This window comes from Leucopleurus acutus (assembly GCF_964270905.1).
Source record: "Leucopleurus acutus genome assembly, chromosome: 3".
NCBI classification, from domain to species: domain Eukaryota; kingdom Metazoa; phylum Chordata; class Mammalia; order Artiodactyla; family Delphinidae; genus Leucopleurus; species Leucopleurus acutus.
The window spans coordinates 105,105,076-105,177,164 of record NC_139145.1 but is presented as its reverse complement, the minus strand read 5'-3'; positions in this window follow the sequence as shown (position 1 = coordinate 105,177,164).

The following is a 72,089-nucleotide window of genomic DNA, read 5'->3' as shown; positions in this document are numbered from 1 at the left end:
GAACTTCTCTCTGGATGAGCCTTGAAAATAGCTTACCATCAGGATCTACTATTGGTGAGATATATTTTTATTGTTCATTTTTAAAAATAAGAGAAGAAAACGACATTTATTTGTAGAACACTATTCAAAAAACATTTCTTCTAAGGAGATGTGTGAAATAAGGGGTTGTAGAACAACAGTGTGAATGGGAGGTATAGGGCAAGTGAAGCCATTTGAATAGGTTGCCATAAAAAGAAAGGTCACAGTGATTCAGCCGTCTAAGTAGGCCCTAACTAAGAATACCACAGAACTGCTTGTCTGGCTGAGAGGGCTTTGATGGAAAATGACAAATGAGATTGACAGGGGCATCTGAACCCTTGCAGCTGTTTCATTTCAGGCATTCTTCTCCAGGATGGCTACCGTGTGGATTTAAGAAGCTGTAGACAGCAGTCATTTAAGGAAATGGACACCAAGGCGAAATCATCTTAGAATGCAGTCTAGAGTAGAGGGTTAGTTTGGCCAGAATATGCAGATCCCAGCCATTCACCAGCTGAGTCCCTATCCCCTCCACTGGTTTGCCTTAACACACTTTACTGCTCTGGTTCACACCTTACCTGCACAGAAAGGTAGTTTCCTAAGTACAGGTTGTTTAACTGTCTTACCTGCTAAAAAATCCCACACTGATGTAAAGCAGTATAATATAATACAAAAAACATAGGTATTGGAATCAAAATGGTTTTAATCATGGCTCTGATGTTTTCTGACTTTGTGGCTGTAGGCAAGTTCTATGAGGCTCACATTCCTCATCTGCAAAATGGGAATAAAAATAATAATGTAAAATTTACAGAATTATTATAAAACATACTTGATAATGCATATAAATGACTAGGTACACTTTGAATTCTTAATTTGACTAACATGGCAACTAATATTATGTTGGCTTTCAACCTTATTTAGCAGTTAGACCTTTTTATTCAAATACAATGTTATATTATACACACACATATATACATATATACACACATACATGTACACACGCATACATGTACATGTATATAACAGTTAAAAGCAGTATATTACTATAATAAGTATATTTTGTAATTTTAAATCAAATTATTTTTAAAATAAGCAAGGAGAAAAGTAAGCTATGATGAAAATAAAAATTGGATAAAAATAGCAATAATAACAAACAGTTATTGAGGATGTGTGATGCATCAGGGGTGAATTATCTCATTAGATCTCCACACAATCTTAAAAGACAGTTACTGTTACCACCATCATTCCCATTTTACAGAAAAGGCAATGGGGCCAGGACAAGCAAATTCATTTCTCTCGATCCCATAGTGAAGTGGGGAGTCAGGATTCCAAACAAAGTAGTATGCCACTAGAGCCTACGTCTTCAGAATCTCATTGCCTCTGCAGCCAAACTATTTTATATTTTGTTTTATATTCAGAGTATTGATAATCTTGACACAGAGATAAGTAGTGGCAAATTGTCAAAAAAATTTAAATAGTTTCCATGAAATCTCTGAAGACTAACTATATTAATGTATGCAGTTTAAAGGAGATTATTAGGTTATTTCCTTTTCAAAGTTAAATCACTACTTTCTAATAACTTTTCACCTCTCTTGAATGGTGAAGGTTAAATTTGCCTGAATTGGTGTATGGGTTTCCTAGCCAGTCATTAACTCATTAGTTCATCCAAAAATGTTTTTTGAAGATATGTTAGGTGGCACGTCAATTTAAATCTTTATTGCTTGATGAAAACTTATTTTCAAATATAGCTTGAACTATAATGGTATTTTGAATGAAATTATTAAATTATTTGCTAAATATGTCTAAAGGTAAAGGTATAATTTTATTACTAATGTTCTATATGAATCTTAAGCATAGTAATATGGTGACTCTTCATTACTTAGTTAAGCTCATTATAATTTGAGAGATGTTTAGCTATTGGGTTTTTAGATCAGGGATATTTCGGGAGTGATATTTTTTATTTCATGTAGTATTTTTAAACCATTACCTGATCATGGGGCAGCTGGTAAACCTCTATATTAAAAACTAAAGTTTAGAATTCAGTACTCAAATCATTACATATAACACAAAAGTTTGCCTTAATAAAATTAACAGTTTTTATAACAAGATCCCACGATGTCTGCAAAATACTGGCAATTGTATAATGAAAATTAAAATAATGTGCATGCTATATAAGCAAGTCATTGGAAGAGGGAATGCATCCCAGTTTATGAAAATGTTTTTTCCTTAGGTACTTGTTGGCACTGATGTATCAGGAGAATCTATCTTTCTATTTATGTATGTATGTGTCTGTTTATCTGTTTATCTATCTATCTATCTCTTATCTGAAGTTGAGTTTTGCCTCTGTTAGCCCTGATTTATGCTCTCTCCACTACTTTGAATTACTTTTATGTACTCTTTTTCTTGTTTTGTTATACATATTCATAAAATTAGCTTTTGTTTCCCTCCATTTTCTCATTTCTAGTGACCCTTGAATACCTGTTATAAGTGATGCTCAAAATGGAATACCTATACGAATCATCTGGGGAACTTGTAAAACATGTTGACTTCCAGATCCCACCTGCTGAGGTTCTGACTCTGCAGGGTTGGGCTTGAACCCCAGAATCTGCATTTTCCAAATGTGCCCCATTAATTCTGATGCAGGTGGTCTTCAGAGCACACTTTTGGGAAATTCCTGCTGGAGTGAATGTGTAGAAATGGCATGAAAATGTAGGTTGACATATTGCAGACATGGATATGGTGAATTTCCAACACTAGAAAATATTGAAAGACTGCGATTTCAAACTCTTACAAAGATAAAATGAATGGTTTCTTATATGGGACAAATTGCTTCTAATTTACGTACCTTGTAAAATGGAGGAGAAGGCAGAAGAAAAGTTGAATGTGATTGTGCAGGATGGTTGCTGTAAATTAGTTATAAATGTAAATGTTGTATCTTTTTATCCAAAGAGACTTAAAATGATTGGACGGTGGCCTAGTAATTTTTCTCTCCTGTTTATACCCATCCTTCTCTGCATGCGCCACCCCACGCCCCATGCCCAAATATTATAAATAGTTAATAGAGGCTATGACCCCAATAAAGGAAAAATATATATAGGTGAGGAACACTTAATTATAATTCAGTGGAGATTTCTAGATTCTACTTTATGTAAAGTATGGTTCTATTAGGTTTTCAAAATTGGTATAAATTTAGAATATAATTTTCTTGGGATCAGTTAAATATTATTTTTTTCCCCTAGGATTTGAAATCCCCTTTTGTTTCTTTCCACGGATTTTTTTTTGTAGTTTTAAACATTTCCAATCTGATTTAAAATGTCAGAGTGCTTAGGTGATATCAAACTAAGATCACTGAAAATTTTTCTGAAATATCTATATTTCCAAGGGCCATTGGCATAAAGATTCATTTAGAATTAAAATAAAGACAAAGGATCTGTAACTATAAAAATCAAAATGTTTTTCTAAATAGAAAAAAAAATCATATATTATGCCTATTTCTTAGGCAATTTTATTACATGTTGCATTGATATATGGCAGAGAAACTATGAGGAAGATTTTGGAATTTATGAATTAGATAAGATTCTAATGACCAAATAATTCTGCCTTCTCAAATAATAGAGAAAGTGTTAAATAATATTTAAATCAAACTGACTAGGTTGAGTTCATCTGCCCAGTGAGGAACAATTCTCTTGCCATAATTTAGCTTGAATTATTTTTATAGAGACTGGATTTTCTTCACAACCACAATGCCTTTTTTTTATATTGGCTTTTGGCTTTTATTCTGAGGCAGACCCTTTTAAATTTAAACATGATCTGTTGTATTTACTTTGAATGCCAATATACTGTGTATTACCCACCAAGTGACTCTTTCTTTCTGCTATTCAGAATTAAATAAACCAAGACGCAACACATGTCTTAAAACCACAATAGTTTATTTATAAGAAGAAAGACAGCCCATCAAACTTTCCACAGGAATTTAAAAAATCCATCAGGGACTCAAAGCCTTTACTTTCTTTCCATTCATATAATTTTGGTTTTGGCTTAACACTTAGCACAATATTCACTTCAAAAGAATATCCCTTGCATTTAAAGTAAACAATCATTGTTCTACACAGACTTTTAATTTTTCCCTTCTGCCCTTTGCCATTTTTCTTCTCTCGGTCCAGTTCTTTGCTAGCATTATGTTAGAGTATGCCAGATATAAAATCCCTTTTTAGTTTATATTTTGATATGAAGACTAAATCGTGAAAGATCAAATTGTTATATTTTGTTTCATTTCCAATTACTCTTGACATCTATAGTTTCTTAACATTTTAAAATGATACTTTGATTATAGGGGATGAGATAGGACAAAATAACTGCAATTAGAATGAAATAGATTCTGGCTTTAGAAAGGAAAATTCAGTTTGAACATGATGCAAGGCAATGAGGTTTCATTTTGGGTTCAAATTCTTTGGGACTGGATAAGCCAAAACATATGATTTGGGTGGCCTTAGTCTCATCCAAAGTAGATCTCATAAAATAACTTCAAACTTCACTGCAAGAGACATGGTTACTAATGACCAAATGAGGGTCAACAGCAAATATCCATAAATCGCAAAGTCCTATTTCTTGATTTTCTGTCTCAAGAAGTTTACAAATTGTGAATCTATGTATGCTTTGATCGCTGAGGCTGTCTGGAATACATACAGGTTCTTTCTTTTTCTGGCCCATTGGAGTCATGAGCAATTGAAAATGTACTTCAATTTCACAGCTACACTGGAAGTCCTGAAATCCTACATTTCATATCAAGAAGTCATACTCAGCCACACAATGTATGTGATATAGATAACATCTTTTACGAAAACAAAAGGACTTGCCAAATGGACAAAGAGTTTGCTTTTATGATGAAACTGTTAGAAGTCATGCATTTGGTTCAAGAAAAGAAAAAAAATACAAACACCTTATTGACTTGTGGAAGTTGCTGTGCTAAGTGCTAGATAACATACAGTCTTGGCCCTTAGGCAGTTTACAGCTTTGCAGTTTATTCTTCCTTGCAGGTAATAACCTAAATCAGATACTCCCTATATTAATATTCTTTTCCCAAAGACCTTTTGCAAAGAGAATCTTATATGCATTAAAATATGTAATTTATAAATATATACCTTATTACAGAATATAAATATATAAGTACATGCCTTGCCACTTAAAATGTTATAAATTCTAGTGTTGCATTTATCCATGCATGCTGTGTGGAAGTCTTGTATGTATGGTACTTATTACTATTTCCCCAATGTGTTCTAAATTAACACACACTTATGGACTGGCCTTGCTCTCTTGCTCTCGTTGATCTCTCTCAAGTCATGATTATAATGCAATAAAAGGGAGGTATGAATAACCTGAATACCACTGAAATAAAAGGAGCTTATACAGAAAGAATCACAGAACACAGGAAGAAAAAGACCCCTTTGAGGCAGCTACTATATTTCCGGTGACTTTGCTTCCTGCTGTTTGTGCCTGCAGCCAACACTTTTGTGTTTCTTAGTAAATCCAGTATGTTACTCCCAATTTTCTATTATATGCAGTGAAGCTCAGTGTTTAGGGTTGTGGACTCTAAAGTCAGACTATTTTGCCACTTTTTATCTAAGTGACCTTAGGGAAAAAAATTTACCTATTTGCCCTCTGATTTTCTCACTTGAAAAATGACGTTAATACCCATCATTAATTGAATCTAAGCAGTACGAATTTTTACAGTTAACTACTCTGAAGTCAGGTTGACTCTTACAACTGATGGAATGTCATGATTTAATTGGTGACACTTTTTTTTTCCCCTTTCTTGGTGGTACATAACATGATGGCACGTCTAACCATGGATATAGTGATGAAGTATGATAATCGGAACTTCCTTATAGGGTTCTGTGTAGGATTAAATGAGTTAATGCAAATACAGCACTAGCACAGTGCCTTGCAATAATTGTCATTTATCATATAATGTGCCTGATGGAACGTGTTGCTTAAGGTTGAGTCTCTGAGAGGGCGATGTGTGTGTGTTCTTAGGAAAAACAGACTGTGGTCTTTATTATTATAAAACTCAGTTTGGGTGGGGGCAGTTATTCTCTCTAACTTCTTCAGTAGATTCTAAGCTTCCTAAAAGTAGAAATTGAGTCTTTTACTTTTAGCAACTATTAGACTCTCATGAATGTGGTTTATATTCAGTAAATGTTTGTGAAGCATAGAACTCCTTCCTTGTTTACTTACTTTCTTTTATATTGGCAAAATAAGTATTAAAGGGTCTTATAATTAGTAGTTGAAAAATAATTACTGGCTTAAATGTGTGGCCCCTAATAAATAAAATTATTTCTACTCAGTCATGCTTTCCTCAGAATTTTACAAAAGATCTCCCTTTAGCAAACACAGTTAAAATTTCCTTCCATTTGTTTGCTATCTGTAAAACTGTAACTTAAAGGGGGAATTGATTAGCAAATAGATTTACTTATACATTTACTGAAGGATTTTCAATAGATCTCAAGCATAGAATCAGATCCATCTTAATGATTCATGGATTTCTTACATTTGTTATAAATCTTCAGCATATATGTATACTCATGTTCCTTTTTCTCTCAGCTTCACCAAAGACCTTGGAATGCTGGGTAATCTCATATTCTTATTTTACCATGCATGTTTTACCATTGTATCTATTGTTTCCCCATGATTCTTCAAAGAAATTGCTCCATTTAAAAATTGTCCTTTAGAAGACAGCAGTTCCATCAATTTGTGCAAGAGAACATAAAAAATGGGCTTTCTGCAGACTCTCACTGGACCTGAGGGATGATAAATTTCAGCAAGCCAGGGCCTGCAAAAAGAAAGCAGAGAGTATTTGAAGACAACCCCAACCTTTGAATAATGAAGAAAAATATATTGGAATGAACATTCTGGTAGGTTTGGCAATAAGAATAGGAGAGTTTGTAATTCTTATATCTAGGGTTAATAAACTTTTTTCAGTAGAAGGCCAGATAGCAACTATTTTAGGTTTTGTTGGTCATTTGGTCTCCATAGTGACAACTCAACTCTACCACTTTAGCTCAAATGTAGCCACAGACTATGTAAAAAAACTGAGCATGGCTGTGTTCCAATAAAACTTTATTTATAAAACTTGTGAGAGGCAGGGGCCTAGATTTGGCCTTTGGGTCATAGTTTGCTGACTCCTATTTTACAGGAAGACATTATCTCCATATTTTAATGTAATTATTAAAATATATTGAGCACCTATTATTTGCTTGGTATTGTGATATTTAAAAAATTCTAAACTACCTTTGTTTTCCATATGGCAGGCTCCAGCTTTTGCTCGTCTTTCCACTTGGCTCACATTTGTATGTCTTGTTTTGTTCTCAGGTTGTCTCTTTTTCCCCATGACAAGCATTTTTAGACAAGAGCTAGTCCCCATTGTCTCATACATACATTTGAGCATTAGGTAGGTCTTGAGATAGTAAACTTCATATCTGATGAGCTCTTTGGAAAAGTTGGACTTAACAAAGTGAGGAGAGTGAAAACAGATGGTGTCTTTGTGATAAAGCACACTTTTCATATGTAAGTTGAATTTCCTTCCTCTCCACCTACACAATTGCTGCCAGAAGAGGAGTTGTGTCCTGCAAGATATTTGGAGACTAAAAGTAGGTTTTAAATTGGGATCCATGGGACCCTGTATCACTCATTATTATTAGTTTTCTTTTCTTTGGCAGAGGTCGTTATGTCTATAATGAAATAAATACCTTTTATTTGATATACCTTTGATACCTTTCTGAGATCCTTTAATTTGCTTTATAATTCATAGCATTCCACATGTGGCCCAGAATAAGTAGTCAACAATGTTTGTTAAAATAACACTGGTGTATTATGCAAGGCCTCTGAGGTTTGCCCTTGCCACTTACATGGAACTAATATAATACCACGACATTAGATATGAATTCCACTTTTTAAAAAAAGGAATTTTCAACATGTTCACTGCACTGATTTGTCCTTCCAGGTGGGCTGGAGAGGTAGAGACAAATTTCATGGGGTATGTTCTATTACATTCCTAGAGAATATATAAGTGCGTATGACTTCAAGTTTTCCACAGAATTGTAAATCATTATTTCTGTCTTTGAACTAGCTATTGGCATTCCTGCAAACTTCTTAGACAATACAATAATTCTTTAATTAAAAGTCAAAAAAATTTTTATTCATGTAATACACAGCTAAGCATTATGTATATTTTGTTCTTTTTCTGCCTACCACTGTTTGTGTATTAGATACTAGTATTGTTTCTACGATTAGATGCTGCTCAGGCATTTGTCTTAAATTAAATTTCCATATGTTTAAGGCAGTGACTTACTAACGCATAATTTTGGCATTTGTATGTATTTTATTCCATTGCAAAATTCTATAGCATCTGTAATTATTTAATGATCAAAACAGTTACTTGATCTTGTCAATATTGCTAATTCTAACTAACATATGAAAATGGAGATGTCCTTTTTTTCTCTTTCACATATTAATTATCACACTAAATTGAAAAACAAAATAAAAAAGTTTTCATTCTCAAATAATTATTGCTTGTCATCCCAACCTGAGAAGCATTGAGCTAAGTGGAGAAGTGTTCCTTTTCCAAAGACAGAAACTCAGTTTACACTTAGCATTTGGAATTCTTCTGATAAGAAACTCACCTGGAAGTTAATAATAGTTATAATTTCTATGTCTCTAACAAGGGAGGAGAACAGTTGCAAGACCTCTGGGTCTACCTGGCTTGATGACCCTTGGATTTTAGTTGAAACAAACTATGAAAAATGCCTGTTAAGGACTCTAGAATACTTTCCAGAGGCTCAGTAATAACAGTATCACCATATTTCATCAATCCTGAGACATCTTTCCACATTTTATTTAACACTGCTGTAATGAGGATGTCTTTTATAGTCAATAGCACTTAATATTAGATGAAGTAGGATATTTAAAAGATAACAATTACTGTTCATTGAACATCTACTGCATCTAAGCCACTGTTTTAGACATTTTACACAGGGTATCTTTAATAACTTATGAGATCTTAAAAATGAGAAAGCAGATGTCCAGAGAGGTAAATAGCTTGTCTAAGTCACAAGGTTAGTAAGTGTCAGAGCTAAGATTCAAATCTGGATCTGTCTGACTCTAAGGTCCATGCCCTTGACCACTGTGCTACATTACTAACATGACAAAAGGGAAAAAAGGAAAATGGCTATGTGGACATAGGGGTGCTTCTCAGAACCAATGAAAAGAAATGCAATTAAGTTTCAGGAAAAGATGGACCAGGAATTAGAACTATGTCAGGCTTTTCTTAGCTTTCTCTTTGTTGTGTCACTTCTTCCTGAACAGATGCTTTCTTCTTTCTTTTTGCAGGCTGGCTTTCTCTACTTTGCCACATGGCAGAAATTTGCCTTTTACATCATCCAACCTATTTAAAATAGCTTAGTATCCAATAGTTATGGAAAAGGAAGGAGGGAGTCACCCTGTACTAATGTGAGAGTCGGGATACACTGCTGTCAATTGGAAGGGGGTTCCGGAGAATGAGGAACTGTTAAGCCATGGAATGGGCAGATTCCATATCTTGTCTGTTCAAAAGTCATGGAGTACACATTCAGTGTGGCGTGGACTCTCACAAAATGCACAGGAATGTGTGTAGTTGGTTCTTACTTTGGAACAAGCCAGTCTTCATTTGATGCAACTAACTCTTGGTACAGGTAGCCCTGTAGTTCATTCCATGACTTGGATATGCACACAATCTCTTCATGATGCCTACTAATATTTGAAGCAGCATCTGCCAATAAATAACATGGAAAATAGTGCTCTCTATTTTAAGGAAGCAGTGTGAAACTTAAACCTTGTTCTGAAAGGTATATAGAGTTTAGATGTGCAGAGAAGGGGGAGACCATTTAAGGTGGGTGAAGGGTAGCCTTATTTGCTGAAAAACATTATAAACAGGCTGGGCATATCCAGGAGTAAATAAATAGGTTAGGTAGGCTGTATTTTATGAAGATTTGAAAGTTGTTTGGAAGTTAGTTTGTAACAGATTGTGTAGAAATGTGACAGAGACTGTATAGCTATTCAATAAACCCATTTCTTTTTGATACTGGGCACATTTTCCAAACTCCTTTGCAGATATCTTGACCATGTGACTGATTCTGGCCAACAGAATGTGGATGGGAGGCCTGACTCACAAAAACCTCCAGTATAATCCTCCACTTTCTCTCTTTCTCATTTGCTGATTTGATTTTGTATCTACGTTGACAATCACAGAACCTCTTTATGTCTTGTTCCTGAATGATTGCATGGAGCAGAGGCCCTTCCCTAGTTTCAACTGGAATTTACATGAGTCAGAAATAAATTCCTATTGGGATTAGCCATTGGAAAGTGTCTTACAGGAGTTAGCCAATACAAGAACCCAGTGGTCCAGGCTAAGGTGTTTGACTTTTATCTCATAAACGTAACAAGGCTTTTGAGGAGAAAGCCAGTAGGATGAAATAAATGTTTTAATAAGATCAATGTGACAGAAGGGAGCAGGACAGCTAAAAGCAAGGATAGACTGTAGCCTGAGTTACTAGATGAAGGCAGTTATTCCAAAATGAGATGAAAGAGAATCAAGGGGATTAAGCCACACAAGGACAAAGTTCTATGCAGTGAATTTCAAAATTACCAAAAATCTCAGCAATGCCAAGAGGCCAAATCTTAAGCAAAGGCCAATTAATTTGATGTATAGAGATTAGTAGTGATCTTTAAAATGCTAGCATCAATGAAATAATAAAGGCAGGAAATAGATTATGGTGGGTTAAGGAAGAAATGCACAGTATTAGAAAAAAATTTTTAATTTTGAAATAAGCTGTTAATTTTGACATAAAAATTATGTTTTGTAAAATTTCAGATTGATTAATACCCAGACAGCCATTCGTTGCTTTCAACAAGTCTCTAGGACAGTGCTGGCCACTATAAAGCATTCTCCTATTGTCTCATTCTGCCTTACTCCTGACTCCATGATAACAAACACTCATGGGTCCTGGTCCTCCCGTTCTGACTGAGGTGACCTTAGAGTTCTTCTCAACACCAGGCTCCAGGTAGCAATTCTCAATTCATTAGAGGTGGCAGTTGAACTCATACTTCTTGGCTGTGTGTTTTACGTAATCTTAAAATTTTTTACCTTTTTGAGGGTTGTAGGAGGGAGGCTGAGGAGGAGTAATACAAATACTACTTAGTTATACATGACTGGGTTGTGTTAGAAGTTTCTCAGACCCACGGCAGTGAAAATTTAGTATAATTTTGCCTTTGTTTCTTGTCTGATTATCAGGCCATTTTCTTATATCAATTTTCTCCTCAATTGGTGTCATTATTATTCCATTGTCTTTCAATATTATGCTTTAGGGTCACTCAGTTCTTTATGGCTGTAATCACTGTTATTTAACGATAACATTTACATAGAATTTTTTCCTCGAAGAATCCTTTAGTATACCTTATTTCATGTAGTTCAGTAGATTAAAGGAAAACTATCTGAACTCCTCTGTCAGACTTTTTTTTTTTCCTCTTAGGGGTTTCTGTATGTGGGACTTCGTTTGAGCTTGGGCTCTGTGCCAGCTGGAAGCTAGACTGATTTCTGTAAGTGGAGCCACAGCCCTTATAAGTTAGTGTAGCATTACAGTGGTTTTCTGTTTCCCATTAGGCATTTAAGAAGAAGCACTCAGATGTGATCTGCATTTTGTAATATACATTCTGTAGAACATTGGTAGTCCCAGGACCAGTTATAGCAAGATGGGAAGCACAATTAAATGGTATTTTTTCTGGGGCATAGACCTATGTGAAAGTTTGACAAGTTGAATACCTTGATCTTTGTTTAAAAGCTTCTATGCCATGTGAGAAGACCTAGGCTGCCACTTTTATCATCCATTAAAACTATAGTAAAAATTATTTTTTGCAAATTAACAATTGGTCACTTGGTGGGAAAAAGGTGAGAGGATAAGATAGAAAACCTGAAAGTTTACCCAACAAGTAGTGCTGTGACAAGAACATTATTAGGGCTCAATATATATGTATACTTACTGCCTGAATTTTGATTGGGCCAAGAAATCAGAAAATTCTTGAATTGGGTGGGATGACATGAAGATATTTAAAGACTGGATAGAAGACAGAATTTTGTTTATAGCTGGCCATTCTTAGTTAAATTATGTTGACAAAGTGAGATAATACTAATAATAAACATTTAATGGGTATTTATTATATCAGGCACTCTTTGTTGTAAGTGCATTTGATGTATTATAGGCTCTTTCAAGCAAGAATCAATTTAAATTAGAGAAATTATTAAACTTTCTTCAAAAGAAAATATTTTTAAAAGAATATATATGCTTAATAATACGCACAGAACTTTAAGACTATTGGTTCTTACTTAAACATAACCCTAGGGCTTCCCTGGTGGCGCAGTGGTTGAGAGTCCGCCTGCCAATGCAGGGGACGCGGGTTAGTGCCCCGGTCTGGGAAGATCCCACATGCCGCGGAGCGGCTGGGCCCGTGAGCCATTGGCCGCTGAGCCTGCGCGTCCGGAGCCTGTGCTCCGCAACGGGAGAGGCCACAACAGTGAGAGGCCCGCATACCGCAAAAAACCAAAACCAAAACCAAAACCAACCCATAACCCTAAATTATCCCAAACTCCTTGCTCTAGCTCATTGAAATCACTGGACTCTTTTGACTCTTCATTCTTTCATTACTATGTCAGCTAGGCTTATTTTCTCTGTGTGTTTCTGTATGCATGTGTGTTTTACACACTAAATGTGAGAGTTAGGAAACACAATTGTTTAAAGAAAATTATCTTAAAGAAATATGTAACTAATTTCATCGTGAAGACAAATCTTACATGAGTTGAGATATTTCTTAATTCTTGATTCCATACAAATTTTTTTTTTAACTGAAGTATAGTTGACTTACAATATTATACTAGTTTCAGGTGTACAGCATAGTAATTGGATATGACTGTGATATCAATATTATCATTAATATTGACTATATTCCCTGTGCTGTACATTACATCCTTGTAACTTATTTTATACTTAGTAGTTTGTATCTCTTAATCCCCTTCACCTCTTTTGCCCCTCCCCCCACCCTTCCAGCCACTGGTAACCACTAGTTTATTCTCTGTGAGTCTGTTTCTGTTTTGTTATAATTGTTCATTTATTTTATTTTTTAGATTCCACATAAAATTAAAAACATATAGTATTTGTCTTTCTCTTTCTGACTTATTTCACTAAGCATTCTATCCTCCAGGTCCATCCATGTTGTCACAAAAGGCAACATTTCATTCGTTTTTTATGGATGAGTAATATTCCATTGAAAATATAATATATACCACATCTTCTTTATCCATTCATCTGTTGATGGAAACTTAGGTTGTTTCCATATCTTGGCTATAGTAAATAATGCTTCTGTGAACACTGGGATGCATGTATCTTTTCAAATTAGTGGTTTTGTTTTCTTGGGATAAATATCCAGGAGTGGAATTGCTAGATCATATGGCAGATTAATTTTTAGAGGAGGCTCCATACTGTTTTCCATAGTGGTTGTGCCAATTTATATTCGCATTAACAGTGCACGAGAGTTCCCTTTTCTCCATATCCTCCCCAACATTTGTTATTTATCTTTTTGATAATAGCCACTCTGACAGATGGGAGGTGATATTTCATTGTGGTTTTGATTTGCATTTCCCTGATGTTGAGCATCTTTTCATGTGCTTGTTGGCCATCTGCATACAGATTTTTATTATTTGAAAAAAAAACATTAAAAATACATGGATTTTGATGCTTCTTAGGTATTTTTGGTAGAAAAATAGGTATTCAGATTTTGTTGAATTACTGTTTGGGGCTGGCATTTTTGTCTCATATGAGGAAAAGCAAAAAGTCTGGATTTTCAATATACCACCTATTATTTGTCTTTTTTAATAATTTCACTTTAAGAATTGCAACTCCTCCTGTTTTCTGGTGCTGCATTTTATATAGGTTTTTCTCCTGGAATTAGTAGAAATTATACTTTTGTGGCATTGTTATGTACACAGATACTTTTTTTTTTCTGTTTTACAAAGCACAGTTATATAAATTTGCTTAGTTAACTAAGACATTTTAGAAAATATATTGGTTCCTGAAGGAGTTGGCCTTTAAAATAATGTTGAAATGACATATTAACCTTAAGAGAGTAACACTTTGTTTTAGATACATGTATAATTCTGAGTAAGAGGTACATATGAGTGCAGTGCAGAATTTCAAGTTTCTAGGCACCGTTTGAGAGGGAGGAAGGTCAATTCCTGTCTCCAAAACCCATTACCCCAGTCCAGGCTAATGAAGAGCTTTTCTTTCTGGAAAATTATAACTTCATTCTAACCTCGTATATATAAATGTGGATTCACATATTGCTCTTGGGAATCACATCTTCCAAACAGATTTTACATTACTATACTAAAACTGTGGTGAGCTCCCTCCTTATGTGGGCCAAGTGTAGCAATGATGGTTTATGTAGTAACTTCCTAAATGTGTTTCAGTGCCTTAGGAAATTGAATATCATAGACCCGTGCTTCTTAAACTTTAGTATTTATATGGATCACTGAGGGAACTTATTAAAATGCATATTCTGATTCAGTAAGTCTGGGGTGGGACCTGAGATTCTGCATTTCAACCAGCTCAGCGATGCTAATGCCACGGCTCCATTTTTCACACTTGGAGTAATGAGGCCATAGAAAATGATTAGCAAGCAGGAAGAATTGCCTTATTTTGAGCCTTGCTCAATAGTGGTCATCTTCCCGTACTCTGTTCTTTCCACTGGTTCTGGACTTCCAGTTCCTGGTAAACATCCTGGTGTGCCTACTCTGGGCCCTCACGCATAGTCTCTGAAAAAATTCACTTGTCACCTAGCCCATGCCCACCCTTGCATCTCATCTAAGCATCTTTTCCTCAGGGAAAACATTCATTCCCTTCAAGCCTGGGCTAAGGACTACCGTGGCACATCAACATCACCTTTAAAAATAACAATTTTGGGAGGCAGAGTCAAGATAGCCACGTGGGAAGATGCGGCGTTAGTGTCTCCCCACAACTAGGGCGCCTGGCAGCTGCTGGTGGAGAGCTCTGATGCCTAAGGAGACAGGAGGGACCCCAAAGTGAACCAGTAGGACGTAGGGGGACTAAGGGGGGGAGGAGAAGTGGAGGCCAGACAGAATCAGCGCCCCTGAGGCTGGGGAGATCAGGAGAGGCGGGCAGAAGGGGCCCTCTGGAAGGAGCGGGAGAGGAGCGGAGGGCGACTGCCCCACCCACTTGGGCCGGGGAGCCTGCTGAGTTACCAGGCTGATCCCCTGCCCTCCAAACCCCACTCCAGGCCATGTGGGTACTTGAGGGCATAGGAGGGAGGCTGGGTGATCAGAAGAGGCAGGCGGGAGGGGCCCTTCTAGACCAGAAGAGCAGGAGAGGAGAGGAGGGCATTTGCCCTGCCACTCGAGCCCAGGAAGCCTGCTGGGCTCCCAGGTGAGGTACCCTGACCTCTGAGACCAGGGGTAGGGGACATGCCTGGGCCCCTTCTGTTCCTTGAGCCTTAGCCCCATCCTCCTTTCCCAGCCTTGTGGATCCTGAGCATTGGCCCCGCCCACCACCCAAACCTCACCCTTGTTTAAGCCCCGCCCTCCACAGCCAAGGCCACCTTTGCCCTGCCACTTTTTTTTTCTTTTCCCTCCTCCTCTTTTATACTATTGTGGTACTGATGTACCTTCTGGTTGTTGATTCATTAATATTTTTATTTTTTTATTCTTCCAAACATATCTGTTAGTTTCCTAGTCTAATTTTATTTTTTACTTGGTTATTGTTTTGGGTTTTGTTTTTTTTTTTTGCCACCCAGATGGCATGCAGAATCTTGGTTCACAAGCCCAGGGTCAGCCAAAGCTCCTGCAGTGGAAGCTCTGAGTCCAAACCATCAGACTAAAAGAGAACCTCAGACCCCAGGGAGTATTAATTGCAGTGAGGTCTCATGGAGCTCCTCGTCTCAGCACCAAGACCCATCTCTACCCAATAGCCTACAAACCCCAGTGTTAGAATCCTCAGGCCAAACAACCAGTAAGACAGGAAAACAATCCCACTCATTTAAAAAAAAAAAAATGAGGTGGCAAAAAATATGTCACAGATGAAGGAGCAAGGTAACAACCTACAAGACCAAATAAATGAAGAGGAAATAGGCAATCTACCTGAAAAAGAATTCAGAGTAATGATAGTAAAGATGATTCAGGATCTCGGAAGTAGAATGGAGGCATGGATTGAGAAAATACAAGAAATGTTTAACAAAGATCTAGAAGAACTAAAGAACAAACAAACAGAGATGAACAACACAATAACTGAAATGAAAACTACACTAGGAGGAATCAATAACAGAATAACTGAGGCAGAAGAACAAATAAGTGAGCAGGAAGATAGAATGATGGAAATAATTGCCAAGGAGCAGAACAGAGAAAAAAGAATGAAAAGAATTGAAGACAGTGTCAGAGACCTCTGCAACAACACTAAACGCAAAAACGTTTGAATTATAGGGGTTCAAGAAGAAGAAGAGAAAAAGGAAGGGTCTGAGAAAATATTCGAAGAGAATATAGTTGAAAACTTCCCTAACATGGGAAAGGAAATAGTCACCCAAGTCCAGGAAGCACAGAGAGTCCCATACAGGATAAACCCTAGGAAAAACACACCAAGACACATATTAATCAAACTAACAAAAATTAAATTCAAAGAAAAAATATTAAAAGCAGCAAGGGAAAAACAAAAAATAACATACAGAGGAATCCCCATAAGGTTATCAGCTAATTTTTCAGCTGAAACTCTGCAGGCCAGAAGCGGGTGGCAGGATATACTTAAAGTGATGAAAGAGAAAAACCTACAACCAAGATTACCCAGCAAGGATCTCATTCAGATTCGATGGAGAAGTCAAAAGCTTTTCAGACAAGCAAAAGCTAAGAGAATTCAGCACCACCAAACCAGCTTTACAACAAATGCTAAAGAAACTTCTCTAGGTGGGAAACATAAGAGAAGAAAAAGACCCACAAAAACAAACCCAAAACAATTAAGAAAATGGTAATAGGAACATACATATCAATAATAACCTTCAGTGTAAATGGAATAAATGCCCCAACCAAAAGACACAGACTGGCTGAGTGGATACAAAAACAAGACCCATATATATGCTGTCTACAAGAGACCCACTTCAGACCTAGGGAAACATACAGACTGAAAGTGAAGGGATGGAAAAAGATATTCCATGCAAATAGAAATCAAAAGAAAGCTGGAGTAACAATACTCGTGTCAGATAAAATAGACTTTAAAATAAAGACTGTTATAAGAGATAAGGAGGGGCACTACATACTGATCAAAGGATCAATCCAAGAAGAAGATATAACAATTATAAATGTTTATGCACCCAACATAGGAGCACCTCAGTACATAAGGCAAATGCTAACACCCATGAAAGGAGAAATTGACAGTAACAAAATAATAGTAGGGGACTTTAACACCCCACTTACACCAATGGACAGATCATTCAAACAGATGATAAATAAGGAAACACAAGCTTTAAATGACACAATATAGAAGATAGATCTAATTGATATTTTTAGAACATTCCACCCAAAAGTGGCAGAATACACTTTCTTCTCAAGTACACATGGAACATTCTCCAGGATCACATCTTGGGTCACAAATCAAGCCTCGAAAAATTTAAGAAAATTGAAATCATATCAAGCATCTTTTCTGACCACAACACTATGAGATGGGAAATCAATTTCAGAAAAATACTGTAAAAAACACAAATACATGGAGGCTAAAGAGTGTGCTACTAATAACAAAGAGATCACTGAAGAATTCAAAGAAGAAATAAAAGAATACATAGAAACAAATGACAGTGAAAACACAATGACCCAAAACCTATGGGACGCAGCAAAAGAGTTCTAAGAGGGAAGTTTATAGCCATACAATCTCACCACAAGAATCAAGAAAAATCTCAAATAAACAATCTAACCCTACATTTAAAACAACTAGAGAAAGAGGAACAAAGAAAACCCAAAGTCAGTAGAAGGAAAGAAATCATAAAGATCAGAGCAGAAATAAATGAAATAGAAATGAAAAAAACAATAGCAAAGATCAATAAAACTTAAAGCTGGTTCTTTGAGAAGGTAAACAAAATTGAAAAACTCTTAGCCAGATTCATCAAGAAAATAAGGGAGAATACACAAATCAATAAAATTCAAAATGAAAAAGGAGAAATCACAACTGACACTGCAGAAATACAAAGGATTATAAGAGACTACTGCAAACAACTATATGCCAATACAATGGACAACCATGAAGAAATGGACAAATTCTTGGAAAGGTACAATTCTCCAAGACTGAACCAGGAAGCATTAGAAAATATAAACCGATGTATCACAAGTAATGAAATTGAAACCGTAATTAAAACTCTTCCAAAAAACAAAGTCCAGGACCAGATGGCTTCACAGGCGAATTCTATCAAACATTTAGAGAACTAACACCAGTTCCTCTCAAACTCTTCCAAAAAATTGCAGAGGGAGAAACACTCCCAAATTCATTCTACAAAGCCACCATCACCCTGATAACGAAAACCAGAAAAAGATATCACAAAAAAAGAAAGTTATAGACCAGTATCACTGATGAATGTAGATGCAAAAATCCTGAACAAAATACTAGCAAACAGAATTCAACAGCACATTAAAAGGGTTATACACCATGACAAGTGGGATTTATCCCAGGGATGCAAGGATTCTTCAGTATACGCAAATCAATGTGATACACCACATTAACAAATTAAGGAATAAAACCCGTATGATCATCTCAATAGATGCAGAAAAAGCGTTTGACAAAATTCAACACCCATTTATGATGAAAACTCTCCAGAAAATGGGCATAGAGGGAAACTACCTCAACATAATAAAGCCCATATATGACAAACCCACAGTGAACATTATCCTCAGTGGTGAAAAACTGAAAACATTTCTTCTAAGATCAGGAGCAAAACAAGGGTGTCCACTCTTGCAGCTCTTATTCAACATAGTTTTGGAAGTCCTAACCATGGCAATCAGAGAAGAAAAGGAAATAAAAGGAATCCAAACTGGAAAAGAAGAAGTAAAACTGTCACTGTTTGCTGATGACATGATACTGTACATAGAAAATCCTAAAGATGCCACCAGAAAACTACTAGAACTAATCAATGAATTCGGTAAGGTTGCAGGATACAAAATTAATGCACAGAAATCTCTGGCATTCCTATACACTAAAAATGAAAAATCAGGAAGAGAAATTAAGGAAAAACTCCCATTTACCATTGCAACAAAAAGAATAAAATACCTAGGAATAAACCTGCCTAAGGAGGCAAAAGACTTGTACTCAGAAAACTATAAAACACTGATGAAAGAAATCAAAGATGACATAAACAGATGGAGAAATATACCATATTCTTGGATTGGAAGAATAAATATTGTGAAAATGACTGTACTCCCCAAAGCCATCTACAGATTCAGTGCAATCCCTATCGAACTACCAATGGCGTTCTTCGCAGAATTAGAGCAAAAATTTTACAGTTCGTATGGAAACACAAAAGACGCTGAATAACCAATGCAATCTTGAGAAAGAAAAATGGAGTTGGAGGAATCAGGCTCCCCAACTTCAAACTATACCATAATGCTACAGTAGTCAAGACAGTATGGTACCGGCACAAAACCAGAAATATAGATCAATGGTACAAGATAGAATGCCCAGAGATAAACCCATGCACATATGGGCACCTAATTTATGACAAAGGAGGCAAGAACATACAATGGAGAAAAGACAGCCTTTTCAAGAAGTGGTGCTGGGAAAACTGGACAGCTACATGTAGAAGAATGAAATTAGAACACTGTGTAACACCATACACAAAAATAAACTCCAAATGGATTAAAGACTTAAATGTAAGACCAGACACTATAAAACTCTTAGAGGAAAACATAGGAAAAACACTCTTTGACATAAACCACAGCAAGACCTTTTTTTGACCCACCTCCTAGAGTAATGGAAATAAAACCAAAAATAAACAAATGGGATTTAATTAAACTTAAAAGCTTTTGCACAGCAAAGGAAACCATAAACAAGACAAAAAGACAACCCTCAGAATGGGAGAAAATATTTGCAAATGAAACAACAGACAAAGGATTAATCTCCAAAATATACAAACAGCTCATGGAGCTCAATATCAAAAAAACAAACAATCCAGTTAAAAAATGGGTGGAAGACTTAAATAGACACTTCACCAAGGGAGACATACAGATGGCCAAGAGGCACATGAAAAGATGCTCAACATCACTAATTATTAGAGAAATGCAAATCAAAACTACAATGAGGTATCACCTCATGCCAATTCGAATGGCCATTATCAAAAAATCTAAAATGGTTCTGAAGAACCTAGGGGCAGGACAGGAATAAAGACGCACATGTAGAAAATGGACTTGAGGACATGGGGAGGGAAAGGGTAAGCTGGGACAAAGTGAGAGAGTGGCATGGACATATATACACTACCAAATGTAAAATAGATAGCTAGTGGGAAGCAGCTGCATAGCACAGGGAGATCAGATCGGTGCTTTGTGACCGCCTGGAGGGGTGGGATAGGGAGGGTGGGGGGGAGGTGCAAGAGAGAGGGGATATGGGGGTATATGTATACGTATAGCTGATTCACTTTGTTATAAAGCAGAAACTAACACACCATTCATTGTAAAGCAATTATACACCAAGAAAGATGTTAAAAAAAATAATCTAGAAACAATAAATGCTGGAAAGGGTGTGGCGAAAAGGGAACCCTCCTACACTGTTGGTGGGAATGTAAATTGATACAACCACTATGGAGAACAGTATGGAGGTTCCTTAAAAAAACGAAAAATAGAATTACCATATGATCCAAAAATCCCACTACTGGGCATATACCCTGAGAAAACCATAATTCAAAAATGTCATGTACCACAATGTTCATTGCAGCACTATTTACAATAGCCAGGACGTGGAACCAACCTAAATGTCCATCGACAGATGAATGGATAAAGAAGATGTGGCACATATATACAATGGAATATTACTCAGCCATAAAAAGAAATGAAATTGAGTTATTTGTAGTGAGGTGAATGGACCTAGAGTCTGTCATACGCAAATCAGAAAGAGAAAAATACTGTATGCTAACACATATATATGGAATCTAAAAAAAACCAAAATACAGTACTGATGAACCTAGTTGTAGGGCAGAAATAAAGAGGTAGACATAGAAAATGGACTGGAGGACATGGGTTGGGAAGGCGAAGCTGGGGCGAAGTGAGAGTAGCATGACATAGCACAGGGAGATCAGCTCAGTGCTTTGTGATGACCTAGAGATGTGGGATAGGGAGGATGGGAGGGAGGCTCAAGAGGGAGGGGATATGGGGATATGTGTATGCATATGGCTGATTTGCTTTGTTGTGCAACAGAAACTAACAGTATTGTGAAGCAGTTATACTCCAATAAAGATCTATTAAAAAAAATAATTTCACTTGTATAGACTTGGGGAATGTCTGCTTTTCCCATTAGATGGAAGGGTCCATGGACATGATAAGGTCTTTGACACAGGAACTTATATCTATCCTCAGACTCTGGCAAGCAAAGGCCTAGCCTGACTGTAACCTTAGAAGAATCTGCCTTTGGAGTGTCTTCCTTGGAATTTACTATGTCTCCTTAGATATCCAGCAGTAGCACAGACTCAAGCCCGGGCTGGAAAGTGCATGGGCCCTGTTCCTGTTTCCCCCTTTGCACACTCTCCATACCTGTACAAGCCCCTTCATACCTCAGTCAACAAGATGCTGGAGCAGCTGTGGGTCTTACACCTGTGGGATCATCCTGGGACCCCCACGCAAGCTGGTTCTAAGAGAGAGGGCTGGCAAAGACCTCCCACTGGCCAAAGTAGAATTTCTTTCTCAATATCTGGTAATTTGGGATTGTAGAATAGTCCCAAATATGACCCAGCTAATTCAAAGTGGTTCAAATTGTTTATAGAGACAGGGGCCTGCAAAAAATTTTTATTACAATCCTGAGCACCCTAAAAGTGGCCCTATTTTGAACACTGATGTATATTCTTAGGTACTTCAAAATGAAGTGAATAACCCATAAATTTTACAATTAAATTGGGTCTAAATGCTACAAAAATGGAATGGCGATAAGAGGTAACTCTCCTCTTGATCTTGGGCTTTCAAGGTTTTCCTGGCCACCAAGTGAGGTAAGCAAAATCACAATACAATCCACAAAGACAGCAGTCTCTTAAGATGCATTTTTCAGGTGGCACTTTCAATTTTGACCACAAAAGAACCCGGCCTCACATTTCTCTGGAGGTTTCAGCATTTTCTTAACTCTTTTTCTGTTGCACTGACACCTCAATGTGTGCTCCATGTGTGAAAGCAGAGTCGAATCAAAAGCTGCAGGATTCCCTGGCGGCGCAGTGGTTGAGAGTCCGCCTGCCGATGCAGGGGACACGGGTTCGTGCCCTGGTCTGGGAAGATCCCACATGCGGCGGAGCGGCTGGGCCCGTGAGCCATGGCCGCTGAGCCTGCGCGTTCGGAGCCTGTGCTCCACAAGCTGCCTTTTCCCTCCAGAAGTCTCTACTTACTCTTTTGAGCTATAATTGTGATATCTGAAGGTAAAACTACATGAGTAATACAGTCTGACATGCTGAATCATAATCGGGTGCAAAACAAATATATTGCTCCTGAAAATGACACCTAAAAACATTGTTCTTAACCACTAAGTTATGCTACTATTATTATTTTGGAAATCCTTTCACTGTTAATCTAACTTTAAACGGTGTGCTCTCTTTTCCTCTTCCAACATAGCAGGATTAAAGACCAAAAGAAGACGGTCATGGTTGGGATTGCCTTTATAATTAGAAGATTGCTGAAAGATAAGGCATTTTAGATGGAAACCTCGCAATTAAGGAAATATGACTGAAAGCACTTCAGCCTAGCTGTAGGCCCGCCTAGATTCTGGTGCCATTTGCTCACTGAGCAGCTTTGATGGGTTAGACAAGTTCATTCACTGGGCCTCAGCTTTCTCCTTTATAAATTGAGAATAGACTAAATTATTGGACGGCTCCTTTCTCTTCCAAAATCTATGAGATAAAACGTCCTCAGATAGTCACTTGCTCTTCTAGGCTCAGCCTCAAGACTGTAGTCCTAGTGAAAAAGGGAGCCAGGGTTGGGGAGCTGATTAATATAGCAGTTCTGTGGGGCCTCATCTTCCCACAAGATATTTTTGCTTTGGCTTCCAGTCAACTTGGTGGGACTTAGATACTGGTCTAAACATTGGAAAATTAGGTTGTTTGAATCTCTGGTCTGTGATTTACCACACGTTTTGTCCCTTGGTACTGCTTTAAAGGTCAAGGTGGACATCTGAGGCTTTTCTTTATCTTTCATGTCCGTTACTATCATGGCAGTGCAAGTCATCCCCCTCATTATCCCGGAATTCTGGCATACCTTTCTGCTCTCTCTGTCCTACTCTAGCTCCCCTCTCTCCTGCTGTCTCATTCTCCAGACGGTAGTCAGAGTGATCCTGCTCTGTCTTCTCTTCGCCCCTCTGGGTGTACTGAAATTGCTCTCCCTCCAGCTCTGTGCTCCAGAGCACTGACTTCTATTGAGTTGGATGTGCTTCCTTACCTTCTGGCTTCTACTGAGTTTGGTCAGTTGGAGAGGCACTGTAGCAGATCAGTGGAAGGGAGGAGAAAGTAGATGGGATATTTATTACCGAGGCTCCTTACCTTCCAGGACTGTTTGGCAAGGGTAATGAATCTCTACTGAAGGCCCAGGATCTACTGTGTGGCCCTCTGCTTTAGCTATAACTCTTTCCAAGTTTTGGAAAATTTTCTCTTTGTTACCCCTTTAAGTCCTAGGAGTGATAATGCTGCTCCACTGTTGCTAACTCCAGTACCCTTCAGACTCCTTTACTTTTCCCCCTTAACCCTATTGCTGTATTTATAAATAGTCCTTTTATGAAATCCTCTTTCATTAAACCATCTGAATATGTCACCTACTTTCTTCCATGTCCTTGACTGGTACAGGAGAGAGAGAGATAATTCACACAACCATAAAATTTACCATTTTAAAGTGCACAAATTAGTGATTTTTAGGATATTCACAGGGTTGTGCAACTGTCATCATCTAATTTCAGAATATTCTCATCACGTTAAAAAAAAATCTTGTATCTCTTCATCTCTCCCTACCCCCATTCCTGGCAACCACTCAGCTACTTTCTATCTCAATTCTGGATATAAATGGAGTCATACGATATATGGCTTTTTTGTCTGATTTTTTTTTCCATTGTGCACAGTGTTTCAAGTTTCATCGATATTGTAGCATGTATCAGTACTTCCTTCCTTTTTGTGGCCTAATGATATTCCATTGAATGGATAAATCACATTTTGTTTATCTGTTTATTGGCTGATGGGTATTTAGGTTGTTTCCACTTTTGGCTATTATGAATAATGCTGCTGTAAACATTCATGTATAAGTTTTTGTATGAACATATGTTTTTAATTCTCTTTGGCATATACCTAGGAGTGGAATTGCTAGATCATACAATAGCTCTATACTTAACTTTCTGAGAAATTGCAAACTATTTCCTATAGTGGCTGAACCATTTAACATTCCACTAGCAATGCAGGAGGATTACAGTTTCTCCACATCCTTGCCACCATTTGTTATTTTTCAGTTTTTTAATTATAGCCATCTTAGTGAGTGTGAAGTGGTATCTCCGTGTAGTTTTGATTTGTGTTTGCCTAGTAACTAATATCATATTTTCATGTACTTAGCCATTTGTATAACTTCTTGGGAGAAATGTCTGTTCAAATTCTTTGACTATTCTTTAAGTTATTTGTCTTGTTATTATTTAACTGTAAGAATTGTCTTCTTATTATTGATTGCAAATATTTTATCCCATTCTGTGGGTTTTTTAATTCCTTGGTAGTGTCCTTAGACACACTAAAGTTTTCATTTTGATGAAGTCTCATTTATCTATTTTTTCCTTTGGTGTCATATTTAAGAAATTATTGCCTAATGTAAGGTCATGAAGACTAACAGCTAGATTTTCTTCTAAGAGTTTTATTGTTTTAGCTCTTACATTTAGATCTTTGATTCATTTTGAGTTAATTTTTGTATGTGTTGTGAAGTAATGGCGAGAATTCATTATTTTGCATGTAAATATCCAAATGTCCCAGCAGGACTTTTTGAAAAGACTATTGTTTCTCCATCGAATGGTTTTGCAACCTTTGCCAAAAATCAAATGACCATAGATGTATGGGTTTATTTTTGGACTCTCAATTCTATTCTATTGATCCATATGTCTATCCTTATATGAATACCACATTGGCATGATTTCTGTAGCTTTATGATAGGTTTTGAAATAAAAAACTATGACTCCTCCAACTTTTTTTTAATTGTTTGAGTTACTTGGGGTCCTTGCAGTTCTATATGAATTTTAGGGTCAGCTTGTCTATTTCTGTAAAAATGGTTGTTGGTATTTTGATAGGGTTTTTCTTTTTATTATTATTTTTTGGAGGGGGGAGTACACGGGCCTATCACTGTTGTGGCCTCTCCCGTTGCAGAGCACAGGCTCCGGACGCACAGGCTCAGCAGCCATGGCTCACGGGCCCAGCCGCTCCACGGCATGTGGGATCTTCCCAGACCGGGGCACGAACCCACGTCCCCTGCATCGGCAGGCAGATTCTCAACCACTGCGCCACCAGGGAAGCCCTTGATAGGGTTTTTGTTGAAACTGTAGATCAATTTGGGTAGTATTGCCCCAAATATTTGATAATATTAAATCTTCCAATCTATGAACACATGATGTTTTTCCATTTAATTAGACCTTTCATTTCTTTGAACAATGTTTTGTAGTTTTCAGTGTACAAGCCTAGCACTTCTTTGATTAAATTTATTCTTAAGTATCTTGCTCTTTTTATGCTATCATAAATGGAATTATTTTCTCCATTTTAAATTGTTCATTACTATTGTACAGTTGACTTTGTATATTGATCTTATATCCTGCAACCTTGCTGAACTTATGTCCAGTGCCATTTTTAAATGCAAATATACTGAAGCTTTAATGTAAAATGTGGAATTATTCAGAGTAATGAGCTAGATTTAGATATGATACTTTTTCCAAAGTATACAGGCATACCTCAGAGATATTAAGGGTTTGGCTTCAGACCACAGCAATAAAGTGAATATCACAATATAGCGAGTCACACAAATTTTTTGGTTTCTCAATGCATATGAAAGTTATGTTTACACTATACTGTAGTCTATTAAGTGTTCAATAGTATTATGTCTAAAAAAGCAATGTATATACCTTAATTAGAAATACTTTATTGCTAAAAAATGGTAACCATCATCTGAGCCTTCAGCAAGTGGTAATCTTTTTGCTGGTGGAGGGTCTTGCCTCAGTGTTGATGGCTGCTGACTGATCAGGGTGATGGTTGCTGAAGGTTGGGGTGGCTGTGGCCATTTTTTTTCTTTTTAATAATAAAATCTGTTTATTAGATCTGAAATCTATATACTTAGACAAGAGGTTCTCAACTTTGGCGGACATTAGCATCATCAAGGGAACTTGTTAGCAGATACCATGCTCTGAGCCCCACTCCAGAGGAATTAATCCAAATTTCTGGAGGAGGGGCTAGGCATATGTAGTTCTGTTTTACTTTCACTTGTGCAGTGACTCTAATGTGCAGCCAGGCTTTAGAACCACTGATTTAGACTAAAAGGTGTGACATGGCAGTCATTAGGCTTAAGCAAGCCTGTTAACCTGTCTTGCTGAGCTAGCTCTGTGGGGTTTTCTTAAATTAATTTTTATTGGGGTATAGTTAATTTACAATGTTGTGTTAGTTTCTGCTGTATAGCAAAGTGAATCAGTTATGCATATACATATATCCACTCTTTTTTAACTTCTGTTCCCATATAGGTCATTACAGAGTACTGAGTAGAGTTCCCTGTGCTATACAATAGGTTCTTATTAGTTATCTATTTTATGTATAGTAGTGTGTGTACATTAATCCCAATCTCCTAATTTATCCCTCTCCCCCTTCTCCCCTTGATAACTGTAAGTTTGTTTTCTACATCTGTAACTCTATTTCTGTTTTGTAAATAGGCTCATTTGTACCATTTTTTTAGATTCCACATATAAGTGATATCGTATGATATTTGTCTTTCTCTGTCTGACTTAACTTCACACGGTATGACAATCTCTAGGTCCATCCATGTTACTGCAAATGGCATTATTTCATTCCTGTTTTATGGCTGAGTAATATTCCATTGTATATATGTACATCTTCTTTATCCATTCCTTCGTTAGTGGACATTTAGGTTGCTTCCACGTCCTGGCTGTTGTAAATAATGATGTAATGAACATTGGGGTGCATGTATCTTTTCGAACTATGGTTTTCTGCAGATATATGCCCAGGAGTGGGATTGCTGGGTCATATGGTAATTCTATTTTTAGTTTTTTAAGGAACCTCCATACTGTTCTCCATACTGGCCGTATTAATTTACATTCCCACCAACAGTGCAGGAGGGTTCCCTTTTCTCCACACCTTCTCCAGCACTTATTGTTTGTAGATTTTTTAATGATGGCCATTCTGACCTGTATGAGGTGATACCTCAGTGTAGTTTTGATTTGCATTTCACTGATAATTAATGATGTTGAGCATCTTTTCATGTGTGGCTGTGGCAGTTTCTTAAAATAAGACAACAGTGAAGTTTGCCACATCGATTGACTCTTCCTTTCACAAAAGATTTCTCTGTAGAATGCAGTGCTATTTGGTAGCATTTTACCCACAGTAGAACTTCTTTCAAATTTGGAATCAACCCTCTCAAATCATGACACTGCTTTATCAACTAGGTTTATGTAATATTCTAAATCCTTTTTGTCATTTCAGCAACCTTCACAACATTTTCACAAGAGTAGATTGCATCTCAAGAAATCACTGTTTGTTTATCCATAGAAGCAACTTCTCATCTGTTAGTTTGATCATGAGATTGCTGCAGTTCAGTCACATCTTTAGACTCCACTTCTAATTCTAATTCTCTTGCTATTTCTGTCACATCTGTAATAATTTCCTCCACTAAAGTCTTGAACCCCTCAAAGTCATCCATGGGGGTGCTTCCAAATTCCTGATAATATTGATATTTTGACCTCTTCCCATGAATCATGAATATTCTTAATGGCATCTAGAATGGTGAATCCTTTCTAGAAGGTTTTCAATTCACTTTGCTCAGCTCTATCAGAGGAATCACTCTCTATGGCAGTTAATAGCCTTATTAAATGTATTTATTAAATAATAAGACTTAAAATTTGAAATTACTCCTTAAGCCAAGGGCTACAGAATAAATGTGTTAGCAGGCCTGTAAACAACATTAATCTTGCTGTATAGCTCCTTCAGAGCTCTTGGGTAACCAGGTGCATTCTCAGTGAGCAGTAATATTTTGAAAGAAATCTTTTTTCTGAGGAGTAGGTCTCTATGGTAGTCTTAAAATACTCAGTGAACCATGTTCTCAACAGATGTGCTGTCATTCAGGCTCTGTTTCTCCATTTATAGAGCATAGGCAGGGTAGATGTTGCATAATTCTAAAGGGTCCTAGTGCTTTTGGAATGGTAAATGGGCACTGGCTTCAATTTGAAGTCATCAGCTGCATTAACCCCTAATGAGAGTCAGCCTGTCCTTTGAAGTTTTGAAGCCAGGCATTGACTTCTCTTCTCTAGCTATGAAAGTCCTAGATGGCATCTTCTTCCAATAGAAGGCTGTTTTGTCTACACTGAAAATCTGTAGTTTAATGCTTTTTAGCTAGATCTTCTGGATAACTTGCTGCAACTTCTACATTAACACTTGCTGCTTCATCTTACACTTCTATGTTATGGAGATGACTTCTTTCCTTCACCTCATGAACCAACCTCTCCTAGCTTCAAACCTTTCTTCTGCAGCTTTCTCACCTCTCTTAGCCTTCATAGAATTGAAGAAAGTTAGAGCCTTGCTCTGGATTGGGCTTTGGCTTAAGGGCATGTTGATTTATTCTCCTACGCAGACCACTAAAACTATCTCTATGTCAGCAATAAGGCTGTTTCAGTTTCTTATCATGTGTATATTCTCTGGAGTAGCCCTTTCAATTTCCTTCAAGAACTCTTCCTTTGCATTCACAACTTGGCTTACTGTTTGGTGCAAGAGGGCTGGCTCTCGTACTACCTCAGCTTTTGACATGCCTTCCTCACTAAGCTTAATCATTTTTAACTCTTGATTTAAAGTGAGAGATGTGCAAATCTTTCTTTCAGTTGAACATTTAGAGGCCGTTGTGGGTTAGTAATTGGCCTTATTTTAATAATGTTGTGTCTCAGAGAATAGGGAGGCCTGAGGAGAGGGAGAGAGACAGGTAATGGCTGGCTGGTGGAGCAGTCAGAACTCACAGAACATTTATTAAGTTCACCTTCTTATGTGGGAGTGACTCGTAGCACCCCAACACAATTATAATATTAACATCAATGATCACACCATAACAAATATAATAATAATGGAAAAGTTTGAAATACTGTGAGAATTACCAAAATGTGACAGAGACAGGGAGTGAGCAAATGCTGTTGGGAAAATGGTGCCTATAGACTTGCTCAATGCAGGGTTGTCACAAAACTTCAATTTGTAATAAATGCAGTAGCTGTGAAGCACAATAAGGCATAGTGAAGTAAAACTATATATGCCTGTATACACTTAATACATCCAATATATTAGACTAGGAATGTTAAAGAAATAAAGCCTTCAGTCCTCAATTTAAATAAATAAAGCACTGATTGAGTACCATCCTCTGCATTTTATGTATATAAACATTTTATCCTTATCATAGCTCTATAAGGTAGTTACTACAATTATCCCCCTTTTACAGATGAGGAACCTGGGGCACAGAGAAGTTAAATAACTTGGGCAAGTTGACATGGCTGAAAAGTGGTGGAGCTAGTATTTGAAGCCTGACAATCTGATTCCAGTTTCCATATTTTTAACCTCTATGTCATATCGCCTCTTGAAATAGTGTGGAAATAGATATGCAAAGTAGCTCCTTTCAGTGGATGGAGTGTAGTTAGGATTTTTCAGTACTTTCATTGTCCTTCCCTGATTACAAAGAACACCAAAATGTTTGACCACCCTGAGGATTATCAAACCCATCCTGAGAAGAGGGAAATATCCTCGGAGCAAAGTCAGTGTCAGAAGCCTAGTTCTTTACATTAAAAAAAAAAAAGAACAACTTTGTTTTAGGACAATTTTAGATTAACAGAAAAAATACAAAGATAGTATAGGGTTCCTATATACTCTTTCCTCGCTTTCATGGTTTCTGTGAGAAGTCCAGCATAGTTCTAATCCTTTTCCCTCTTGGTTAGGTATATATTTTCCTCTTTTAAGACTTTTCTCTTTGTGTTTGGTTTCTGTAGTCTGAATATAACATGGCCAGATGTAGATTTCTTGGTACTTATCCTGATTTGTGTTCACTGGAGATTCCTAGGTCTGTGTTTTGGTGCCTGTCATTAATTTTGGAAAATTCTTGGCCATTACTACTTCAGATATTTATTTTGCTTCATTCTGTCTTATCCTTTTGGTATTCAAATTACATATATATTATGCTTTTTGAAAATGTCCCACAATTCCTGGATAGTTTGTATTTTTTTTTGCTGATTTTACTTTTTCATTTCAACTTGGGAAGTTCCTACTGACCTATCTTCAAGCTTATTGATTCTTTCCTCTGCCATGCACAACCTGTGGTTGAGCTTACCAAAGGCATTCTTCATTTCTGTTGCAGTTTTTTATTTCTGGTATTTCTTTCTGATTTTTATTTTTCTGTTTATAGTGCCCATCTATTCTTGTATGTTGTCTACCTTTTTTTTTTTTAAAGTCAAAGCCCTAACATATTTATCATGCTTATTTTAAATTCCCTGTCTAATAATTCTAATGTGTGTCATATCTGTCTGGTACTGATGCTTACTTTGTCTCTTTGGACTCTGTGTTATCTTGTCTTTTAGCATAACTGGTATCCTTTTGTTGAAAATCAGACATGATATACTGGTAATAGGAACTGAGGTAAATAGGCCTCATCATCATATGATGATTTATGCTAATCTGGCTAAGAGTTGGTCTGTTTTTATATTTGCTGTAGCTGTAGGTATAAGCAGCTTCATATTCCTCTTGTGTTCTTGTTTTATCTCCCCTGTTGACTTTTGGGCTTCTCTAAGCACTCCTCAGAGAGAGTCAGCATTTTGTAGCTCTTTCAGCTATAACCCTCTGTTGTTATACTGCAGCCCTGTTGCCACTGTGAACTAAAATATTGCCGTCCATATCGGTAAACAAAGGATGTTGTAGCCATCGAGCCACCACATTACACATTACTACATTCTATCCTGAGTTCCCTTAGGGCCCTGATGGTGAGCCCTGAGGGAACTCAGGACAGAAACAGGATACCGACCATCTAGCAGTCAACTGCTGCAGCCACTCCTGAAGGTGCACCCTGAGGAGAGTCAGGATGAGAAAGCACAGGATGGTGGCCCCAGGTAGCCGAGGTGCATATCAAAGGAATGATTTCAGTGAGCCTAGACTCTTGCATCTTCCCGTACATAGAAAAGTGCTAAATTCTTTAACATGAAATATCTGGATTTCTTTTATTAACAGTAATCTTTTGATGTTCCGACTGCCTGGTCTTTTGTTGCAAAAACTCCTATATATCCCGGTTTCCTCTGTTGCCTCTTCAGAACACTTTCTCAGTGTTATCTGAAACGCTGTGTCCTGGGCTTGAAGTCCTCAGAATGTCCACCAAATAAAAAGTAACTCTCAACTTTTAGGTTGTGTATTTTTTTTTTCAGTCAACAATGTGGTAAGGCATGGAGGAGGGGAAGAATTCTATTCTTTTATAAGTCAATCTGAGTCTTTTAGTTGATCTGTGTTTTAGGGCTATGACCTTTACAAGTGTTTCTCCAGGGGTATAGATTTCTCCCCCTTGTCTCTAATCCCCTTCTCTGGCTGCAGGATTCCTATTCTATTTCTTTGAATCTCTGACTCCTGTTTCTTATTGTTTTTTTTTCCCCTTCCCTAGGTAGAGTAGGAAGGCTGGAGAGTGCTGGAGATGGAGGAATCTCCTTCTCTCAGCTAAGATGAGCCTCAGGTAAAGTCTTTACCCCTAAATTTTAGGTCTTTCTTATGGAGAAGAATCTGGTTGTGTTTCACAAAGATTATTCTTCCCTGCTCTTGCCAGAGCCCTGAGGGATCCTTCTTAGATCTTCACTGTGAGAATCTGGTGGAGTTCCTTGAGGTAAAATGTGTGGGGTCCCCCCAAGACATTTTCACACTAGTCTACTCAACCTCCAGCAATTTTGTCAAAATCACCCTATAAGTGTTCCTACCAGTTTATGGCTTCGGTGGCTTCTGCTCCAGGCAAGCAGATCTTGACTGTGACTGTGGATTTGCCTTTCCAGATTTCTGGGTGGCACTTTGCCCTGTTACCTCAGTTCTCTGTGGTCCATGAAATCACTGCTTTTCAGTTAATTCAGGTTTTTTTATTGTAAGGACATGAGTAATGACTCCCAAGCTCTTTACATGTCTGAATTGAAAGTAGAAGTCAGGCATGTATTTTTAAATTCTGAAATATACAATACTGGTGAACTTTGGAAAAAGTAACTGAAGAATAGAAAATTAAAATAAATGAGAAAATAATTTCTAGCTCAAACATGAAAGCACATGTAATAATTTGATCCGTGTCTGTAAGTGTAAATGGAAGTAGCAAACTACATGAAAACTTACTCTTTCTCCAAAAATTCAGGTGAGCCATACTTCCAATGTGGGTAATCAATGGATTTCTCTATTTTGCTTCACATTCATGTAAGATACTACTTTGATGTCTATTTGACAAGAGAAAGAGATTTTTCATAGGAAGTAGCATATAACTCAGTGATTCAGAAAGTATGCCATGGGATTTGTTTTGTAAAGATATTATTATTTTGTATGTAAAGCAGTCTTCAAAATGCCACACTGATCCCAGTTTCACTGAAAAGTCTTATGTTGATGCAAACCTTATGTTTGCACAGTGGCTGCCTTTTAGTACGTCAAACCCTAGTGAACATCATTAGATCAAATGACTGTAAAAGGTCTTAAGTGGAATGATTTTGATCTGCTCTACACATTTCCCACTGGATTTTTGTCCACATTACATAATCACTGTACATTTGGCACAGTATGTTGCCTTTGAAAGAGCTTCAAGATTAAGGAAGCATGAAGACAGAATTGCCCATAAAATCAGAAAGGAGTACTAGAAATATATATGCTGCAAAAACTAAAACCTTCCTTCCTCCTCATTGTAAACTAAAAGCTCATGCTGAGCTAAAGCTTTATGATTAAGGACTCAACTTAGATAAGCATTAAAGGCTGTTTCATATTATTTGTCTTCTGATTTGACTGGGCATTAGTGTTAAAGAAATCTATTAGGAAAGAATTCTAAAATTTTTACCCATGTACAGAAAATGGTTCTATTTACTCTAGGGTGGTCAATAAGCATAAATATGAAAAATCATTTGTCAATATGTATATAAGAGATTAATAGGAGAGTATTTTCGTTTAAGGGAGTGTAACAGTAAAGGAAGACCTCATGGATATGGATTGTCTTAGAGGAGATATAGACAACTGAACAAATATTAAGTGTACTTCTCCAAATTGAGAAGATGACTTGCCTATATCGTCTGACCTACAGCTTCCCCTTTTCCTATCCCATATCCATTCCTCCAGTGTAAATTAGATTTAATAAAGGAGCAGTGACAACAACTTCAAAAGCTTTGGGACAGGCTCGGAAGTCACCTTTGGAATCACCGCAAACTTCTGCCTTCACTTTTATTCTTTTACAAATAAATGGACTTCAAGTTTAAATGTTTTGTTTACCAAAATGCCATCATAGTTGTTATCATTGTTGTTTAGAATTATTATTACAAATGCAGAGTTTTATTTAGGGCCTATTTCCATCATTATCAATAATATTATATGAAGGTAAAAGAGGTTAGGGGGTCCAAGGAAGCAAATCAGGACAAACATTTTAGAAAATAAACCTTTGTTTGTTGGAAATAGCCTATAGGAACATCCAAAGATGGGCTAGAGTCGGCTTTTACTAGCTTGTGAGAACCAATTGTTAAATTTTCAGTAGTTTTGCAAGCTGGTTGTTCAATAGGCCAATATTAGAAATGAAAATATGCGGGCTTACATTAACTAAATATTAAAATAAAAGTTAATAAATATATAAAACATCATTTCCTAATTAATTTACTGCATTTTACTATTATCTATGCTCTTGAGATTATTTATATCTACTGTGTCATACAGTGGAATTACTATGCAGTGGTGTGTTACTGGGCATTTCTTCCCAACTCCCTGTTCATTGACGTCACATTGGTACCATTAAATTAGCCATAGTGGGTGTGTTTACACCACGGAAATCACCAAATGCTAATAATAGGAGACTGAATTATTGTTTTGTTGTTTGTACAAGCTCATGAAAGTGATGGACAAAATGTTAACAATGCAAATTAAATTTAAATGCCTTGTATGTGTTCATTACATTTTGAGTAGCACCAAAATAGAAGAAATATTCTTGTAGTACAGAAAACTGTTATCCAGTTTGGCAAAAAAGTTGCTCATACATGTCACTGATAAGTGAGTGACATTCTGATATATGAATTCATTATATCATTTTCATTTTATTATTATTGGTAATTTGTGTGCTACACAGTCTTTATATTGGTAAAATTTATTTTTAAAACCTGTGTATGTAGGTATACACACATTTTTTCCACCAGAGATGCAGTTGTTAAAAACACTTACCTGCAGGCTTCCCTGGTGGTGCCGTGGTTGAGAGTCCGCCTGCTGATGCAGGGTACATGGGTTCGTGCCCCAGTCCGGGAAGATCCCACATGCCGCGGAGCGGCTAGGCCTGTGAGCCATGGCCGCTGGGCCTGTGTGTCTGGAGCGTGTGCTCCGCAATGGGAGAGGCCACAACAGTGAGAGGCCCGTACAGCAAAAAAGCAAACAAACAAACAACAAAACACTTACCTGAATACCACTAAGGGTGTATGAGAAAACATGAGGGTGGGGCTACATTTGACCAATTCTGTTGCAGCACTGGTGCTAATTACCTTGATATACAGCAGGGAAAAGAACATTTCATGACACAGAACTGCTCAGCTTCTTGAAATCGACTTTATTGAACTGCCAAATTGCTGTCTACTTTTCCTAAAGTAGCATGAATCCCTTTTTTTCAGTGTAGAGTCTCCATGTTTCTAAAAGTTGTGTAGCAGCAGGACATTGGCTTCGCCTTTTAAGGCTCCTCCTGTGAGTGCTCTTTTGGTGAGAAAGTGCTTTGGAATAACATACTGAAATCTTTCCTCCTCAGAATCCTGGGAGCCTTTCTAAGCCATCATTCAGGGACCCTTGGCTTTGATAGCAGTTACTTATCTGTTTAAATATACATGTACTGAATTTGGGCAAATTTACTTTTCAATTCTAATAGCAAGGTTTTTTTTACATATTTTATATCACTGTAATAAGTTGTTCTGTAACCCCCTCCCCCCCCCAGATACTTTTCTTAAGTCAGTGTGCAGCTTTCTTCTACCCCTGATGGGTCTAATATGTGGCCAAACGGTTCAAACTAGGAAAAACAAGGGAAAAAAAAAGAAGCAGATTTAGAAGTCATTAGATTGTGATACTGCAGAGTTAAATGATGGTTTTCTCAGGTGTTTCCTCTAATTCTTTCTGTGTCTGAGCTGGGCAAAAGGGTAATAGGGAGATGGAGAGAAAAGCTTCATCCTAGGGCATGCAAAATTATCTCCACACTCCCTCATGTTTTTAATTTAGGCCAAAAAACCCTAATATTAATAGAGAGGAATCACTGTGTAGGGGACGTTCTTCCTAGAAAGATCACTGACTTCACTGTGGGAAATACTTGATGCTCTGCCTGGAGTGTCCAAAACTGTAAAATGAGCTGTTTTAAACTGGTTATATCCTGTACTTGGGACCAAGTTCTCAGATTGTAGAGCACTCTCACCATGATAGGTACTATAGAAAAATGCTCTCAATGGTGATTTCTTTTTAGAATTATGTTGTAACAAGAGGGGACTTGTGAATATCTAGTTGGCTGTTTGTGGGCTAAGGTTTGGAATTCGTGTTCCAGACCCTTCTCTAGTTCAGTCTAGCCATTTCCACATCCTGTCTGAATTGGTGATGCCTTTTTACACGTCTGCATGTTACAAAACCCAGTGAATTAGTGCACAGTGTACCAGTTTGGGTGTTGTAACAGTCCTTAAATCTCTATCCTGCTAGAATAAAGAGTTGAGGCTATTGGGTGATATTGGCAGGCAAGCATTTAAAATTTGCTTTTTGAATAGTTGACAAACAAGGAGCACAATAAAAATATAAATTATAAAATATGAAATATACAAAATTTTAATCCCATGCTTTTTCCCATTACTTAGACCCATGCCCTCTCTCCAGATGAGTTAATCATCACTTGCATTAATATCTTTTTGTGTATATTCCCAGGTGTGTGTGTGTGTGTTTTAACACAAATACAAGAAGATATGAATACAAGTTGCAAATGTAGTTATACTTTTACTGAGCAATCATATTTATGGAAATCTTTCCTATAGAGATATTTCTGCACATTAATATGAAGTTTTATTAGGCTCCTTATTGCAGGATACAATGCAGTAATCTGCATTTGTGAAGAAAAAGGGAGAAGGGACTTTCTATGTACTGATATGCTGCAATGGAAATATTCCAACAGGTGTATGTTGTTAAGTGGAAAAAAAATTGCAAAACAGTGTGCCTATATGTTAACTTCTGTGTTAAAAAGAAGAAATTATAAAGACTTTTGAAATGAAAATCAGCTTTTAAAAAGTAGATTGTTTAAGCACAAAGCTCAAGGCAGAAACAACTCAATTTATTTTCAGGGGTAGTAGAAAGGATAACACAAACTATTAAATTTATGGATGCCAAGTGGATAATTTTACTGAACTCCAGTTCCAAATAATGCAATAGTGAAAAATTGGGAACAATACTAGAAAATTGGTAAATAAATTATGGTGTGTCTACATAATACAATATAATTCATTAAAATGAGATTTACAGTATTGGAAAATGTTTTTTTAAATGTAAAATTCATGTAAAGCAGAAAAGAAGTAGGCCAATCATTGTCTAATGAGTTAGTGTGATTAATATATTCATTAAAGAGTAGTATATTCATTAAAGAGTAGTAGAAAGTACACAAAGGCTAACAGCAATTTCTTTGGATATGGAATTATTGGTGATTTTGTTTTCTTAAGCTATTCTTTATCTCCTGAGATTTCAGTGCAGATTTCCTATTGCTGGAAGAGATGGGAAAAAGTTTATTTTAAAAGGTGATAGAAATATCTGGGAGATGGTAATTGAAAAAATAACTCAAACTTGGTGCCTTTGTTAGGGGGAGAGCAGTATAATTCATTCTTGGCATGAAAGGTGACTCATTCACCCCTCCTTTTCCTCCTTTTCTCTCCTAGGTCAAAGAATTTGAGTCTATATAACTCAGTAGCTTGGTAGATAAGTAGTTGGCTTGTCATTAATGTGGTAGATAAAATATTTATAGTTATTATCCAACAAAATTATGTTGTTTTAGTAATATTTTATTATGTACTTTACAAATTATAGTAAAAATATTGGTTTTGATTCTATTAATATTCATCATTCAAGGATGTGTTAAAACTTTCAGGGTATAAAGCATATTTCTACAAGGTTGAAAGTGGTTGATTTAGACAAGAGGATTTGAGTCAGTTGCCAAAATTTTTAAGAAAAATGTCTGCTATGAAATATAATATTTTAGTGGTAGAAGGAAGAAAGAAATGGTTGTGTAGCCCTATCATGAATGTTTATTTAACCATTGTTTAACTGTCCATTTACATTTATCTGAACAGATTGTTTTCACATACATCTTAGTGCTTCTCATATCTGTCCCTTTCTCTGTATTTGTATAACTCATTCCAGAACTGCTATAACAGTCTTCAGTTCCTCATTTCAGATTGAAGTTATCTGTTTCCTCATTCTTCTTCACTTCATACAGTAAATCAGTAACTGAATATGGGAGTATTTAATGTTTGTCTGTCTTACTTGTTAGCCTGCAAGCTCTTTGAGGATAGACACTACCCATTCAGTGACATATCCTTGGTGCTTGGCTCAGAGTAAGCTCTTAACATGTAATTTTTAAATGACTCAATCAGCAAGGCTTGCAGAGAACTCTTTTTCCTAGTAATCCCTGTTTGAGGTTCATCAAGCTTCCTAAATCAGTCTTTAATCAGTTTGGGGAAATTCCTGGCCATTATCTCTTCAAATAGTTCTTGTGCTTTATTTTCTGTCTGTTTACTCTTGTGACTCTGATTATATACATGATAGAATATTTTATCATGTCCCATATGCCCCATTGTTCTGTTATTTTTGTTCTTTTTTTTTTTAATCTGTGTGTTTCAGTTTGGATTTTCTATTGACCTGGTTTTCAGTTCTTAGTTTCTGTCTACTGCTGTGTCCAACCTACTGTTATATTCATTAAAATGAGTTATTCATTTAAGTATATTTTTCATTTCTAGAATGTCCATTGAATTTTAAAAAATAGATCTCAATTCTCTATTGAAAATTTCCATATTTTCTTCCATTATAGCTATTTCCCTATATTTCCTTTAACAAATTAATGAGAGTTATGTTAAAGTCTTTTTCACTGATTTAAGTTTGTGAACCATCTGTAGGTCTAATTTCCTCTTTGTTGTTTCAGTGATTTTCAATCAATCATATTATTAACATGTCTCACAAATTTTGATTGCATTCTAGACATTGTGAATGACAAATTTTAGAAGCTTTAGAAGTTATTTTCCTATAAAGAAATATGATTTTGGGGGGATGGGTAGAGGGGAGCACCTAGAGTAGCAATGGATTACAGTGACCTGTAGAGGTTGATTTCAGACTTTGCAAGGACAGATCTAATTTAGTATGGTCTCTAGTATTAGGGGGTGGCTCTTGTGATATTTTAGTGAAAACCTCAATTGTTTACCAAGCCGCTTTAAATTGGTGAGATTTGTATTCCAAAATTTATCTCACAAGCATTAGGCACCTATTGAAATCTTTGCTCAATTCTTTAGCTTCCAGGTGTTGCTTAATTCTGGAGCGTATGTGCTGTCTTGGAGTCAGCTAGTGCTTGATGGCTGTTTGTGTGCACTTGGGGGTGGGGGCTCCCTCCTGTTCAGTTCCCTCTTCTCTGGATTTTCCCTCAATTTATAGTCATTCTTTCACTCCTAAATTCCAGCTCTTGTGTGTTTCATTAATTTGCTAAGAATCCTGTTTCCTGCTTGAGCTCTATTACCTATACTGTGGCATCAAACTGAAAATTGCTTTCAGGCAAAGAGTCAGATAATTGTGGAACTTACCTGATGTGCCTCTCTTCTTTTATGGATAGGAACCCCTAAATTTTTCCCTGCTTTGGATGCTTTCCAATGCCTTCAAGTCTTTGTTATATATTATATTAGTTTCCTAGGGCTGCTGAAACAAAGTAAAAGAAATTGGATGAAGACACTACTGAGATTAGATTAGGCGCCACCCTAATGACCTCATTTTGACATGATTACCTCTGTAAAGATTTCATTTGAGGTATACATGTGGAATCTAGAAAAATGGTACAGGTGAACCGGTTTGCAAGGCAGAAATAGAGACCCAGATGTAGAGAACAAATGTATGGACACCAAGCGGGGGAAGCGGCGGGGGTGGTGGTGATGGTGGTGGTGGTGGGATGAATTGGGAGGTTGGGATTGACATATGTACACTAATATGTATAAAATAGATAACTAATAAGAACCTGCTGTATAAAAAAATAAATAAAATTGAAGAAAAAGATTTCATTTGTATGAAGTTCAAGAACAAGCAAAACGAAGTGATTGTGATAGAAGACGCAGTAGCGGTTACACGAGGAAGAAGAGGTATGAGAGAGTTTATGGGGTGAGGAAATACTGTGTCTTAATCTGAGTGGTTGTTACATAAGTGTATATATTTGTACAAATCATTAAGTTTAGGATTAGTGCACTTTACACATCTTAGTGTATGTGAGAGAGGAAAAGTGGCCCTCCGTCTCTCAGTGGCCCTCTCCAGGAGCAGCAGCTATCTTTGGGGATGAACCAACTCTTAATGCTGAGCTCATCTCCACGCCTCTGCCCTCTCTGGGATCCTGGCCCTGGAATTTTCCACTACTGAGTTAGATTTCTATTCCTTCAAGCATATTTTTCTTTTCAAATTAAAAAATTTTTTTTTAATCCAGCTATTCTAGTTGCCATCAATGGGAGGGTCTAAGTTATTTAGTTTACCGTTATGGAAACTAGATCTCTACCCACTGGGAATCCTTATAACCATAGAGAATCTCTGTAGATACTCAGACTTGATTTACTACATCAGACTTTGGGATCTTCTTGCTGATCTTGAAAATTGAGTAAAAATTGGCTTAAATCTGAACTCTTTTTCCTGTATCAAGGCCTTGCCAAGATTCCTATTCCCCATCTAACCAGCACAATTTCTGAATTCTTCTTAAGTTACATGATCAGATTATTCATTTCCACACGACTTTACCATTCTGTCTTCTAGAAAAATCAAACTACTCATGCTTCATTCACTTCTCTGCTGTGTTCATTTGACACCTTGAAAAATTATCCATCTCTATGATTAAATTGGCCCCCTTTAAAAATAATTTGCTGGTTTTATCCCTTTCCTATCCTAACATACATTGCTAGTTCAAGTGTGTTCTCATTTGTATGTGGCTTGGACATGTTTCTAAAGATTGTTCGTGTACATGTGTTTTGTAGCAGCAACTAAATTATAAACTTTTCTTGTAAGGAACTTTATTTCAACTGTTTCTATATTCCACACAAAATACAAATGCCCAGCACAAATTCTTAACATATAATAATAGATATTCTTGAAAGTCTGTTGACTGGTGACATCAGATGATTCTAGTTTGTTCTCTCTTGCTGAATTCATGTAAATTATATTTAACCCTTAGCAATGATTCTAAATGGTATTCTGTAACAATCAATAGCCAAGCTAATTTTGTGCTTTGCAAGGACTGTGTTAAAACGAAAACATTTACTTAGATGCTTCAACTTACATACTAGCTACTTTTGATCTATTGTTTGTTTATGACCTTTAAGTTTTTAAATCAGAAATCATTGGAGTTATATACAAAATACTTTAAAACTATGTCCACATCTGCCATATAAAATGAAAAATAGATGAAGATATAGCTTAACTCTAATGGGGGAATAAAACCGTGAATCTGAAATGTCCGGATAAAAAAACATTAAAACAAAAAATTGAGGGCTTCCCTGGTAGAGCAGTGGTTGAGAGTCTGCCTGCCAATGCAGTGGACACGGGTTCGTGCCCCGGTCCGGGAAGATCCCACATGCCGCGGAGCGGCTAGGCCCGTGAGCTATGGCCACTGAGCCTGCGTGTCCAGAGCATGTGCTCCGCAACGGGAGAGGCCACAACAGTGAGAGGCCCACCAAAAAAAAAAAAAAAATTGAAGTCATTCATCTACTCACTGATTTAACGTAATCATTATTGAATGCCTATAAACGCTAGAAGTTGTTTTAGGCACTGAATTCTTGCCTTGGTGGGTCTAATATACTAGTGATAGAGACAGGGAAAAAACCCCACATTAACAAATTATTTAATGTGGTTTCTAGTAGTTGTAAACTAAGAAAAATAGAGTAGTGTAAAGGAATTATAAATGAAAGGGGAGATATCAAAGATAGGTTGGTCAGGGAAAGTTCATTATCTTTGAATACAGGCATGAATAAAATGATGGAACAAGTTATTAGAAGAGCAAAGCTTTGTTCCAGACAAAGAGAACAGCAAGCGTTAATGTGCTGAGGTAGGAATAAGCCTTGATGTATTCAAGGAAGTGTAAGAAGGACACTGTAGATAAATTGTGTGCAGTAAGGAACATAACAGGAAAGGAGACTGGAAAAATAGCAAGAACTGGATGATGAAGGCAAGAATTGGGAGTTCTAATTTGGTTTTGAGTATATTGGATAACTGAGTGAAGAGTTTAGATGGTTAGTAATAAAATGTAATATGATGGAGGTTTTATAAGTTCCCTCTGGCTACTGTGTAGGGGAAAGAGTGGAAGCTATGAGGTAAGTTATGAGGCTATTGCAGTAGTTTAAAAGGGAGATGAAGGTGACTTGGAATCCAGTGGTAGCCGTGAGGTGGCAAGATATGATTAGGTTCAGACTATACTTTGAGGAAGAACTGGACAAGAAAAATTAGAAAAGCAAATTTTCAAGGATGACATATAGGTTTTTGTTTCATGCAACTGGACTAATGATGCTGTCATTTACTGAACTGAGAAACGATAGTACGAACAAATCAGGGAGATGAAATAGGAGTTCTACTTTAGTCATGTTACACTTAAGAAACTAAGAGATTTCCAATGGCAATATTGAGTAGGCAGTTGATGAAAAAATATGGATTTCAAAAAAGAGGTTGAGACTGAAGATATAAATTTGAGAGTCATGAGATTAGATGAGAAAATTAAGGAGGTATTATAAATAGAGTGAAAGAGATGGTTAAAGTCTTGGGATATGCTAACATTTAGAGTACAAACCAGAAAGAGAATAGACTGTCAGTGGTTTAGTAATATCAAGAAAATCAACTGAAAAAAGTGTTCCAAGAAGTGAGATGTGATCACCTGTGTTGAGTTCTATAAAGTTCTATAAAGAAGTGATGAAAGATAAAGATCATTTATCGATTATTGGCTTGGCAACACAGAGCTTGTTGGTGACCTTAATAAAAGAGGTATCAATTGGCCTTCAATAAATACTTTATTTAATAAGTATTTAATATATAATATATATATAATATACATATATTTATATATAAATAATATATATATTTGTATTATATACAACTATATGTAAAATATATAGTATATATACAAATACATAATATATAAATTATAATATGTTTTATGTATATATATATATATATATATATATATAGAGAGAGAGAGAGAGAGAGAGAGAGATTACAACATGATTGTATGCAAATGGAAATGGTCCAGTAGAGAGGGATAGATAGTGTAGGAGGGAAGGAGGTAAATGGGAATGAGACCTAGGCACAGTATGGAGAAGTTAGACTTAGCCAGAAGCAGGGACATTTCATTCATTTTATCAGGAGATAGGTCAAATGTATATTGAAATATTTGCAGGAAAGTTGGTAGTTTCTTAAAATTAAAGTTCATTAATATTAAAGCTCATTAATGTTAGAGATAGAATCATCAGCTAAGAGTGAGTAGATGGAAGAGGAATTGAAAGTTAAGGAAAAGGCATGAAATACTCTGAGAGAATGGGAAAATGAATTAACTAGGGAAATATGTAATCAGAATGCCCAGCTTGCTGAGGGTCTACTTCATATTTGTGGTCATTTATTTATGTGAAGCCATTCACTGTGACTTTATGTTTGTAATTTTTTAAAACAAAATCCATTTGTGTAATGGATTTAACCAGGTCTGGAGTTTTGCTAAGAGAGTACGATAGAGGGAGGAGGAGCTTTGTAGGCAAAGAAGTAATTATAATGTAGAATTTGTAGGATAGAACTATGAGGAATGGTGGTTGAGGTAGAGAGAAGAAAAGATAAACAAGATAATTACCTAAAGGACAGGAGGGCCAGGATTTCAAATGGATCATCTATATGGATGTTTAAAATAACTAAGATTGATGCTAAGAGTAGAGGAAGACAGTGAGCCAGCTTCTAATGCCAGTTCTATCACTTACGTCTAGCACATCAGTATATTCCTCCTCTTTCATCTACTTAAGGATATGGCTCTAGAAAGTTTCCCCTCCATCTTCCGCCTCCCTTTTCTACAGAAAAATTCTTACCGGGATATAAACATGCTATTATTTTTCCCATCATGAAAATCAAAATAAAACAAAGTAACAACAAAGGAAATCTCTTAACTTCTTAACCCTTTCTAGGTACCTCCTCATTTCTCTACTCTCTCTTAGAACAAAATTCCTTATAACAGTTGTTTATATCTACTGTTTTCAATTAATCTCTTCCATTTTTCTCTCAAATCTATTCCAGTCACACTTTTATATAAATGAATCAATGAAATAGGAAGAATAAACAGAAGTTTGGTAGACAACTTCAAGATGATGTTACATGTTTGATGGCCTGAGCTGAAAAGAGTTGGAGTTTTTGAGGGAAAGAGAGTGGAAATTTTCTGTAAGTAGAAAGAGCAAAGGGAATATCTTCTTCACTTTCAGGCTCTGTGTTTTGTGGCATGTGGGAAGCAGACATCTACCACTTGAGAGGGAAACAGGGGAGGTAGAGCCCTCATGGGAAAGCCAGCTTTTGGTTAAAGAGAGATGATAAATGGAATGCTTAGAAATTTGCATTCAGAATGTAGGAGGTTTTGTTGATGGCAGGACACGACTTTTGGAGGGCACATTAAAAGAGTATGGAGGGGCTTCCCTGGTGGCGCAGTGGTTGAGAATCCACCTGCCGATGCAGGGGACATGGGTTCGTGCCCCAGTCCGGGAAGATTCCACATGCCGCATAGCGGCTGGGCCCGTGAGCCATGGCCGCTGAGCCTGCGCGTCCAGAGCCTGTGCTCTGCAACGGGAGAGGCCACAACAGTGAGAGGCCCGCATACCGCAAAAAAAAAAAAAAAAAAAAAAAAAAACGAGTAGGGAGTTGGGTGGGATGAGGATTGGGTTAGGTTCAAAGATACATGGAAAAGAGAGGCCGTTGATGAATGATTCTGGGGAATTGAGTTTTTGTTGATGACTGAGGTAGATAGGGATGTAAGCCATGGTAAAATTGGTCCAGATGGTCTTTTAGGGAAGGTGGGTATCACTTATAACTATAGCTTCCTTTTGGGGGTTTGTCTTTTAGAGTGATTATACTGGTGAGGCTGTATATATGCAGTGGTAGCTGTGGGGTGGGGATGGGAGCTAATAGTTCTGGTGTATGTCAAGAACATGAACTTAATAAAACAAGAGTCTTTGGGCCTCTCATAAATTCAGTGGAGGATCATGTAAGGGCCAAGGGAATGATTTATCTAACCAAGCGTCATAGGGAGTGGGGAATATCATGGATGAGCAAGCACATGGAGCTTTGTGGCCATTCTTTAAATCCTGCTGTGGGTGTTCAAGTTGTATGGTAGTTGGGAGCACCTCCTGTTCATCATCAAGCTCTGCCGCTTATTCCCAAGATGACATTTGCCTCTGTTTCCTCATGTATAAAATGGGGGTCAAAATAGAAATTAGCTTGTAGACTTATTATGAGAATTAGACAAATATATGTAAAACAGTTAACAGAGTGCCATGTAGCAAAGAAATACTAAAAAAATCTTAGTTCGTAATCACTGAGCAGGCACATCACTGCTCTCTGTTAGTGGGCTTAGTGGGATCATTGCATCTTAGCATCAGAAAGAGCTTAAAGGTAATTTAGCTTAAGGAAATGTAGTCAGTTCCAAAACTATGGGAATTTTTATTGTATTTATTTTATATCTGAGTCATGTGTTTATTAGGAGCACAGTCTGAAATGTTTTCGTCAAAATTTAGCATATAATTTGTTGATTTAACAGTGTATGAGAAGTGGAAGCTCCATGAGAACAAAGACATTGCTGCTTTTGTTCATTGCTGTGTCCCAAAAGTCTGACACATATAGTAAGTACTTAATAGTTTAATTCATTGTTGAATGAACTAGAGACTATAAATATTCTTTGGTTTGATCACTGCGCTAATGTGGACAAGCTTTGGAGTACTCCGTTATCTGGGCAAGTGTAATTAATTTGAGCTATTGCATAATCAGAGTCTATCCTTAACTATCATAAGGGCAGTCAAGTGGCAAATTTGTGGCATTTCATGAGAAGGACTGGGCCCACCAAGGGAGGAAAAACTCTACAATTAAAAAAAAAACCCTGGTACTAATAACAATAGCTAACATACAGTCTAAAATACATATAAATTCATTAGTATGCACCAACACTGTTAAAAGTAGTTTATGTTTATTAACTAAATGTTCACAATAACCATGAGGGAGATTCTATTAACATAATCATATTCACCACCATCATCATCAACATTATCATATCATAATTATCTTCAACATCAGCTTCATCATCTCCATTTTATAGACGATTAAATGGAGGTACAGCAGAGTTAAGTAAGTTGCCCAAAGTCACCCCCTAGTTTGTTGATTTATGGCATAGCTATGATTTGAATCCGGAAAGTCTGGCTCCCTTCTCCTTGCAATTAACCTCAATACTGCAGGGAAATACCTCTCTGGTTCATGGTCTAGCATACAGGAAAGATAATATCACTAACATTTTCTTCTTCATCTTTAATGGGGAAAGTGAAAATAGTAACTACTGTTTTATTGGGTGCTTGCTATGTGCCAGGCACCATATTAAGTAAGTAACTTAAGTTATTTCTGGTCCTTACAAAAACTCTTCAAGGTAGGAATTATTATCTTCTCTTCTTCATTTAAGAAACTGAAGCTAAGGAGGTCATAATTTCCTTAAGGTCATAGAATAATTTTTTTCTTTGGAATTTGACATAAGCTAAATACATGCCTTCTATATTAGTTACTTCATTCACTCTGTAAATTTATATTCAGCACTTACAGTATGTTAGGAAACCCCAAAATGAAAAAGACCCAATCAAATATGAGGCTTTAGTGCCTAAATTCTAAACAGCCAATTAATTAATCAATTAATGGTTTATTTTGGGAAAAAAATCCCCCACTATATGAATCCTGGTGGGAATTTGCATTTTGCCTTCAATTAGTAGAGATGAAGAAGTCCTCTTCCCTCCCACTCCTAGGCTGCTGGAGATCAAGGATGTGGTCAGTGCTCTGGTCCTGAGACTAGAATACTGAGGAAGTGATGTAAAAATCAAAGAGCTGAAAAACTACTCAAAAAGATACAGTGGAGTTGAGAATCAAGGGGCTGTGGTGCCACTTGCAGACTTGTACCCAAATTGCTTTCATCTTTCAACCTTGGACATGATTGCATTTGGCTAGCTTCCCTAGGTCCATGGCCCCTTTTTGAGATGGGCTCTCAAATTTCCTGTTGATCCTATGAGCCATCTGATATTCTTCAATAAATTCATTTTCCACCCAAGTTAGGTAAAGTGCTTCTTGTTGCTTGTACATAAGAACTCTGACAAATTCATGGAGGTAAGACATGTACAGAGTTAGAAAAAATAAACAATAATCAACTATGGCACGAGCCAGAAGAAATATGTAAAGCGTTATAAAAGTGCGGAATATGACAAGATAATTAGGATTAATGGAATAGTTGACCTAGTTGACCTTGGAGTAGAATATCAAAAGATGGGCATGAGAAGGCAAAGAGGTGAGAAAAGTAGGCTTAGAGATGCAGTGAGGAGCCCATATTGGCTGGAGTATAAAATATTTAGAAGAAAGTAAGGGCAAATGAGGTCATACTAGAAAGCATTGCTCTCCTCTCTAAGCCTAACCCTTACACATAACATCTTTCATTCATTCCTTTCCTCGATTCTGATATCTTGCTTTCTTCTTCATATTGTTTCAATGTCTGTCTTTACTGACAAAAATATGTTATTCCATCATACAAATATTCTCTAGTCTCCTGGCATCTTGAAGAGACAAATATATACATTTCCATATGTTTTCTCTCAAGCTACTATCTACTTTCTGCTTTTCTTTCACCATTTAACATATTTAAAGAACAGGTTACATTTTCTTTCTTCATCTCTTTTTTATTTTGCTTCTGATTTTTTTTAAGAAACAATACACAGATACTGCTAAATCTTCCCCATCCTTTCTCCCTTCTTTCCCAGATATAAGTATCAATACTATCCATAATTTCATGTGTTTATATTTATTTGTATAAATAACACACATGTACTCATAAACATTAAATGACATTATTATTGGTACGTTTAATAAGTGTAATCATACAGTATGTGTAATTTTGCAATTTGCATTTTTACTCAATATTTTTTGAGATATATCACGTTTCCTTATGTAATCATTTAGTTCATTCATTTTAACTGCTAAATATTTTTCTGCTGTTTGAAGAAATCTCAATTTGTTTTCCACTGTTTACTTCACAGTCTTTTGAATATTGGCTACTTCCTCTGGTTATCACCTGCTAACTGTAGTTATCACCTGAAACTTCTCTCTTAAAAGTCACCAAATCTAATAGAGTAAAAAAAATCTTCATTTTAAATCTGCCCTGACTTTTGGTGCTGTTAATTGCCTGCCCCATTTTCCTTAAAATTCCCTCATCTCTTGACTTTGTGAAAATATACCTTTCTTGCTATCTCTGTTTTTTCCCCTTTTTCGTTGTCTAAATGTAGTGTTCCACAAAGTTCTGTCCTTAGTTTTCCTTTTTCTCTCTCCCTTAACAATCTCATTTGTATTGTGGCTTCACTTCCCAAATGATTCTCAAATCTATATTCAGTTTGTTTCCAGTTTTCTGCTGGACTTTGCCAGCTGGGTGTCATGCTTGACCTAAATTTGCACTTTTTTCTCTCAAATTTGTTCCCCTTTCTCTGCTTCCTATTTAAGTAGCAGTGGCATCATCTTAACAATCATCCAGGCTCCAAATCCTGGAATGACTTATAAGTCCCTTGGGCTTCATCAGTTGCCAGGACCTGCAAATTACTGTTCCATTCATTCTGCCAAATTGGTTCCCACTGCCACTGCCCTAGTTTAAACCCCATGACTTCTAGGCTTTTCACAATAGCATAACTTGTTTCCCTGCTTCTAAGTGTCTTTCCGCTTCCTAGGCATCCTCTATCCTGCTTGATTAATTTTCCTAAAGCACAGTTCTGTTCATAATATTTCCCTGTTTGAAAGCTTTTAACAGCTCTATATCGCCTATAAAATAAAGTCCCAAATCTTCAAGTTGGAATTCATGCTTCTCTGCAAATTGACTTGTTTACACTCCAAACTTATTTATCACTTCTTCATGCCACATATACCTATCAAATGGAACATCTCATTGTTTCTGTACCTGCCTGAATGGTCTAGGTTAAAGTATGGTAATAAACTACTCCAAAAATCTCAGTGTCTTAAGATAACAAAGGTTTATTTCTCACACATATTACATAGTCATTTCCAGTCAGCAAGGATGTTCTCTGTTCATTGCGGTCACTCAGAGACCAGCCTAAGGGAGTAGTCATCGTCTTAAATGTTGCCGGTCTCCACATCCCGGGAAAGAGTGAAAAGAGCTTTAGGGAATCTCACATTAGCAATTAAATGTTATGGTACCGATGTGACAAATGTCACTTCAGTTCACAACCCACTGGCCAGAATTGGTCATTTGGCTCTAACTAACCATAGGAGAAGCTAAGAAATGTAAACCTACCATGTCACACAAGGACTAGAAAACCAGATATTGGTGAACAGCACGAATGATCACCACAGTCCTCAGTGACCATCTCCATCATTTCCCCCCTATGGATCATTGGTCACGAAATTTAAAATGTTCATTCTTCTCTTCCCTTGTTCAGATGCTGCTTATCCTTAATCCCCAGTGCAGCTATCATCTCTTCAATGAACTGTTTCCTAATCTTTTCAGACAGATATATTCTCCCTCTGCTCAAATTTCCCATAGCTCTTTATTTTGAAATAATCATTGTTCTCTGTTGTTGTGCATTTAGGTAATAGAAGTCAGGATGCATATTTTATTCACCCATGGACACATGATTTTTTTTCAATTAATACATAAATCTAATAGGAGTGTATTTTAATCACTTGGAGATATGTTTTTGGGGTGGGGGCTGGCTTTTATTATCAATTTATGGGTGAGATATTCCTTATATTATCTGTCAGTTTGGAGATATATATATATATGTAATATATGTATATTTATATATCTTATGTATATATACATATAGTTAGCAGCTCCTAGCTACTATGGTATAAATATAGAGTAAATTAATTATGAATCTGCCTTATTCTCACTCTTCTCACTCTGAAAATGCTGGCAGTGTTATTATAACTCTTTTCACTCTTCTTTTTTGATAAATGGTATGTTTGACCATTGCCCTTCGGTAGCAGTGAGATAGATAGCCCGAGATCTTTTGTGAGTGAAGTATTTTAAGGGTGTCCATGAAAGAAAACTGACAAGAGGAAAGTTAAACTACTAAAATCCTATCCTTCTGTTCTGCCTCCCTTCCTTCCTTCCTTCCTCCTTCCTATACCAAAAACTTATTGGGCACTTCTTCTGTATCTGGTATTATGATAAAATACAATATAGGGTTAGGTACAGATCCCTGTCTTGGTGGGATCATATAGTCCAGAAGGAAGAATGACACATACAGCCGCCCTCCAGTATCTGACCTGGAAATCACTATTTCCCCAACTATATACCTGGCCAGTGTCCACCCATGTTTTAGATATCTGCTTAGATGTTTTATCCTTTGGAAAGCCTTCCTTGATTTCTCCAGTATAATCTAGCACTTTAATGATACTGTGGAGAGAATAATTCATTATTTTTGAAGAAAAAACTCAGAGACAAAAGACAGTTTTACAGAGAAGACAATTGAAAAAAGTCTGAAGAATGAATGGGAGCTCACCAAGAAAAGCAAGAATAAAGGAAATTGTGCTCACCCAAATGTTCCAAGTGATCTGTTGAACATAGAAATCTATGAGTATATTAGTATTACTGGAGATTAAATTGTAAAAAATGTCATGTGAAAAGAGGCTAGCAGATGTGCAGGAACCCGATTCTTGGTGCCATGCTATGGGTAACCTCTGAAGGATTTCAAGAAGTGAAGTGACAGGGTCAGATTTATTTTTTAGAAACATCACTTTTGCTTAAGTATGGAGGACGAACTTGAGGCAAATGATATTGAAGGCAGGAGAACTATTAGAAGACATTTCTAAAGCTTAAGATAGAGATAATTAGATTTGAAAGTAACATGGGGTTACTTTGAAAGTAACATGAAAGAAATTAGAAAAGAAAATAGACATTTAGGTGGAAAAAAAAGAAGACATTTAGCAGAAAAAAAAAGAGAAAATATCTGGTGATAGCCTGATTAGAGTGGGCAAAGGAGGAGAAGAAATTGAGAATATCATTTAGTTTTCTGACTGGGATAGATGAATGGCTGAAGACCACAAATGGAGATAGATAGGACAAAAGGGAAAGCAAGTTTCGAATTTGAGCTGGTTAAATTGGAAACCCCAATTTTCTGTCTGAAGAAAGGATTGGCATTTACTGTTGAGAATAAAAACAGGAGTTGGTTCGGGGTTTTGAGTGGAGTGACATGTTTTGAATTACTACTGAGGAAAATGGGAATGGGAGCTAAGAAAAGGCAGGTGAAACCTTTATGAGCAATGGAGAGAGGCAAGGTGAAGTTGAAGGGTATAAACATTTAGTAGCCCCAGTCTACAGAGTTATATTATTTTTCTTCAACTGAACAGGGTGGACAATTTGTATGAATGATCCAGGGTTAAGAGAGATGACGAAAGGATATAGTTGCAGAGGAGTTGAGGGTGCTTGTGAATCTATGAAGGGAAGGAAATGAGGCAACTAAGGAATAACGTGGAATCAGGAGGGGTTCTTAGGATTCTACAATGTGGAAAAGTAGGTATAAAGAAAGTGGTTCCAGAAAGGAGGCAGAAAGGCAAGGGATGGTCAAAGAACAGGAATCAGAATTTCTGATTTCTAAAGTGGGGAGAAGTTTTAGTTTCTGAGAAGATCCAGGAGGAGACTTGAAAAGGAACTGGGGGAGAAGAATAGAGAGAGGTCAGGCCCTCTGGAATTGAAGGGATTGTTGATGGATGTGAGAAGGTATTGGAGAGTTCTTCCATATGGGCATTGAAATTGTTCAGGATAATATCAATAACAAGCATTCAGGCAGAAAAAAGGTGTGATCCAGGAGACAACCTCATTGAATAAGGGGGCTATAATATGGAGGCCAACAGATGACATATACAAGGAACAAGTAAACTGATCTTTAGTGTAGGAGGATTTTTTTTTTTCTTGTGCTAAAGTGTAGGCATAAAAAGGTCTCTTGAGAGAAACCTGAACTTTCTTATACATAAGGGTCAAAATGAGTAGGGGGATGGATGAAGAGGGGGATGGGGACAGTTCATGATACTGAGGTGTGAGAGAATGAGAGTGCTGCAAGAAAAGTACTGCCTTTGGGGAAAAGCCAAATTTGAATTGGAGCAAGGAGGTGGAGGGAACATTTTGTGCTCTGTAAAGAGGTAGAAGGTGTAGTATTTATCTCCTGAGGTAAGTTCAGAAAAGAAAGTAACTCAAAAAGTGGAAGAAAGAACAGAACAGATGTCATATGAACAGCCAAAGATGGTGCCTGTGGCTCGCATGTTGTTTAGTTCTTTATTGCAGGTTAGGACCATTAGCCCAAAGCCTGCTGGCACCAAACTCACATTCTTACACATCCAGTTGCTTTAAATATAGCCCAAATAAGCATAATAAGCATATTTTTAGCCATTTAGAACCTGCCTGCTTTACACAGCCTGTGAATCTGGCCTGAAGTCTGCTAACCATAGATAAGACAAACCCTGTGGCTACAAAGGACCCCACACTGCTGCTGCCTTTGGAGCTTTTTGACCCAGAGACTCCTCACTTTGCTGCTGAGTGACATCACCTTGATATGCAAGCCCCCTCTCTGGTTTCCCCTTCTCCCCTGGGATGTCTCTTGTCCTGTTCCCCTCTGGATGGTAGACTTGTGTCACTGACTCTGGAAGGTCTCTTACTGGGCTACTTCCCCCTCATACAACTCTGCCCAAGCACCACACATTAAAGCTTGTGTGTTACTATCTCTCATGGCCCTGCCTCTTTCTTGATCAAGCTGCAAATCCTTGAACTTCCTACAGCAGAGAGGACAGAACAGAGCCTGAGTGATCGTAGTCAATTATAGGGAAGAGTGACATGACTGTAATTGACTGACCCTGAGCCCAGTTATTCTGATGCTAGACCTTTAGAAGCAAGAGATGGATAGAAATCTACAGGGGCTTCTTTCTGATACTAGGTATTATAAAATATGAGTACTAAATTAATTTAACCAAGGAAAACATAACACTAACTGATAAATAAGGGTGGCTTAACTTCTACTCTTTAGAGAAATAAAAGATAATTATGGAGGAAAGACTATAATAAACACTATATTCTTCAATCAAATTGACATGCTCCTAAAAACTTTCATGAAAATTTATATATTGCAATATATCATATTTTATGAACAATCAATTTATGTAGATTTTTATATGTATTGGGGAAAACTATAGCTTTGGGAATCGGATGAGGTATCCTTTTGCTAAATAAATGAATGTACATTTTATTTACTTAAATCAAGGTACAAAGGAAAGTTTTTAATTACTAAGTGGATTTTAAGTACTAATACAGTGATCATGAAAGTGCATTCAAAATAGAACTTAGTATTTGTATTAGTTTCCTATTATTGCTGTAACAAATTACCAAAAACTTAGTGGCTTAAAAAACTGATTTATTCTCTTATAGTTCTGGGGGTCAGAAATTGAAAATGGGTCTTACAGGCTAACATTAAGGTGTTGGCAGAGCCATATTCCTTCTGGAAGCTCTAGGAGCAAATTGAGTTTTTTGCCTTTTCCAGTTTCTTGAAACCATCTGCATCTTTGCTTCAAGTTCATCACTCCAACCCTTGCTTTCATTCTCACATTTCCTCTCCACTGCTGGCTTTGACCCTCTTGCCTCCCTCCTATAAGAATGCTTCTGTTTATATTGGGCTCACCTGCATACTTTGAATACTCTCCCCTTCTCAAGATCCTTAAAAACATCTGCAAAGCCCCTTTTGCCATGTATATTAACATATTCTTAGGTTCCAGGGATTAGGATGTGAACATCTTTAGGGGGGCATTATTCTGTCTACCGTAGTATTGAATGCCCATTTTGAACATCAAAGTCTTTTGGGATAAAGATAAATGTCAGAAAGTTAAAGTTTTAAATTTTTTTCATAACCAAACATTTAAAAGAAGAATGATCATTAAAGTTTGACTTTAGGATTTTATAATAATTATTCTTTGAATCTCAAAACACTGCCCAGGATTATCTGCCCCATTTCATACCACTGAGTCTTACTCATTATATAACCTGTTGTTTGGCTGCTTAAGTGAGGGGTGAGTAAATGGATTTAGATAAAATAAGAACCAGTTTGATCCTTTCTACAAAATGTTTTTTAAATTCTTATGGTTCTCTTTGAAAGGATTTTCCCCCAAACTTTCAACATGTATGGTTGGGTATATTTGGAACTCAAAATTTCACTTAGAAATAAAATCTATAAAATTGTGCTGACTGAGAAATATAAGTTGAAGTGTGTGTGTGTGTGTGTGTGTGTGTGTGTGTGTGTGTGTTTGCATGTGTATGAGTGTGTATATTGTGTTTATGCAAATGTGTGAATGTGTGTTTGTGGTGGGCAAATAGTGTGTCAAGGGAGCATTATAAAGATATTTCCCAATCCATTCAAAATAGGAAGAACTAAAGCAGGAGGGGATGTGTATGGAGAGCACCCGGGTCAGGGGCAGGAAATACTACGGAACTTTGTTTCTTTAAGTTTTTAAGTGTCCACCAGAACCCAAGTTAAATCTTATAAATCCTGGCATGGAAGTCTACAGTATAACACTATGGTTGTTTTAATAAGTATCAGAGCTATTAACCTGTTGCACAATCCTAATCAGTATCCTCTGGTTCAACTTGGTGAAATAGTAGCAAAATCATATAAACTCAGGTTTTTTGCTTTGCATTTTAAATTGATATGTGGTCATGTTATGATTGCTGAAATTTCCTAACGTAACGTATTTCTTGAATTTAGATTTTAAAATGTTATATCAAATTTTTAATAGAAAAAATATCATTTTTTAAAGAAAATATGTGGATAGGTCAACACAAAGGCTTCTTTCACCCTTTTTGAAAGTTTAATTCTTTGTCAGTCATACACCATTCTTCCTAAGAATAGAATACTAATAATTTCTGCCTGCAGAGAATCATGAAGACTTGGTAGTTAATGAAAACTAACTGTGAAAAAGAACTAAATCCAACACTTCATGCTATCTAATTATCTCAGCATAATTAACTGTTTGCTAGATTTAGTGCCCAAATCCTTTTTTCCAAACTTAAATTTCATAATCCTTTTGATTACACAAACATGAAAGTCTATCACATATGTGAACTAGAGAGAGCACATAAGGAATAATTAGGTTCACCTGGATTTCTTTCTTTCTTTTTAACTTCATCTCCACCCCCTAAGCTTTGAATGCAAATTTAAAATATTGCTTCTCTTCAGACAATCACGGCATCATTATTTCTTCCTTCTCACTAAAATGCAACCTCTAAGATGTGTCTAAATAAAAACAAAGAAATCACACATTTGAAGATAATTAGTGCTTTTGCTTGAGAAAGATTTATCCATTCTCAAGACATGTTTCCATGTCCATAGCAATCAGTGTTTATCACTTGGGTATCTCCAAACACTTGATCTGAGGTTCACATTTTACCCCAAAATGTATTAGTTTGTAATTCATTAGAAATGTTTGAAGTGTCAGGGAATAAGGGAGCAAATAGTCCAACATACTTTCTTTTTGACCACTAATGCAAGTATGATTAAAGCCATAGAAAAGGCCAGTAAATGAGAAAAATGCAAATGTTCATCATATTCCATTGCTGTTTTGACACAGCAATTAGATTTGTGCAGAACAGCGAGATTGTTCCAATTCTATTCTCCCAAACATAAGTCTTAAAAAAAGAGGTTACATTTGTGACTGTAGCTCGTGGAGCATCCAATCTGGCATCCTGAAAATCCATATGTAAGCCACACTTATATCTTAAACCTGTCAAACAAATAAATGTACAGAAGCAGTAATTTATGTACTTTATAGACTGTTTTGCCCTTTTAGAGCAAAAGCCTAATTTTCAAGTGTTGCTATTTTAACTTCTGGCAGTGCCTGGGAGATAACTGAGGTTCAAAATGTGAATTTTACAAGTAAAATGTGATTCAAAAATTGATTTACCCTGTTCTCACTACATGTGAGACAGAGAAGAGAAATGCTGGGTGTTTGTGAGCTTTAGGCAAGGGGAAACATATTGCTAAGTACAGAAGCCACGCAAAACTTTGCGGGTTTTCAGTTTAGAAGTGAACTTGAGCCTTTCCCAGTTCAAGTTCTGTTTAGGGCCGGCAAAACATGACTTTCTGATTCAAAGAAATAAGGCTTAAAAAGGCTTATAAAACAGGCTCACAGGCTTCTTGTACATCAAATAGCTCTTACACAATGGCATTTAGATGATTTAAGTGTAAATGAATCAAAGACATATGGATTGCATTTCCCTTGAAATACTCATGGGTTTTAAAATGAAGGGAAAACACACTTGCCAAAATCCTTTTTGGGTTGTGCTGCATCAGAAACATTTGGAAATGGCTTTAAATGTTTAGAAGAACCCCAGATACTGGGTTCAGTCACCCCTGGGGATTAAATCAGTATCCTTCATCCAATGATAACCAAGCCCCCATCTTGCAAAGACATTTCTTAAAAACATCAAGTCCCTAACCTGACTCTCCTGAAAACTGACTTTTTTGAGGTTTGAATTGCTAATTCAATGATAGGGTCTTATTACGGAGTCTTCCCCAGAGACAAGGAATCCATTCTGTGTTATTGAAGCCACCAGAAGCACATTTCAACTTTACCCAGTTTCTCAAATGTGGTTAAAAATGTAAGTTCTCTCTGTTCTGGAGGTAGAAAATTAGTGGTTCTAAGGATCCAAAAGGAAATCAAATTTTCAAGCTGAATGAAAGGACTACATGATCAAGAAGATAAAAAAGGAAAACTTGTTTGTTCTCGAAACATATGCACAAGTTCTGACGTCACGTGACTGTTAGCACACTTAATTTTTTAAAAAAAGGAAAAGAAAGGAAGGAAGAAAACTGGATGATTAAAATGTCTTTGGAGATAAAAAGAGAGATTTTGAATGAAATGCAGAAATAAATTAGATTTAATGGAAATGGATAGTTTCATGAAAATAGCTAAGCAGAAATAAGAACAAAATACCAAGTACAGCACATTTACAAGACTGATGCATAGGAAGGTGATGTGTTGAAATGAATGAAACATGGATTGGCACAAGAGATAAACAAGACATTAAAAGGAGCTAGAGAAGGGAGCTATACTGTTGGAAGAAAAATGTGTTAGATATTGAAATCAAGGGAAAAGAAAAGAAAAAGATAGGATAATGCCTACGCTGAGAGAAAGGCTACAAAGGCACTTAGTAGCCAAGGGAGGAATAAGAAAAGACCATCTAAAACGTGTGAGGGGCTGTTACTCAAGTCTGTGCAGCAGAACAGCTTATGTTAAAAATACTAGATCAGATTTTGCATGCAGTTCTCATGTAAGAGGAAACAGCTTTCAAAATTGTTTAATGATCTCCTGATAGGAAGGTTAACAGGATTATCATGCAGTTCACTGGAGGATGGACAGCAACTCTCAGCGTGTCCCTCACTCAGTGTGTAATTCCAATATTCTCCTTCACAGGGAAGTGTAAAATCATTGTGCTACTCAAAGGCATTAGTCGGAAAGTTGGTATGTTTTTAATGAGGGAAATTGAGCATAAAGGGGAAATAAGGAAGGGAAGAACATGGGTACAAAAACCTGAGCTCTTTTAGCTTAATTTTGCCTTACCAAACTATAGCCTAACTATAGGGGTGTCTGGGGGGCTGAACTTGAGGTTTCAATTTGCTCTGGTCTCCTCTCACTTCTGACTGAGCTGCTTGTATCCTAGTAACTAGTGTGACATTCTCTGCTGCTCACATGTTACTGCTCCTCTGTTCTGCGCTCCAACCATTTTCTTGTCAAAGTGGAGAAATACTCCCCACCTTCCCTTCTGTTATGCAGACCACAAAGCAATATTGCTTTGTATTGTCAGTATCCTGTGGAGACTCTAATGAGAAAGGTCTTCACGATAGCCTCCCTCTGATAGTTGTGGCTTTAGTACCAGCTGGTGTGGGAGAGTGGGGATGGGGAAGGGAGGGAATTGGTCCAAAGAATACTCTGAGCAATGCCCATCAGTCACAGAATAATGCAAATCATCCCTTTTCTTTTTTGATGACCCATTATTTTTGCCCTAGACTTGGGTTCTTGGACTTCTGAGAAACTGTATTAATCAGAGTAATTAGTGCCAGGTGCTATAACAAACAACCCTAGGATCTTAGGGACTCTACCCAATAAAGGTTTTTCTTCTGGCTTATATCACAATTTGTGTGGCAGGCAGCTTCCCAATTCCATGACTCTGGAATCCCAATTCTTCCATCCGGTAGTGGGATTCACCTTCTAGGGCCTCTGTTCAGAGCCCATTGCTGTATTATCTGTATTTAGCCAGCTGACCAACAAAGAGTGAGGAAGATCATATGACGCATTTTTATGTCCATGACTGGAAGTGATGAACATTACTTCCATGACATAGCACCAATCTAAATGCAAAGGATGTGGGGAAATGTATTTTTTATGAGTGCCCACGAGGAAGAATTGTGATTGGTGAGCTTTTAGGCAGTTTCTGCCACATTGACCAAGAGGCATTTCCATCCCTAATGCAAATTAATCCTTAGTGGGCCTGTCTTCTCAGCCATTGCCATATGTCTGAGGTCATGCACACTGTTTAATGTGGAAACTGAGGCAGATTATTTAGATATACATAGCTAATAAATGACGGAACTGGAATATGTCTCAAATTTGCCTGAATCTCAAGTTATGTTCTCCCCCCAAATTTTATACTTTGGGGAGTAGCAATAGGTATGAGACCAGACTGGAAGGAATCTGATTTCTTTGCTTTGCACCCCTGGAGCCCTCTGAGATACCAGAACCTCACTGGTATCAAAGATTTGATACAGTTGGTACTGTAGGTAAGGTAGTTAAAGGTAATCCCTACAGAGGAAACCCTGAGATTGATATTGTCTCATAGTAGCAGGGGAGTGAAAAACACCGGGAAATAGTGAACACTCCATCCTGTCCTCCAAACTGGGTGTGGTAAGATGGCCATGTCAAATGGCCTCGGAAGATATCTTTAACTATCTCTCTTAAAGCTGAAGCAAAAAGTCAAGGGAAGGCCATTGAGTAAGAAAGATGTATAATTTATGAGATTGAGCCTGGATTTAACGTTGCTTTTAAATTTTAGCTTTACTTTTTTAGTAGCTGTGTGGTTATGGATGCAATACTTAACCTCACAGAGCCTCAGTTTTCTTGTTAGAAAAATGAGGGTAGTGAAACTTAACTCACAAGGTAGTAAGAATTAAAGAAGTTAACAAGGGCAGTATGTATAACAAATAGGAGGCACTGCAACTAAGGGTTACTTCATTTTCCCTTTTTGTTATTTCTTTTCTTTCATTCATCAAGGGGAGGCATCACGGTAGAAAAATAATTCTCGTAAATGTCATGGAAAATAGATGAGGCAAAATGATAAGTTACTTAATTCATTTATTGATTCATTAATAAGTTATTAATCCATTTATTTATTCATTTATCCCTTCATTGAATAATTTGTTCTTTCATACATTTACCAAACATAATACTCACTAGAGGCAAAATTGGGGAAATCCAAAAGGAGAGCATGGACCCTGCTTTCAGGATCTGTGTCTTCCAACTGAGGAGACAGGTGTGAACACAAGTCACGGAAATTACAAGGTGGAGCCTGATAAATGACAAAAACATTTTAAAATTAAGTACTGTGATAGTGCAGAAGAGGGAGGATAGAGCAGGGAATGTGAAAAGTGTAAGAGAATTAGTTGCATTTGTGTTGGGACTTGAACAGTGGTGGCTCTGGGATTTCCTAATAATAGGAATTTTGGAGCAACAATCCTACTGGCAGAAGCAAGGGTATTTCTTTTGAAGCTACGTTTACATAAGAAGAACACCAGTGTTCTTAGAATGCTTATTAAAAATCAATAAGAACCCAATTTTGAAAGATGCTTTCACTCACAATTTTCTTATAAAAATCACAAAATTAAAAAAAACCTTATAGAGTATTCCTTTTTTCTTTTTACCTCTTTGCCCTCAAAATTAATTAATATTTTTAGTTAAGTTACTTAAGGGGCTGTATTAGTCAGCTTGGACTTCCATGACAAAATACCATAGACTAGGTGGCTTAAACAACAGAAATTTATTTTCTCACAGTTTTGGAAACTGGAAGTCCAAAATCAGGTAGCCAGCATGGTTGGGTTCTGGTGAGAGCTCTCATCCTGGCTTGCAGACGACTGCCTTCTCAATGTATTTTTTTTTTTTTTTTTTTTTGCGGTACACGGGCCTCTCACTGTTGTGGCCTCTCCTGTCACGGAGCACAGGCTCCGGACGTGCAGGCTCAGCGGCCATGGCTCACGGGCCCGGCTGCTCCGCGGCATGTGGGATCTTCCCGGACCGGGGCACGAACCCGTGTTTCCTGCATCGGCAGGCGGACTCTCAACCACTGCGCCACCAGGGAAGCCCCTCAATGTATTCTTACATGGCAGAGAAGGAGCTCCGATGTCTCTTCCTCTTCTTATAAAGGTACCAGTTCTACTGGATCATGGCTTCACCCTTATGACCTCATTTAACCTTAATTACCTTCTTAGAGTCCCTATCTCTAGTAAGTCACATTGTGGGTGAGGGCTTCAACATATGCATTTGGGGGAGATATAATTCAGTCCGTAGCAGGAGTGGTCAAAAACTCACCTTCTTGGTGCTCTCTCTGCCTTGGAAACATCAGTGTGATTCCATTTGAGAACAGATTGGAGAGGAAACGGGAACAGCACAATATCTGCTTTACCAACTAATGTCTCAGAGTTGTCAAAATTTAAAAGCTCAAATATACAATTCCAGCTTGATTTGCATACTTGTCAAAGGCAATATCTATTTGAAATAGTACAGGAATTGACTTTATTCCTGCCTTCTAGGTAAACCTATGACGATTCTCATAAGGATAAAAATATAAATTTTATCATTTTCCAATTGCTGGTTTTATAGAATATTCACATGTTTTTTACAGATTGGTAAACATTTTTATAGCTATGTTGGATTTTGTTTTTCTTGCAGGTATTAGAGATTTTTCAGCCTACACAATTTAATCATGATTAATGGCATGTTCTCAAAAACCAACATGCATGGCTTGTAGCAATAAAAATAATTACCGTTAGTTGCCTAAGGAGGGTAGGAAGAGTCTGAACTTTCACAAGAATTTGAGAGTTAATTTCAAAAGGGTAGCACCTTTCCAAATAGACCACATATTTGGTAAAACTGTTGCCAATAAAATATGCAAAAGCGTTCCAATTTCTTTTCTTGTTTAAGTCATGTATCATGACTAAAATTCTTCTCTGTAATTCACATTCAGTTCTCACCTGTTTTGTGTTGAATACAGCTGCATTGTGCTATAAAAAGAAATTTAGACAGGGTACCTGCTGGTGGTAGACTGTTTTTATACCCCCTCAGTCAGAGGGGGCCATCCCTTTGGAAATCACGTGGTGTCCCCTTTTCCCTTTACTTTGGCATCTTCTTGCAAATGAAAGTATGTTCATCTGAACAGTGATGACTCTGGAAAAGGCCAAGAAATCAGAGATGGGCCAAGCACAGATTTAGAGGTGTATGTGGAAGGAGGGGCAGGGCCATGAAGGTACTTTATGAGAATTAAGAAGAAGATGCCACTTCCTCTGGTTAGACACAGCCCACCCCATGCCAGGGTGTGTGGTTTGCAGACAGAGAGAAAGCTGGATTTCAGTTCCCATTTGCCCCTTTAGGTGGGCAACTGTCTATGGTGGTCTTGGGCAGGGCCAAGTTAAGGCCTAAATTGAGGTATCAGCTTTTAGCAGTACTTGCTATTATACTTTGCACACAGTAAGTAGTTGGAAAATGATGATTATGAATGAATAGTTTAATCATCATTATACGCAAACATTACCCAATCCTTTGCAGAAAACCGTACTCCAGAATGAGTTTTCAAGTCCAGATTCTAAAAGTTTTCTATTAATCTAGCAGAAAAGCATTTAGGAGCAGCATAGTAAATTTGTAAAATCCTCCTCTTGAATAAGACGAATGATCATCTCAGACAAAAGGAATCCGTGTTATTTAGTCAGTTTTCTGATCTGTCCAAGTCTATTTGGATTTGGGATCATTTCCATTTTTGTGTAAAATTAAGTGATATTTTTCCTCTCTCAAGTCAGTTCAACAAACCTTTGTGCAAAGCCAGAGTTTAAGATGACTATTGTAGGCCCCCCTGCTCTTAGAGTATTCTTCACAACTAGAGGGGAGTTGCAACGTGTTCTTGAAGGAAAACACAATGGTTTCCCCCTTGGGTCCAGGACTGGCTACATAGTTTTCAGAGTCCCAGTGCAAAATGATAACAAGGAAGCAATGTGGTAGGGAAGTTAATCTCGACTTCCCGCCAGCCAGTGGGTGACCCCCAAGGGACCACAGCTTCTGTGCTGGGACACAGTACCTGGATCTGAGGTGAGCAAGAAGCCCCCTCCCAATCCAACCCAACCCATGCTGGGGCCCTGCCAACCCGGGGCAGGCAGAGGCACCCACTTGCCACCTCGAGGTGCTGCGGGTACAGCTACCACTCTGCATTCATGCCTGGACCACAGCTTCGGGGAATCATAGCAGATTCAGTTTTTGATCTTAGCCTTAAAGAATCTTATTTCAACAGGTCTGGAAGGGAGGAAAAGGCAATACAGGCAAAGCCTACTTCTGAAGGAAAAGCGCAGTACGAACACCCAGGCTTGCTTTAGGGAATTCTGGTCAACAGAGGGCTCTGCTGGTGGGAAACGGAGGGGGGGTGGCGCTAGAGATAAATCTAGGATGACATTCTGTTGTTCAGTAATCATTTATTAAGTGCCTACTATGTCTCAGCCCTGTGCAGCTGATATAATGTTGAGCAAAATCAGATTCGTTCTTTACTCTCATGAGGCTTACAACTAATAAAAAGAATTAGGGTCAGATTGAGGAGATTCTTGAATGTCATTTGTATAAAGGGTTTCTCTGTAGACCTGAAAATCTCTTGAATCAGAAACATTTGTCTTTTGTCTCCCCAACCTCTACTACTGCCACCTATAGTTTAAATTATTTCTTTTTCTACATTGTGTTTACTGCTGTTTTGCCCTCTCTCTCTAATGCTAAGAAATAATACATTTTTTGAATTTATTTTTTACTCCTTTCCATTCTTTATTATGAGTAATAGTGAAGACAGGAACGTGTTACTGAGACAGTCTTTGCCAGAGGTTACTTGTAGTTTGGTTGATTGGAATTCAAAGCATATTACCCACTGTTAAACTTTGCTACCCAGCCCCTAGGAACATATTTAACCCATATGTACCTGCAGTAAATACTGAAGAATATAACTGCCACATGGGAAAATGTTTCTGTAGGAAAACTCTCTCAAGGAATTCTGAGAAAATAAAGTTCGTGACTTACTGGGAACAGGTCTTTCCAGATGTAATGATGGAAGGGATTCCCTTTTGATCATTTTCCACAGCACCTCGAGCCTACTCTCTAAAGGGAAGAGTGGGAGCTAAGATTAACCCTGAGGGCTTCCCTGGTGGCGCAGTGGTTGAGAGTCCGCCTGCCGATGCAGGGGACACGGGTTCGTGCCCCAGTCCGGGAGGATCCCACGTGCCGCGGAGTGGCTGGGCCCGTGAGCCATGGCCGCTGAGCCTGCGCTCCGCAATGGGAGAGGCCACAGTGGTGAGAGGCCCGCGTATCGCAAAAAAAAAAAAAAAAAAAAAAAAAAAGATTAACCCTGAGGTTAGGATGTGGGAGGAGTGAAGGACAGAAGTGTACGGGATACATAAGGCCATGGAGAAGGGGGCAGAACAGGCTTGGAGAGAGTGGAGGGTACAGAATTGGGAGACTGTGGATAACAGTGGATACCTGAAGAATTAAGGACCAAGAAATTTGGAAGAGAGGCAGAAATTAGGAGGGAGAGGGTCAACTTGGTCTTATTTCCTGTCTTGGCTGTACTAACTTTCTGCCCAGCTACCGAAAGCCATCTTGGAACCATAGCAGTTGGGTTAACAGGAGCATAAAAGAACATAGGATGTCTGAAGGCCAGGGGTAAACCCCAGTTTTCCCATTTAGTTTTGTGGCCTTAGGTAACTTACTTCACTTCTCTGAGCTCTGGCTCCCTTATCTAACAAATGGGTGACACTAATGGCCTCAGGCTTATACAGTTATTTTAAGGAATAAATGAGCCTATGTGTGTGGAATATAGAATGTAAGCCCCACATGAGTAGAGAATTTGTCTTGTTCACTGCTGAATTCTCAGTGTGAGAAACAGTTCCTGGCACTCTTCAGGGGCTAAACAAATACATATAAAATTAATGAACAAATAGGAAGAGATTTGTAAGTAGAATGACATTTTAAAAAGTCTAGTCCAGGGGTTCACAGCTGATTAAGCTACTCTAGTGGTTACAAAAAGTAAAGATTCTAGAACAGTGCGTTTGTCTGAATTCAGGTCTTAACTCTGGCACTCACCATCTCTGTAACAGTGCGAAAGTTTTGGCCTCAGTTTATCCTTCCATGAAATTTGGGTCTAGTATTCACTATATTATGGGGTTATTGAGAAGACGAGATGAGATAATGCAAAGCATTCTTGTGCCTGGAGTATAGTAAGTGTTCAGTAAATTTAGCTGTGATGATGATGACAGCAGCGTTGCTGGTGAGGGCAGTTCTCAGATCTGCAGGCAGGTTTCAAATTACGCAGAGACAAAATCTCCCTCTGCCCCTGCTCCAAAGCTGGAGCAAGGAGCAGGTGCTCTCTCTGTGAATCTTCTCTAGCCATTTTGGAAGGGTATGTGTGGCCCCGAGTCTGGCAGGGACAGAGCTGAGCAGAGTTGTTCACAGCAAATCTGCAATGATGATCTTCTCATCTGTCTTCTAAGCTGTGGGCGGCTCCTTCTTTGGAAAGCAAGTTATAATCAGAACTTGGAACAAGCTACCCTCCAAACAATGCTCTCATTGCCTTTTCTGCCATTTAATTAATGCCAGTCTAATTTTATAGAAAGTATATAAATATGATTTATGCATATTTGTACCTATATTTTCCTGTGAGACTCACCACAAGGTACATGGCCATGTCAATTATATCCTTCTGATAAATATCTCTGGCCTGAATACTTAACATTTATAGCCACATTTGGGGAACCTAGCAAGTAGAGGGAAGGATATTGTTTAACCTAACCTTCAAGTTATCATTGACTAGTACCAAAAGGTGAACCTCCTATTTCTTCCAGATTATATTTTTCTTTGGGAATTTAGGTAGATGTCAGCTGACAGCACTACAAAATTCCTTTTGCTAATGCTTTCCTTCCAGTTCTTGTCAGTCCAACTCAAGAAACAGACAGTGGTTTGTATGCTGCCATTTGAAGGTTATGAGGACACAATCCATGCATTCTGTTTTTAAATTCACTCTTAGTGAATATAAAATTAATTTAGGCAATGACTTAAATGCACTCAAATCCTGAAAGAGTTGCATCATAACCTCTGCAGGCTTAGTAAGGACCAATTGGGTGCAGTGGAGTGACCTCGCTGAGCTTTTCTACAACTTCATTTGCACTGTGTCTGCAGGCATGTGCACTAAGGAGCTGATTTTATTAGAAGTAACTTTGAAGAACAAGTAGAAAAGCTTTTTCTTTTTACCAAACATGGATTTTAAAAGTTACACAGAAATCAGCATTGTCAAGTCACATGAAGTGCAATTATAAGCAGAAGGCTTGAAACCTGTTTTTGCTTAGAGCCTTTATTTGATTGAGCAAAAACAACAGCAAAAAATTGTATTCAAAAGCACTTTTGATTCCCTTACAACAGTTTTATTACCAAGAGCAGGATCTACAAAACATCCCCCCCTTTTTCGTTTGGGTCAGTTGTCTATGGGCTTCCCCAAGCATCCAAATCCGTGTTTACGATTCTGAAGACAAAGGATTGTTCAGACTCTAGTGCCCGACACTTGGAACTTGGTGTTATTAGACAAAAATTGAAACACTGATTTTACATTTTTATTTTCTTAAAATCTGTAGAAATAACAGAGTATCAGAGATTAAAAAGCAAAAATGTGTCATTAAAATATTTAGCACAAGCATTCCTGTTTTTTCTTCCTCCTGAAATTTTCAGTTTTATCTTTTCCCTATATTCTCCTTTCTCCAAAATAATACTTTTAACATTTGGAAACCCTAGGTAGTCAAGGCTTACAGTCAAGACTCAGTAGGAACATAAATGTCAAAAACAGAGCAGTAAGTCGAGGACTGCCTCACAGTTCACCATAAGAATAATTATTGAATGGCTTGAATAGTGGTATTTGATATTTTTTTCCTGATGTTGTCCTAACATATCAGATCTACTGCCTCATTGATTCTTTCTTATCCTTTTGATAAACTACCACCCCAGACATATATGACTTTCAGCATTTCCCAAATCCTTTGTTTAACTAATATAAAATCATATTTAGGATCTACATGACAGAGGATATGTGCCAGTTACAAAACTATCATTTTGCTTTTATGTTTTCAACAATCCCATCAGGTAAGGTAGCCAAGGCAAGTGGCAGCATCTGTCTGTGTTTTAAATGTGACGACATTGAGATATGGACAGGTTCAATGGCTTGCTGATGGTGACCTAGTTGGTGACACGGCAGCAAGAGGAATTCATGTCTCCTGATCCCTATGTATAAGATTCTGTCTACTGACCTGCACAAAATGTTAATTGTCAGAGTAGACAAACCTCTAAGTAGAGGGTTGGCCAATTTTGTGATGAGACAGCTATCGGTAGCAAAGGATACTAGTTCCCTTAAGTTTATTATGGCAGTCCTGGACAGCTAGCTCCCTGGACACTCTCTTGAATTAGTGTTAAGGTGTAATGGTGATTTTGGGCATGCTAGAATATAGCATCAGAGACCTGGGGAGGTCTAGGTAGTGGACTGGAATAGCTGTAGCTATTAAATATCTAGGTCATCCTTTAAAGAGGGTTGTAATATATACTGTAGCTTCTGATTTCAGTGCTGACAGAAAGGAAAAAAAAAATCCATCTTGCTAAAATGTAGTCAGACAGCAGTTTGTCTTTCCAAAACATTATTAGGTATTATTACAGAATGTGAACACCTTTCATTCCTGACAAACAGGAAATGTATGCTGCACTACTGGTATGTCAATCAGAGTGATAGCATCAATTTTATGGTTTTTAATTCATCCCCACCTCCTGCCGAGCCTTTTGCTCATCCCAAATTATGAATCTTAAAAGGTACGTGATTAAGAAGAAAAAAAAATATGTCTCTGCCTGTGTGAACTCCTGTGTGAAGAGCTTGGAGGCAGATGTTTAAGAGATTTGTAAAGCCTGTCCTGACTCTGCAGTGACTGGACAAGTGACTTACATTACCCGCAGCTGGGAGTGCCCCCTCATGCTTTCGCTTTAGTAATCTTCCAGCAAATCAAGCAAGTATATTTTTATATGCATGGCACCTTTACGTTTGTAAGGAGCAGGAAGAAAATAAGTAATGTATTAGAAGCTGTATTTGTCGGTGCATGATGCTTCAGTTACATTTTCAATTTAAGTTTTCAGTGTCTATTTCTTTAGCAGTAGTGTTTTGTTGCGTTTTGATATATAGTCGATAATAAATATGAAGTCAGTTCTGGAGACTAGCTTTGAAGGAATCAGAGCAATCTCTCTCAAAATTCTTTTCTTTCCACCTCTTAATTCTTTTCTTCAACATGTAGTGAAATGAAGAGCATCACCAGTGTCAGTAGGAAGTGAGGCTGTTTAAATAATGTGTGCATGTGCGCACACACGCACACACACACATACACACACTCTGCTTCTCAGCAGGGGGTTTGGGAGCCTGGGGTGTCTGAATCTGTCCTCCCATGCTCCTCTCTTGTTTCTGGTGAGGAGCCATTTTTCTTGTTTTTCCTATGCGGCTCCACCTGGACTCCATTTGCTGCCACAAACTCTTCAAATATCACACACTTATTTAAGATTTAGGAATGTGATCTGATAGTTGCTGATTGGAAGGTGAAGCAATAATTAGCAGTTGGTCAAGATCAATTTCCTCTACTGGTGCTGACCACAGAGGGAATGTTTCATCTTTGACAGAAAATTCTCTGCGGATAGCCCATGATCTTGGATCTTTAATAAGAACTTTCACTGTATGGTGGCCTCCATGTTTAAATCACTCTTGGCCATTTCACCCTTTGCTTTAACATTTTTAGTGCTTGAGTGTTTTGGCAAGAGTTCATGCGGCCTTGAAGTAACCCATGTGGCATTTGCTTGTGAAAAATTTCTCATTCTGCCTTTACCACAACTTCTTTATGATTCAGAGTTGAAGTATGCTGGTTCTCTTCCATGCAAGAAAGCAAATGTAGGAAATAAGCAAGAGCTCTTCTTTTCCTGGTGGGGCACCGGCATGAAACACAGAGTTTTGAGAGTGATGATAAGTAGCCGTGCACAAATGTGGCTGATGCAGCAGGGCCCGCCTTATAGGAAGGCAGCGCCCTGCAGAGAAGCTTTGCTTCCCACTTGGGAGGAAGGAAGTTATCTGAGGATCTTGTTAAAGGAGGCTTCTGTGAGGACTTGGCCACACCTCTCTTGCTTTGCGTAGGTGATATTAGCATTTGCAAAGCACGTTTACTTACTCTCTTTCACTTGCTTCCAAAGCTAGGTGTTATGTCACCGTGTTGTAGGCAAGGGTGCTGAAGCTTAAGAAGGTGAGCAGCTTGTTTTAAGGTCACATAGATGGTGAACAGCAGAGCTGGAATTGAATCCGTGTCTTCTGACTCCAGATCCAGTGCTCTTTACTCTACCCTATGGTTGCTTATTATTAGAACCACCTATTTGGCCCGTGTTTGTGTTTAAATTCCCAATTAGGTTGTTTGAGTATGAATTTCTTAATAACACTGACATGTTTTATGACAGGGATTTGCACATGGTATACACTAAATGAGTACTTTTGATTGAGTTAACCAGTTTTCCTCATTCTCCCTTTATGTGGTGCGGAATTTGATCATATCACAAATGTTTACAGACATTGTAAGGACTTACGTTAGATATTGGGAACGCAAGGTGATTGTTAGGGAGTAAATGTTTGCGTCCCCCTCCCCCCAATCCATATGTTGAAGCTCTAGCCACCTCCTGCAGTATAGCTCTGTTTGGAGATGGGGCCTCTAAGGAAGTAATTAAGGTTCAATGAGGTCATAAAGGCAGAACCCTGATCTGACAGGATTAGTGTCCTTAGAAGAGACAGCAGAGAGCTAGCTCTCTCTCTGTCTTTCTCTCTCTCCTGTGTGCATGTACTGAGGAAAGGCCAAGTGAGGACAAAGCAGGAAGGCAGCAGCCTATAAGCCAGGAAGAGAGCTCTCACCAGAAACTGAATTGACTAGCACCTTGTTCTTGGACTTCGCAGTCTCCAGAACTGTGAGAAAATAAATCTCAGTTGTTTAAACCACCCAGTCTATGGTATTTTCTTATGGCAACCCAAGCCGACTAATACAGTTATTAAAACCAAATCTTATTCAAGCATCTCATTATCCTGCAGGGTAGATAGAGAACAGCCATAGACATATAGGTGAGTTGAGTACATGCTCATGTGCTTGGTCCCTTTGGGAATGAAACTCAAGGTTATCATCATACCACTGGGGTTAAATGCCCTCAAAGTCAAAATGGTTCAAAACATTCTGTACTTTTTAGAACTACATATAGCATTACTTGAGTTTGCATGGTCAGGGGTGAAAGTGAGAGTGTTGGCCAAAAAAACTTCAAAGAGATGATGCGAGTCTGTGTCATGAAGAGTGACTAGTTATTTTCCAGGGAATAAGGCAGAAGAAAGTGCATGTTCTTCAGAGAGAGCAGAAGTATGAGTGAGCACAGTAGAATCCTGGATTCTGGAGACCTTAATTAGTTCATTATGGCTGGAGCTTAGGATATACATGGAGGAGCTTGAAAGATGAGGTTGGAAAGATAAGAAGGAGCTAGTTCCTTATAGGTTTTCGTATGTTAAGCTTAGAAATTGGACTTTAATCTGTAAGCAACATGGATGATAGGAAAGAATTTAAACCTGTGTAGTTAAACAATCAGATTTGTAGTTTAGAAATTTACTTTGTATGTCCTGTGGAGATTGAACTGGAACCTAATCTTGGGGTTAGGGCTTGGGATGGGATTTCAGGGAGTGATGCTGTCATAAATTCTCTATGAAAGATTACATAAAAGGTCAGGAAGATGCCTTTGATATTATCTCCTTAGCTAAAAGACACAGCTCAAATTTTCAACCACTTTAGAATTCGAGTAACCCTTCTTTCTTTTAATTATGGCACTGGAATGGCTCTTATTTCTAGAAAAAAAAAGTGACTTTTGTTCATGTGAATGCCACACATCATGAACGACACCCATGCTCTGGTCCTCCTCAAAACCAGAGTGGCCCCAAAATGAGCAAGCCAGGGGTGTGGTGAGAAATTCAACATTCTCTGCTTCTTCTGAACACTCTCTGGTTTCATTTTTATGAGGTACCCCATTTTGCTATCCTCTTAGCTAGAGCTACTTGAATTTTCTTAATTTGATGTTTCAGAGAGCAAAGAACAAGTAAATATGTTCATTGAGCAATTATTAATTCAAGCCCTGAGCCAGGATTCATAAAATGTATAATCTCACCCTCACCTGGTCAGGGTGATTTAGACTGGAGCTAGTTGAAATATGGGAGAAAATTCATTTTTTGTGGTATGAACTGGATTTTTGTGTGTGTGCCCAACTTATGTGTTTATAACAATTGTAAAATCGCTACTCTTTGACTCTCCAGAGGGTAACTCGCATGTGGAAAAGGTGGACAATTTTGTCTTGTGATTAATATGCCTTCCCCTTAGTGTTCTGTTCATTCTTTCCTCTTTAAACAAATTAAAGTATCAGTCCACTGGAGAGGGACTGTTCTCACTTTTATGTGTCACACAGCATCCTCAAAACTGGCTTTACCTGTTAGTGCTAACGACAGCGATGACTGGTTGTTGTGACACCTGCACATGCCTTTCTTCCCTGGCACTTATTGTCAGTCTGGGAATTTTGTCACCCCAGTTACCCCAGAATGTTTCCTTATGACTGCATTCTTACTAGCTGTAAGTTACTCTTTTACTCAAGGGGGAACAAGGGCCAGATGGCATGCAGACATGTGCTTGAGACTGGGTGAGTCTTATTTGTTCTCTATTTCTTGTTACTTACTGTCACTCCTCAGCTAACCACACATAAGGAACCCACCCTGTGGGCTGTTTTTTTGCTGTGCATATCTGAAACATGATTATAGTAATGTGCTTTTTATTAACATTATTGTTATTATGGGTTTCTTTTTATTGTTGTTGTTTCAAATCTGCCTCATTTTTTTTTGGAAAGGTGAGATATAAATAAATTCAACAATGTCAACAGGTCAGCCAGAACACAGATGTGTAAATACAACGAATTTTGTCCCCTTCTAATTAAAAACCTTGAACTTGTTCCAACAATAGTGTTATAGCTCAAAAATAATTTTATTTGGAAAATTCTCTTTGGAAAATGTCTTTAGAGCCTTTGCCTATCAATCAGAGCAGATCATCATTCTCTGAGGGTGGGTTTGATCTTTTTTTTAAAAAAAATTCATTGAACAAGTAATTATTAGGTGCTTACTAAGTGGCAGGCAGTATACCAGGAGCAAGGAGCAAGACAGACATAGTTTCTGCCTTCAAAGACATTTAAGATCAAATCTGAGATGAATGTCTGAGCCCTGGATAATACCTTTACTGATAAGAACAAGATGTGACTGTACAGTGACAATCTTAACTGCCTCAAATGACAATTTTAAAGAAGAGATTTAAAACATTTTGAGTAATGGCAGCATCTCTGGAATAACTCAAACTACTATGTAGAAGACAAACACTGATTTTTTTTTATGC